The sequence below is a fragment of the Delphinus delphis genome, chromosome 18 (genome assembly GCF_949987515.2).
Source record: "Delphinus delphis chromosome 18, mDelDel1.2, whole genome shotgun sequence".
In the NCBI taxonomy this organism is placed as follows: Eukaryota; Metazoa; Chordata; class Mammalia; order Artiodactyla; family Delphinidae; genus Delphinus; species Delphinus delphis.
Window position 1 is genome coordinate 15,655,232 of NC_082700.1, and position 62,530 is coordinate 15,717,761.

General features: G+C 49.3%; 1 protein-coding gene across 1 annotated transcript; it reads left to right on the forward strand.

The window, feature by feature from the left end:
• The first annotated feature begins 385 nt into the window (after positions 1-385).
• Positions 386-55,617, forward strand: ATP7B (ATPase copper transporting beta). The gene is given in 22 exon segments (XM_059996118.1): positions 386-1,201; positions 17,009-18,197; positions 23,839-24,096; positions 25,879-26,042; positions 27,567-27,728; positions 29,775-29,851; positions 31,559-31,733; positions 32,794-33,027; positions 33,750-33,841; positions 40,187-40,314; positions 40,416-40,570; positions 41,147-41,281; positions 44,275-44,469; positions 46,444-46,626; positions 47,957-48,125; positions 49,300-49,443; positions 50,727-50,869; positions 52,320-52,523; positions 52,622-52,739; positions 53,814-53,916; positions 54,387-54,606; positions 54,609-55,617. Coding segments are annotated over 22 exon segments (4,653 nt in total). The 5' UTR covers positions 386-964; the 3' UTR covers positions 54,777-55,617.
• Positions 55,618-62,530: the final 6,913 nt, after the last annotated feature.

Genomic DNA, 62,530 nt, shown 5'->3' on the forward strand with positions numbered 1-62,530 from the left:
GACACCCTGCACGTCCCTGCCGTAGGAGGTGCTGCCAGGGCTGGCGGCTGGCAGAGCTGTTCCTCCCATGGGGGATGAGGTCGCCTCCTTCCTGTGTCTGAGTGGGTGAGGGTGGGAAGGTAGGCGGGGCTGCCCGACACAGCACGAGGCTCCCCGATTGCCCCACTGTCTACGCCACCCTTAATCCTCGTGTGGAGCAGGGGGTAGCCTCAGAAGCCTAAACTGTGACTTAGTTCCCGACGGTTCTGCCGCATATAAAATACGGATGAGTCTTGTCTGCCCGTGAGTTTCTGCAGTCAGCTCTTAGTGAAGTCAAGCTGTTGGTCCAAGGGAGAACAGAGCTGCAGGAGACATGGAACTCTCTTACACCTTCTTGAAAAAGCAAGTCATGTTGCCTGGGAAATACTTTTCTCCCCTAGTGATCTGCACCCCACCAGCGCTGGAGCCATGGAAGAGGCAACTGAAGTTATTCCAAGAAAGCGCTCGAAGTTTGGTAGTAAAAGGAAGTGACATTTCTCCCCTGCCTCCAGGCTGGTCTCTTGGGGAGTGCACAGGGCCAAAAGGAAACTGCTCAGTGTGGGGACGTGATTGCGTGCTGGGCTCCTGTACGCGCCGGCCGGGTGTCCTAGCGGCACTGGGTACGCGTAGGGCCGTGTGCAAACATCCCCAGTGCCAGATGCCATGGGCGAGTGAGAGGATGCCAATTGGTTTGATAGGGGTAAATAAACAAGAGCAAACATTTATACAGCGGTGTGCAGCCTGCTCAAGTTCCTGAAGGCTTGGCTGGCAGCCTCTCCCGGGCTGGCTCGGGCAGAGGGGAACCTGCGCGACTGGGCCTCCGAGTTAGCCTCCACTCTGCTAGTTAGGGGGACGCTTTTCGAGCGTTTTCTTCTGACATGACCAGATAGCCTGGAGAAGGTGAACTGCTGTTGTGCGAGGTGAAGGTGTGACTGTGAACACAGCGATGGAGAGAGCTGGGGGCCCGATGCCCGGGAGCCCTGAGCCGTCCTTCCTGGTGACTCTGGGTGACCCTCAGGTGACCCTGCTGTCTGTCCACAAGCGGTGGTCCTTCAGGAGGAGCCCTAGGGTCACGGGCTCCTCCAGGCCAGTGATTTCGGAGGAGGAATGCTCTCCCCCATCAGAGAAGGGAGAATTTTCACAGAAAGTTTTGAATAAAACACAGGAGGTCAGTTCCAAGCAGGTGAGTGCCGTTGGAGAAGGGCTGAAAAGCCAGGAGGGCTTTTTATAAAAGCTCCAGGTTATAGATGGAGGTTTCCCGCGTGTCTCATGTCAGAGGGGCCAGGAGCAAGCAGCTCTGGGGTAGGGAGTGAGCCAGGGGTCCAGGGGAATTTTCCAGGGATTAAGTTCATGGTGGATAAATCTTGGGTTTTGTTGCTTCTTAGTTTCAGGATATTTTGTAAACGTCTGTGGTGCACAAGTTTCCCAAAACGCAAATCAGACAAAAATGGATCTTTTCCCCCTTTTTATTTTTTAACGTGTTTACCTTATTTTGTTAATCTTCACATTTCAGCTAAATAAACATTTTGAAAGTGTTGCTGCCCAATGAACCCGCTCTTCTTAAGCAAACGAAGGGTTTGTTAACCCAAACGTCAGGTCATGTTCAAAAGCAGGGCAGTGCAACTAACGCTTTGTAAACATGGTGCTGCAGCAGCATTTCTGGGTGGGACTGGTGGTCTGTGTGGGGTCCTTTTCATTGACATGAGTAGATGGAAAAAAAAAATACTACTTAGATATAAAGGAAAGTTTTCGTAAGTCCTTTTTGCTCCTTGAAGAGTTACTTTTGTTTCTTCTGGTGTTAATTGTTTAAAAAGTCTTTAAAAGTAAGGGAAATTTTGTGAGTAGAGATTTTTGAAATGTACTATGCAAGAGATGTTTGTATGTTGAAGGAGACTTATGAACATCCATTTATGCAGTACACAGTCAACTTTTATGTTTCTAGTTGAATGTCTTAAGATAGCAAAATAATTTTTTTTTTTTTTTGTAAAATGCTTGAGAATATTCCTTTCTTCTTTTTTTTTTTTTTTTAAATTTTTTGTGGTAAGGGGGCCTCTCACTGTTGTGGCCTCTCCCATTGCGGAGCGCAGGCTCAGCAGCCATGGCTCACGGACCCAGCCGCTCTGCGGCATGTGGGATCTTCCCGGACCGGGGCTCGAACCCGTGTCCCCTGCATTGGCAGGCGGACTCTCAACCACTGCGCCACCAGGGAAGCCCTCCTTTTTTTTTTTTTTGAGAGCATTTCTTTAAAATGTTCAAACTACTACTTGACAAAATTCAGCCTATGTCTGAGGTATTTGAATGTGAAATATTCTAATGGTTTTTAATGACCACTTCCAACCTCATGTGACAAGGAAAGCAACCTGAACCTGGCCGGGGAGCCCTTCAGAAAGAGGGCTCTGGGTAGAGGCTGTGGCTGCAAGAGAGTCAGGTGCAGATCTGCGCCCTTGCTGGCCTGTGGGACCTGGCAGGTGAGCCTTGGACTCCTCCAGCTTCAGGTTACTGGAATGAGAAGTCCTGCCTCTCTGGGACGTGAAAGCACCTTGTCGAGTACTGTGTAAACGCACAATGGTATCATCTCTGCGGAAATGATCTTCAGCAGGACTCCCAGCTCGGAGATGTGTTTGGTGCTCTCTGAATGTCTGGTAGAACTCTGTCAGCCAGTTAATCCATCTGAGCACAATTGCAACTATTTTTTTCTGAAGCTCTGATTGTAAAAGTAACACCTGCTCATTCTACAAAACAAATTTAACATGAGGCAAGGGGAATATGGAAAAATGTAAAGAAAATGAAAACAGCCACATACTTCAGCCATTTTGCCACTACACATGTGAATGTGTATACGTGAGTTTGTGTATGTGTACGTAGTACTATATACCTTCTATTTTTTACTTAATATTTTGTGGATATATATATACACACATACACACACACACACACACACATACACATACACATGCATATACATTATATAATTTAAATTAATTACCCTCAAATGGGAAATTTGTAGTAGCTGGTTTAAGATAAGAACCAAACTAAATGTCAGTTACAATTGAGTATTTGTTCACTGTTACAGTGTATTGACTCAAAGTCTGCTATAAATCAAACTCTGGGTCTACTTGAGAGCTGTCTTATTTAGTACTTGGTATGTGGAAGGGACTTGTCACCTCATTTAATCACTATCCTCCTTTAACAGACAGAAACCTGAGATCAAGAGGTTAGGTAATCTGGGGACTTCCCTGGTGGCGCAGTGGTTAAGGATCCTCCTGCCAATGCAGGGAACACAGGTTTGATCCCTGGTCGGGGAAGATCCCACAGGCCGCAGAGCAACTAAGCTCACGAGCCACAACTACTGAGCCCGTGTGCCACAACTACTGAAGCCCGCGCGCCTAGAGCTCCGCAACAAGAGAAGCCACCGCAATGAGAAGCCTGCGCACCGCAACGAAGAGTAGCCCCCGCTCGCCGCCAACTAGAGAAAGCCCATGTGCAGCAATGAAGACCCAACGCAGCCAAAAATAAATAAATTAATTAATTAAAAAAAAAAAAGGTTAGTTAATCTGCCTGAAGGATTTAATACCAGGTCTGTGTGAGGACAGGCCCCTTGCTTTTCTGTTGGGACAGGGAAGTATTTAACATGTTGGGTGAGATAGGGTTTGAAAACATCTGAGTATTGCAGAGCTGCTAATCCATGGTGAATGAAAAGTTAGCTTTTAGGTTATGCATTGTTCACAAAAGAGGCAGGTAGCTGCTCTGAAGAAAACATTTCAAAATTGTGTTTGTGGTTAGCGGATTTGTGTGCTTGTGTTTACATTTCTCATACCACGTAGAGTATGTTCTATGCGGTTTAGAATGAAGATGTGATGTTGGGCAAGGGGTCAGTTTCTTCTGTGTTTTGGACAGAGGGGGAAGTGCCTTTCTGAAAGGCGTAACTGGTCTGGAGAGGCCATCCCTCCCTCCCACCTATGTTAGATTCGCCTCTTCGCTGGTGTGAGCAGGCTCTGTGGGCCAGGCCATGCCTGGTGGGTTTCCCAGGCAGTTACTCCACCACCACCCCACCCCGCCAGGAGCGCGCTCACCAAAGAGGAGAAGGCGGGGGCCTCAGCGCCCTGGCCTGGCTCTTCTGGCCCTGCGTCCGCAGGCCTCCCCGGGGCTCTTGTTTCCTCTCAGGCCCGGGACGATGGCCTGGACAGAAACAGGCTCCTACCTCTCAGAACCCCTTTGGGGAGTTGTGGGCAGCAGAGATTCCTGGTCCTCGATCCACCTGGAGGGTGTAGGGAATATGCCCCTTTCTGCTCAGCACTGCCTGCCTGGGCCTTCTTACCCATGGCCTTCCTGACGGCTGTTGCCAAGCTAGGCCGCCGTGTTATGTGTCTTTCTCTTCCACATCGGGCAGTGTATTAGTCTACGGTAATAAGTAAGCTGTTGAGTGAGTGAACAAATACATGAACCGGAAGTGATTTCTGTGGCAGGAGGGAGGGCTGATGTTGGAAACACTGAACTGATTGATGACTGTGATGAGAGTGTTGGGTTGTGGGCTTAACCATTTTAGAAAGCAACCTACAGGAGTCTGTGCTGGGTGAGGGTGGTCAGGCTGGGTTTTATTTTTGCCTAAATGAAACCAAGACAGCCCAGCTGGCACAGGCGTACCCCTGCTGAGTAAAGGAAAAAAATAGCTGAAGGGAGTGATCTAGTCACTTAAAGATGTCACTAGCAAATTGTCATGGAATCATCATCAACCGTACTATAGTATTATTCACTCTTCTAGAGAACTTGTATTTCTTTATTTTCCCCTAAAGTTAGTGTCTACTGGATATAAACATCATAACAACGTATAGAAATGTGGATCTCTTCCTCTAGAAAAACAGGGAACAGTGTATACTCTTACACGGTTCTGCAACTTTTCCCCCCTTTAATCTACCAGGGATGTCTTTCCATGTCAATACACGTAAATTCACCTTTTTTAAAAAGCCACTACATAAAATTCTATTGGATGGATACTTTATGTAACCTGTTCTCTATAGACGAATATTTAGATGGTTTCCACGTTTTCACTAGTGAGTGTACCAATGGACATTCTCATGTCACTGTATATCTATATCATGAAAAACCCAGAAGTGGAATTACTGGGACAAAGGCAATGGGCATTTAATATTTTGACAGATATTGCTTCATTGCTCTCAAAAAGGTTGTGTTCTACCAACATCATCTCATATAGTGAGTGACATCCATCATCTCATATAGAGTTTTCTAAAAAAAAGGGAAAAAATGTGTTTTTTTCTTGTGATGAGAACTCAGGATTTACCCTCATAACAACTTGCATATATACCATACAGCAGTGTTAACTATAGCCATCATGTTGTGCATTACATCCCTAGTATTTATTTGTCTTATAACTGGAAGTTTGTAGCTTTTGACCACCTTCATCCTATTCCCCCTCCCCTCCGCCGCCTCAGGTAACCACAAATCTGATCTCTTTTTCTGAGTTTTTTTTTTTCCTTCTTTTTGTTTTAGATCCACATATAAGTGAGGTCATACAGTATTTGTCTTTCTCTGTCTGATTTAGCATAATGCCCCCAAGGTCCATCCATGTTGTCACAAATGGTGGGATTTCCTTTTTTATGGCTAAATAATATTCCATTGTGTATATATACACCACATTTTCTATATCCATTCATCTATTGATGGACACTTAGGTTGTTTCCATGTCTTTGCTATTGTTTTTTTTTTTTTTTTTTTGGCGGTACGCGGGCCTCTCACTGTTGCGGCCTCAGAGCACAGGCTCCGGACGCGCAGGCTCAGCGGCCATGGCTCATGGGCCCAGCCGCTCCGCGGCACGTGGGATCTTCCCGGACCGGGGCATGAACCCATGTCCCCTGCATCGGCAGGCGGACTCTCAACCACTGCGCCACCAGGGAAGCCCTCTTTGCTATTGTAAATAAAGCTGCTGTGAACGTGGGGGTGCATATATCTCTTCAACACAGTGTTTTCATTTCCTTTAAATAAATACCCAGGAGTGGAATTGCTGGATTATATGGTAGTTCTATTTTCAATTTTTTGAGGAACCTCCATACTGTTTTCCATTGTAGCTGTAACAATTTACATTCCCACCAACGTTGCACAAGGGTTCCCTTTTTTCCACATCCGCACTAGCATTTGTTATCTCTTGCCTTTTTTTTAAAAAAACATCTTTATTGGAATATAATTGCTTTACAATGTTGTGTTAGTTTCTGCTGTACAACAAAGTGAATCAGCTATACTTTTACATATATCCCCATATCTCCTACCTCTTGCATCTCACTCCCACCCTCCCTATCCCACCCCTCTAGGTGGTCATAAAGCACCGAGCTGGTCTCCCTGTGCTATGTGGCTGCTTCCCACTAGCTATCTATTTTACATTTGGTAGTGTATATATGTCCATGCCACTCTCTCACTTCGTCCCAGCTTCCCCTTCCCCTTCCCTGTGTCCTCAAGTCCATTCTCTACGTCTGTGTCTTTATTCCTATCCTGCCCCTAGGTTCGTGAGAACCTTTTTTTTTTTTTTAGATTCCATATATATGTGTTAGCATACAGTATTTGTTTTTCTCTTTCGGACTTACTTCACTCTGTATGACAGGCTCTAGGTCCATCCACCTCACTACAAATAACTCAATTTCTTTCTTTTTATGGCTAATATTCCATTGTATATATGTGCCACATCTTCATCCATTCATCTGTCGATGGACACTTAGGTTGCTTCCGTGTCCTGGCTATTGTAAATAGTGCTGCAGTGAACATTGTGGTACATGACTCTTTTTGAATTATGGTTTTCTCGGGGTATATGCACAGTAGTGGGATTGCTGGCTCATATGGTGGTATCTCTTGCCTTTTTGATGATAACCATTCTAACAGGTATGAAGTCATATCTCATTGTGGTTTTGATTTGCATTTCTCTGATGATTGGTGATGTTTATCACCTTTATATGCATCTATTGGCTATTTGTATGTCTTTGGGGAAATGTCTATTCAGTTCCTCTTCCTATTTTTAATTGGATTAATTTTTTTTGCTATTGAGTTGTATGAATTCTTTATTTAAATTATTTTATTTATTTATTTTTGGCTGTGTTGGGTCTTCATTGCTGCGCGCGGGCTTTCTCTAGTTGCGGCCAGCGGGGGCTACTCTTCGTTGCGGTGCGCGGGCTTCTCATTGCGGTGGCATCTCTTGTTGCGGAGCACGGGTCCTGGTTGTGCAGGCTTCAGTACTTTTGGCATGTGGGCTCAGTAGTTGTGGCTCACCGGCTCTAGAGCACAGGCTCAGTAGTTGTGGTGCATGGGCTTAGTTGCTCCGCGGCTTGTGGGATCTTCTCGGACCAGCGCTCAAATCCGTGTCCCCAGCACTGACAGGGAGACTCTTAACCACTGCGTCACCAGGGAAGCCCAGTTGTATGAATTCTTTATGTATTTTGAATATGGTTTGCAAATATTTTATTCCATTCTGTAGGCCGTCCTTTAATTTTGTGGATTGTTTCTTTTGCTGTGTAGAAGCTTTGTAGTTTGATGTAGTCCCACTTGTTTATTTTTTGTTTGGCTGCTTGCGCTTTCCGTATCATATCCAAAAAATCATTGCTGAGACCCATGTCAAGGAGCTTTTCTCCCCTATGTTTTCTTCTAGAAGTTTTATGGTTTCTGGTATTGCACGTAAGTCTCTAACCCATTAGAGTTCATCTTTGTGAGTGGTGTAAGACAGGGTCCCAATTTCATTCTTTCATTCTACATGTGAATGCCCAGTTTCTCAGCACCACTTATTGAAAAGACTGCCTTTTCTCTGTTAAGTATTCTTGGCTCCCTTATCAAATATTAACTGACCATATATTATTATTATTTTTGAAATGGTTTATCAACCACTTACATTTCTTTTTCTGAGGATTATTTTAAGTAGCAAGTTCCTATCGTGCATTTGTAGATTAGCATAAATTATAAATATTAAGTTTATACCTAAGTCTTTCAAAGGAATATTTGTTTTCTGTACAGCTGGTCATACCTATAATTCTAGGTAGAAACCACCACCTTCATTAACCATTAAAATATACATTTCTTTGTGATAAAATAACGGCATTATTTCATCAAATCTGATGACCATATGCAATTTATCAATAATAATAATTAACAAGAAGAATAATCCCAAGTTCGTTGACTTCCATCACATAATATAAATACCCGAGTTAACTTAACATTGTTTGTGTGATATTTTCTTCTAACCAGTCATAACATTGCGTATATCTAACGTAGGTCTTTTGATATCATGAAAAGATCATATCATGAAAAAGTCATATCATGATCTTACCATCATTCTGGGAAATGACTAGGGAATTATGACCTTATGGTTCTCACTCAGACTATTTCATTCAAATGTAAAAAAATGTTCTAAGATGATGACAGTTGCTTGATAGTGACAGGCCTGCTATTTAAAATTTCTTTGTTTGGGAGAGGCTTGAAATATAGAGTGTTATCAGAGAAGATTCTGAAGCAGAAAAAAATGCCGTTAATTGATAAATGTCTGATGGAATAATTGTTACAATAGGTGTAGACCTACTAGAGAATGGACTTGAGGATATGGGGAGGGGGAAGGGTAAGCTGTGACAAAGTGAGAGAGTGGCATGGACATATATACACTACCAAACATAAAATAGATAGCTAGTGGGAAGCAGTCGCATAGCACAGGGAGATCAGCTCTGTGCTTTGTGACCACCTAGAGGGGTGGGATAGGGAGGGTGAGAGGGAGACGCAAGAGGGAGGGGATATGGGAACAAATGTAAATGTATAACTGATTCACTTTGTTATAAAGCAGAAACTAACACACCATTGTAAAGCAGTTATACTCCAATAAAGATGTAAAAAAAAAAAAAGCAACGGAAACGGCTGATAGTGAAGCTGTGTGGAGTGAGATTGCAAACGGGGTTTCTGAGGTACTATTGGGAAGTGCTTCTTGGAGAGGTCTTAGAGTTTGTGAATTTCTAAATTTTATTTTTTTTGTACGTGGAAAACAAGCTATGTTGTCTGTATGTGTTGAGGTTGTTAATTTTATTTGTTGTTAATTTTATTCTCTTTTTTCTCCTGGGCAAATAATGATACAGTGCATTCAGTTTTTCAGTAAGGGTTTATATTTTTCCTCTTCGTGGTCAAGAGAAAGAAACAGGCAGTAAATGGTCATTTGTGTGGAATTTCCCAGAAAATGCACAGTGAACAGCAGGGCCGGGGGTGGCCCTGCGGCCAGAAGTCAGGCTGGAGCCCACACGGTCCAGGCACGCTGCGCGCCCTCTTCGGTGTTTGAACTAATGCCTGAGTTGTGGCTTGTTTTTTCAGTAGACAAACTGTAAATAATTCTCACTGGAAGTTCTTTCTGGACCTCTGTGAGCCAGTGTTAAAGGACAGATAGAAGGGGTTGAGGTGGGCGTGGGGGAACATGTACACGAGTTTTAGTGATTAGTTCTTATCAGTAAAATGGTGGAGAATAACAAGTTCCCTGCCTACTTCCCTGGACCGCTTTTGAAGATCGAATGAGGCCATGTTTGTCTTCATACTCAGTCATTTTCAAACATTTATGGCGTTAGCCTTTTAAGACCTCTTAGCATCCAGACCTCCCTGCAGAACTGGGATGGGCGTTACTGTTACCTCCTTTTACACCTAAGAAACCTGAGGCTTGGATTTGCTCAGCCAAGGCTGGAACTCCTACCCAAGACCGTCGGACATCCCTTCAAGAAGTTCACAGCAAATTGGAATGGCCGATATTTAAACACATAGATGTGAAAACGTTCTTTAGAGGATAAAGCCATGTAGAAATATGTCATCTGTTCATCATTGCTGTCATCTTTGTCACAATGATAATGTTATCGCTGCTTATGTCAGTGTGGTTTAACAAAACATTTTCTTCCTTGCCTTAGAGAAACTGAAAAACCACATTTGTTTTCTGGTATAAAAGTAGTACTTGGGCTTCCCTGGTGGCGCAGTGGTTGAGAGTCCGCCTGCCGAGGCAGGGGACACGGGTTCGTGCCCCGGTCCAGGAAGATCCCACATGCTGCGGAGTGGCTAGGCCCATGAGCCATGGCCGCTGAGCCTGCGCGTCCGGAGCCTGTGCTCCGTGGCGGGAGAGGCCACAACAGTGAGAGGTCCGAGTACCACAAAAAAAAAAAAAAAAAAGTAGTACTTGTCTGTTTTTTCTTTCAGGTTTTACTAATTGGAAAGTATATACAGATAGTGAAAAATCAGAACGTCATAACTCACCCGTAGATAACCTCAATTTTATGTATTAATACCTAAGTATGTATTTGCTTAAATCTATGTAAGTACAGGTTTAACATGGGTACATTGATTCTTCTTCAGTGGAGGTCTTTCGGGGTCTTAGAGACCGGCACCCATTTGCCTGGTGTGGTTTGGGTGGGATCTTTTCTTGAGTCAGTCACTTCTGAACCTTCTTCCCCGTGTATCTCTGAAGCTCAGAGAATTCTCAGATACGAATAGAGCAGAGGGACTTCCCTGGCGGCACAGTGGTTAAGACTCCACCTGCCATGGGTTCGATCCCTGGTCCAGGAAGATCCCACATGCCGCAGAGCAACTAAGCCCGTGCGCCACAACTACTGAGCCTGCGCTCTAGAGCCCGCGAGCCACAACTACTGAAGCCTGTGTGCCTAGAGCCCGTGATTTGCAACAAGAGAAGCCACCGCAGTGAGAAGCCCATGCACTGCAACGAAGAGTAGCCCCCGCTCGCCACAACTAGAGAAAGCCCGGGCGCAGCAACGAAGACCCAATGCAGCCAAAAATAAATTAAATTTGAAAAAAAGAAAAAAAGAGAATAGAACAGATACTACGGGTTGCAGGCCAGGCCCAGACCCAGGCCAACCAGTGATCTTAGCCACACCCTCACCTCCATGCTGTACTCACTCACCTGGATGTAGCCTGTTGTTACCTGATAGGTAGTGTTGGGAAGAAGACGCTTTCCTCTACCTTTCTGGGTTCTTCTGGCTGGTCTAAGAATGAAGTTGACAAGAGACAGATTAATAGGAGAAAGTCAAACATAAGTTTAATAACATGAGTACATGGGAGAGACCAAGAAAAATGAACTCACCAAGGTGGCCGAAGCCCACACCTTAAATGCCATCCTCAGCCAAAGACAGAAGAGGATGTTGAGAGTGGGGAGAGTCGGTTAGGGGAAGTTACCAGGAAAAGCACGGTAAACAAGGGTGACTGTGGTCCACGTTTCAGTCACTTCCTTCTCCGTTGATAAATCGAGTTTCTAGAGATTTGGTCAGCCTCCTCTTCCAGGGACAGAGCGGGACATACCCTTACAAGTGGAGATTTCCCTTACAAATATAAGTGTTTCTTACAAAAAGGCAATTCCTACTTGGTTTTCAGAGCCCTTTCAGTGTCTGCGGTTTACCAGAAAATAACTCGCTTAAGACAATATGCCAAAGAGATGCATTTTAGGGTGGTAAGTTCTGCTCCCCTATAGTAGTATGTGGCTGTTTTTCTGTTTTCTTCATTTTGCTCTTCAGTATTGTAGTCTCTTCCCCAATTAACATGGCTAAAAAGAAAAAGTAACCTTCGAATTTCTTTAAAAGAAATAGAAAGCCTGCTGGACTTTGGGCTGGATTTAGATCCCAGCTCCGTTATTTAAATAACCTTGGATGAACCTCTGAGTCTGTTTCAGCAGTAAAATGGTGATAAGAATATCTAGTTACAGAATTATCTTGAGCAGTAGGGATATGAAATGCCATCCTCATAAAGTAACGCCGAGAATCATTAACTACTTGCTACTATTGGGTCTGTGTACATATGAAAAAATCAGGACCTTTCTGTATTTTGAATTCCATGAAAGTTCAGGTGTATAGGGTTGTATGGGGTGGAGGTTATATACTGGAAAAGTTGCAGGCACGTATAATATTTTTGCCTCATAAGTTGTTAAGGGTGTTCCATATCCTTCAAAGTGAAAGAAGTCGGGCTTCCCTGGTGGCACAGTGGTTGGGGGTCTGCTTGCCAATGCAGGGGACACGGGTTCGTGCCCCGGTCTAGGAGGATCCCATATGCCGCGGAGCGGCTGGGCCCGTGAGCCATGGCCGCTGGGCCTGCGCGTCTGGAGCCTGTGCTCCGCGACGGGAAAGGCCACAACAGTGAGAGGACTGCGTACCGCAAAAACAAAAACAAAAACAAAGTGAAAGAAGTCTCAGGATAAGTGGGTGAGTGGTGTCCAGTTTAAGGATGTTGGGGATCCACCTGTAACTAAGAGAGCTCAGAAGTGGCGAGTGGTTCTTCCCTTGTACGTGTAGTAGCATTGCTCTTTGATTTGTGATCACAGCCATTTTCTACAAGGCATGTCATTTCTGGGCTTTGCAATTTCAGTCTGGCTTTGAAAACGTTCGTTAAAACATACCACCCCATTTCCAATTTCTTCATACTAGACTGGCCTCTCTTATTTTCCTTTCCTGGCTCCATCTTAGCAAATCAGGAGTTTATATACCTTTCCCTATCTTTTTGTTTAAAAGCCCTGGTACTCTCAGCAAATTCCATGTGACCAGGCCGCCTAGAGAGGTGGCAAAGAATTGCAATTCATTTTTGGGTTCCTCTCTGTGGAATTACCCTCTTCTCTGGTGTTTCCAGGTGCTTCTCAACCTCATGCCTACCGTACTAATAGTTTATTGAAAATTCAGAAGCCAGCAGCCTGACGTTGGGCCTGCAGAAGAAGTCCCCAGTGTTTGTCCTCAAGGAGTGTATAATTTAGTGGGACGTAGACAACACTGGGAATTCTACCACGTTTTCCCTGGACACACAGTCTGTACCCTGGGCCCATTCTCCAATGTCCATTACTTCTGATGAGCCCTTAAACCTAGACATGTTTGTTTCTTTGAACTCAGTAGGGGAGTTTTTCCCCACCCCAGAGATTGTCTTCATTGAAGAACGGAATTAAAAGCACAGTATGTGTGTACACTTAAAAACGATCCAGATACCCGACAACTGTTATGAGATTGCTCCTAACCCAACAGGTACGCTGGTGTTTCATAAAGTTATGTTATTTGCAAAGCTTTGTCCTCTGTAACTGCTTGTCTTTAGAAGCCTGCCTGTGTAGAAGGGAGACCTCTGAGTATTATTTGCTACAAACAGATAGCTTCCAACACTTCTGCAGACTCCTTTAGCAGGAACATAGAATCGATAATCCAGGGATTAAGAGCCAGCTTTGTGGCTTGGGTTTGGTGAGTTGTAGCTCGACCTGGGACCAAGAAACGTAAGTTGGGTAGTAAATCATTAGGGATTTGTTTTTCCAACAGACTGGGTGATTGAGAGTTATATCTTATAAGGAGGTAATTTCTGCTTTACTAAGATACTGTATTGAAGTATCTAAATATCTTTAGAATATCTTCTTAGTTTTTCCTGTATCTTTTTTTTTTTTTTTTTTGGTCACACCACGTGGCATGCAGGGTGTTAGTTCCTGGACCAGGGATTGAACCCAGGCCCCCTGCAGTGGAAGTGCACAGTCTTAACCACAGTCTTTCCCCCTGACCTGCATCTTTTTTCAGTTAAATAAGTATTTAATTCATACCAGTTACAATCAAGTCACTGCTGCGGATCTCCTTTATTCTCACATTATTTTAACTTAATGTTTAAATTAATTATGTTTTAGAATTCGGTAACACGTGTACATTGTACAGTAAGTTGTACAGTGAAAAGTAACTCTTCCTTCCCACTCCTGTACCCCAGCTGCCTGACCCCTTCAGCTGCCCAGTCCACAAACTCTGTGCCAGCTTCTTATATGTTCTTCCAAAGGTAACTCCATACATGCATAAACATCTGCGTGTGTCATATTCTTTTTCTCTCACGAACAGTGCTAGCATGCTGTGATCGACTTATTTTGGTGATCCTCCCAGTGAACTCCACTTCCTTGTACGTCAGCACTTATGTAATTCTCTTCCTTATTGACTGAGCTTGGCCACGTGACTGGCTTTGGACAATGGTGGATTAGCAGGTGTGATGCAAGCAGAGGCTTGCTAAGTGCTCGCACACTGGGACTTGTTCTCTGTGAATGCTAACTACTGTGACACTCCCTCTCAGAACCCAGAAACCCCCAACGGTGAGGTACCCAGCCTAGCCACGTGCAGAGGCTACATGGAAGAGAGCCAAGGTGCCTGCCAACAGCAGCCACCAGCAACCTGCCAGCCATGTGATGAATGAGCCATCTTCTTGCAAGTGGAACCTCCAGCCCCATTCAGCCACCCCAGAGATGAGCTTTACCTGCCAAACCCTGTCCAAGTTGAAAAACTGTGAGCTGTCGTCATAAGCCACTAAGTTTGGTTTGTCTTGAGCAGCAGATAACCGAAATACTAGATGCACTATATATTCTTTTTTCTTGTAAAAGACTTATCTATTATTTATTTATTTAACTTATTTTTGGCCGTTTTGGGTCTTGGTTGCAGCACGCAGGATCTTCGTTGAGGCATGCGGGATCTTTCGTTGTGGTGCGTGGGCTTTTCTCTAGTTACGGCATGCAGGTTTTCTTTTCTCTAGTTTGCGGCTCACAGGCTCTAGTTGAGGCACACGACCTCAGTAGTTGTGGTGCATGGGCTTAGTGGCCCCGTGGCATGTGGGATCTTAGTTCCCTGACCAGGAATCGAACCCTAGTCCCCTGCATTGTAAAATGAATTCTTTACCACTGGACCACCAGGGAAGTTCCTAGATGTGCTGTATATTCTGTGCCTTGCTTTTTTCACTGAACCATATATTAGATACCAGTCTATTTCACTGTTTATAGAGTTGCCTCATTCTTTTTAAGAGCTGATAGTATTCCATTGTACATTTGTGCAGTAATTTATCAGCCTCTATTGATGGACATTTATGTTGTTTTCAATGTGTTGTAGCATCTAATATCTTTGTTGCATGCTTCCTTTTGCATGCAAACAAATATATTTATTGCCTAAATTCTTAGAGAGTCACTGGGTCAAAGAATATGTGAATTTGTTATTTTAATAGATATTGCCAAGTTGCCCTCCCAAGAGGTAACATTCCCACTAACCCTGGGGAATGAGTCAGTGGGTGCCAACTTGAATGGTGAAGACCATGTCAACCTCACATGTGAGGTGGGAATGTTATATTTCTCCTTTAATGTTGCTTTTCATATATTGAGAAGCCATTTGCATTTCCTTTTTGATGAACTGCCTTCTTTTTTCTGTTGGAATGTTGGCCTTTTTCTTTTTCGAAGGAGCTCTTTATATATTAAAGGAATTAGCTCTTAATTTGCTTAAGGTGAAAGCAAGTCTTTTTTTTCTCTCGGTTTATCTTCTGCCTCGGTTTGAACAATTTGTTTTCCTCTTATCGTGGTTAGATATACCAAACTTTTATTTTATAGCTTCTGGATTTTCTTGCTTTTGTTTTGTCATATTTAGGCTTTCCCCACTCTGAGATTATAATAGATATTCTCCTATGTCTTCATCTAGTACTTTTATTATTTTGCTTTTTACGTCTTCATCTTTGATCTGTCTGAATTGTCTTCTGATATATAGATTCCAAATTTATATTTTTCCAAATAGGTTTCCCAGGTGTCTACCCAGTCATCCGTTATACTGTTATGCCGTGTCATCCTTATCATATATGTTTCTGTATTTACACCATAGATAATTTCAGTATGTTTTTTGAATCCATCAAGTTTTTGAGTTACTGTCTCATAAATTACTTAATTATCCCTTTTTCTCTATTTTAAAATATTTTTTAAAATTCCTTATAATTATTAATCCCAAACTAGCTTGTGATTTCCTCTGTATATATACAAATGAATATTTATAGTCTGTTTTAAAAGTTATTTAAACTTTCATCTTGTGAAGCTGCTCAAAATCTGAAGTTGGAAAGATAAGCATTTTATGCACAGGGACAGAGAAGATCAATCCATGTAATCGAGCTTCAGCTGAAGATGAGTAGGCTTGTGTAGGTGTCGAGTGACGTGCTTTTTTATCCGTTGCCGTATACAAAGGCCTGTGCCCAAATGCCTGAAGCAGGTAATAGTACTGGTATAAAAACTATATCTAGTTAAGAGAGTGGTGAGGCTGGGACCCTGCGAAAGGGAAGTTTTGTTAACAGAATGGCTGAGGCCACATCATGAGAAGACATCAGGAAACTACACTTGAGCTGTGATACGCTAAGAAAATGAATCCGTTTAATTTGGTGAAGCACGTGTCGTTTTTAGGTAATGTCTACAGTGGCCCTGAGCACCCGGCGGGGCAGGGACTCAGCCGAGGCAGAACAAGGCAAGTGCCTTGTTCAGCCCAACTTCCTGTTCTTCCAGCTTTCCCCCTCCCCCTCCTCTTGGTCCCCTTGGCACTGCTGTGCTCACTTCCGTGGCTCCAGGGGCGTCCTTAGAGACCTTTTTTCACAGGCACTGTGGTCTGGCCCCATGCGCTGGGAGGTCTGCATTTGGAACATGTGCCCTATGGCTATTAAGTCTAACCCCTGCTAAGAGAATGAGATGGACAGCCCTAGAAAGAGATGCAGAATTAGAGTGTGGCCTATTCTGTGTATTTGCATTCCAGCAGGACGTCCAGAGTTTAAGCTGAAAGGACCAAGTCCAGTGGGGAGATTTCAGGTGTCAGCTGGAGTCGGGGAGGTCTTGTGGGACTTGTGCCCTTCTGCTGTGGGCTGCTGTGCTTTCTGCCTCTGTCATAGGCCTGCCATGCTTGTTCTGTGCGGGTCAGCCCCATCGTGCTCTCCTTTCCCACAGAAACCTTCATGCCTTCTACCAAGGTGGGCAGTTGACTTCTGGGTTCAGAATCACAGAAAGTCAGAGAGCTAGAAGGAACCCCTCTGAACCCTTTCATATGATAAGTAATGTCTATAGATTTCCTCCCCTTTTTTAATGTTCTCATACTCTTGGGATGTTTGGACACCAGTGGTATTGTTTTCCATATTCTCAGTGCCACACAAGCTGGGAGATTTTAGAAAATGTTTAGTTTTAAGGATAAAAAAATGTTCTTTCTCTTCCTTTTAGATCCTGCCTAAGATTTCCTGGCCTGCTCGAACCTGGGAGCCAACGATGAAGCAGAGTTTTGCCTTTGACAACAGTGGCTACGAGGACGGCCTGGATGGCGTGCACCCCTCTCAGACGGCCACCGGCACCATCAGCATCGTGGGCATGACCTGCCAGTCGTGTGTGAAGTCCATCGAGGGCAGGGTGTCTAGTCTGAAAGGTATCGTGAGCGTTAAGGTTTCCCTGGAGCAGGGCAGCGCCATGGTGAGATACATGCCCTCGGTCCTGAGCCTGCCTCAGGTTTGCTGTCAGATTGAGGACATGGGCTTCCAGGCCACTGTGGCGGAGGGAAAGGCTGCCTCCCGGCCATCCAGGTTCTCGCCCGCCCTGGAGGCTGTGGTCAAGCTTCGGGTGGAGGGCATGACCTGCCAGTCCTGCGTCAGCTCCATAGAAGGCAAGATCGGGAAACTGCAGGGCGTCATGAGGGTCCGCGTCTCGCTCAGCAACCAGGAGGCAGTCATCACTTACCAGCCTTACCTCATCCAACCCCAAGACCTCAGGGACCACGTGAACGACATGGGGTTTGAAGCCGTCATCAAGAACAAGGTGGCCCCTGTGAGCCTGGGACCTATTGACATCAGGCAGCTCCAGCGCAGCCACCCAAAGGCCCCTCAGGCTTCCATTAACCAGAATGGCAATAACTCAGAGACCTCGGGGAGCCAGGGGGTGCCCCTGTATCTGAGAGTGGATGGAATGCACTGTAAGTCTTGTGTCCTGAACATCGAAGAAAATATTGGCCAGCAGCCAGGGGTTCAGAGTATCCAAGTGTCCCTGGAGAACGGGACTGCCCAAGTCCAGTACGACCCTTCCCGCATCTCCCCAGGGACCCTGCAGAGGGCCATTGAGGCTCTGCCACCTGGGAACTTTAAAGTCTCTCTACTCGATGGAGCGGAAGGGAGTGGGACAGACACCAGGAGCCCCCAGGCGCCCGGCGTGCGCTGTGCTGCAGTGCTGGCCATCGCTGGCATGACCTGCGAGTCCTGCGTCCAGTCCATCGAGGGCCTGGTTTCCCAGAGGGAGGGAGTGCAGCGTATCTCAGTGTCTTTGGCTGAAGGGACAGGAACGGTCCTCTACGATCCATCTCTAACTCACCCAGCAGAACTCCGAGCTGCGGTGGAGGACATGGGATTCGAGGCCTCCGTCCTGGCTGGTACGTGGTTGATGCTAAGTTCCTTGGATTTTTAGCTTCTTTTCTGAAGAGAACACTGATTCTGTGTTCTTTTTTTTTTTTTTAATTATTATTTTTGGCTGTGTTGGGTCTTCGTTGCTGCTCACAGGCTTTCTCTAGTTGCGGCGAGCGGGGGCTACTCTTTGTTGCGGTGCACAGGCTCTGGGAGCATGGGCTTCAGTAGTTGCAGCACATGGGCTCAGTAACACACGGGCCCTAGAGTGTGAGGGCTTCAGGAGTTGCAGCATGTGGGCTCAGTAGCTGTGGCGAGCGGGCTTCACTAGTTGTGGTGCACGGGCTCTAGAGCGCAGGCTTAGTAGTTGTGGCGCACGGGCTTAGTTGCTCCGTGGCATGTGGGATCTTCCCGGACCAGAGCTAGAACCCGTGTCCCCTGTATTGGCAGGCAGATTCTTAACCACTGCGCCACCAGGGAAGCCCCTGTGTTCTTTTTGAAAAGAGTACTTTGGGAACACCTGGCCCTTCTCTCTCCAAAGGAAACATCATCATTTGCTCGGAGATTTCTCTGCTAAACAAAACAGAATAATAAAGACAACAGGACCGTGGTTTCACCACTTGGAGCCCTTTCTGTTGAAAGTGGGAAAGAAGGGAAGGATATGATGATGGTTTCCCTTCCCACCCACCCCCGACCACGGCTGTGAGAAGAGGGGGGGTGTGACAGCCTTCCCAAAGCAAGGTGCCCACATACCTTGATGCCACCGTCACTAGACAGTTTCCAGGGTGGTGGCTGTCCCCAGGCCCCCTCCCATTGACCCGCCAGCCACTCACTTGCCTGTTTTCCCCTCCATTGCCTTCACTCGGGAGCCCAGCAAGTTGTCTTAGCCTCTTTTGTGTTTCTGCCCCTCACCAGGTCTGTGTGAGCTGTGGGCTGCTGAGCAGCGAGGTACCTTCCCCCACCCCCACCCCAAGAACTTATGTGGTAGCAGGGAGGGGGAAACCACGCGGAGCAGCAGGTGTGAGCCCTGTGAGGGGGAAGGGGGGCTTCTAGGGAGGGCTCCCTCTGGGGGGGGGTGGGAGTGAGCCAGTGAGCCATGGGAGGTGGCAGAAACACGGCCGGGCCCCCTGTCCGGCCCCTCATGGCTGACTCCCACTCACTCCCCCCACCCCGAGGAGCCGTTCCTAGGCCCCTGCACCACCCACCCCCAAGGGGAGCGGGTGAGTCATGTGGAGCGACTGGGCCCCATTCTGGGCTTTGTCTTTGTACCAAGTTTCAGGAAGGAGATTTGTTTTGTTTTGGTTTTTTAAACAAAAATCAATAAGGAAACTGGAACAGTAAATCCTGTACTCAGAAGCTAAGACATGTAGTAGGTAGTCGCCATCTGCTATATTTGTATAAGGTTTAAAGTCTTAAAACAGTGGAATCAAGTTATCAGCAGTAAAAAGAAATTTGCATTGAACTGTATAATGCAGAATAATTGACTACGTAAACCTGGAGAGAAAACAGGGATTTTTATTAGCCAGAATTATGAGAATTATGTTTAGCCCAAGAGGTATTTAGGGAACCAGATTTAGCAAATAAAAATACAGGACGGGCTTCCCTGGTGGCACAGTGGTTGAGAGTCTGCCTGCCGATGCAGGGGACGCGGGTTCGTGCCCCGGTCCGGGAGGATCCCACATGCCGCGGAGCGGCTGGGCCCGTGAGCCATGGCCGCTGAGCCTGCGCGTCCGGAGCCTGTGCTCCGCAACGGGAGAGGCCACAACAGTGAGAGGCCCGCGTACTGCAAAAAAAAAAAAAATACAGGATACCTAGTTAAGTTTGAATTTCAGATAAACAATGAGTAACGTTTTACTATTAGTATGTCCTGTGCAGTATTTGAGACATACTAAAAAATTACTGTTTATCTGAAATTCAATTTTACCTGTATTTTACCTGGCAGTCTTAATTTAGGATAAACCATAAGTGTGCTGGTGACTGTCTTTTATAGCCACTTAAATGCGAAAAAGGCATTATTTGTATTTGATCGGCCATTCTGGATTGACCAGGGGCTCCTTGAGGACTGTCTTCAAACCATGTGATTTGTTTCTCCTTTGACTCCGCAACACCCAGCACACAGTAGGTTTTTGTGAAGGAAACGAAGGAGAAAGGAAATAATGGGCTGGGACAGGCAGGGTCTCAGGTCAGCCGATGGAGGGAACTCTTGAGAGAGATTACAGAGCTGAAAAACCAAACAGGAACTGGGAGGGAAAACAGGAAATTAAAAAAACAGGAAAACCACCCACAGATGGGAGGGTCTGAGGGAAGGCAGGTGTTTAGTTTACACAAGCCCAGGGGCTGAGCTTGCCTGGTGGGGACTGGCCAAGGGCAAGGCTATGGCAGGAGCCGGGGCCCCGGTGGAGAGATGGCAAACACTTGGGTCCTCCCTCCTCCTTTCTGTCCTGTTGTTTCCTGTTTGTTACCTCCATGTGCCAAATTTAATCAGAAACCAGTTGACAAGGGAGCCCGGGAAAAGTGGTTTGCAGGGGTCAGCCCCTTGGTAGTGGAGCAGGGGGAAGGAGGGAGGGAAAGGGTCTGAGAGCATACGGGCAAGAGACAGGCATTGAGTTTCAGTCCCTTACTTGACAGCTAAGATACATTTAGACCTGGTTGTAGAAGGCAGCTGTTATTTCTTCACTTGTTTGCATGGTAAGTAGTTTTTGAATGGATGGATGGATGGGTGGATGGGATACATGAATACAAAGTGAGGAAAATTCACCTGTTACGTATAGCATGTTCCTCTCACCCTCATAAGTGAGTGATGTCACTTTCAGGGCACGGTTCCCTCACCCCTGCACGTGCTGGGGGTCTTCTGGGGCCCGGGTCCTGTGCCAGCTGCCGTGAAGTGCTCAGCGGCAGTCCAGCACCCGCCCACAGCGGTTCACGCTCTCCCGGGGAAGCAGGTCACAGAGGCCCCTTGTATCATCCAAGGCAGGTTAGAATAAATGTTGTAACAAGGAAGGTGTAGGTCAGATGCTTTTGGGATTCAGAAGAGGAGAGAATCCAATACCCGCTTGTGGGGCTCCCAAGGACATGATGTAGGGGTGACCGTGGAGTTGGGCGTGGATAGGATTTAAGAATGGATAGGATCTGAACAGGCAGGAAAGGGCAGGACTGCACGCCAGGCGGAGGAGACAGGCCAGCACCCTGGTGCAGGCTACCGTCCTCTGCTCCTGGATCCTGGAAGGGGGTCCAAACTGGTCTCCCTGCTTCCTGCCTTCCAGCCCGGTCCCCAACCAGCTTTCACAGCAATCCTGTCGCACTGCTGACCCTCCTGGCCCATCCCGTCTTGTATTGTGAGTGGAAGAGTCCTCATGGTGGTCCCTAAGCCGCTCCCTCACCCACCACCTTTCTAGCCCTGACTCAGTTCCTCTTACCAGGCTTGTTCTCACCTCAGGGTTTGTACTGGCTGTCCCCTGTTTCTGGAATGCTCTCCCTGCAAATGCACACAGTGTTCTTCATTTCATAGCTGCTCATCCGGACTTTTCCCAGAGCCTATATCATTTTTATATAGAAATATATAGGTTTGTATCATACATAGTTTTGTAATCTCTTTTTCGCCCTGTGACGCATCATAAACATAACTTACGGGTCCATCCGTGTGTCTGCAGTACCATGTTCAGCGGCCGCATGGCCTCCCAGCATATGGGTGTACCATAACTTCGTTTCCTCTTTATTCTTCCCATCTATTTTGTGTGGATGTCATTGTAAATAATACTGATAGGATTGTTGTGACTGTAAATACAATTGTCCGTGAAGACAGTCTTCAGACTACATGATTTGTTTCTCCTTTGTGCACGTCCTTAATTATTTCCTTGTGATAGATATCTGAAAGTATAATTGCTGGGTCACAGGGTATCAGCATTACTTCATTCCATCACAAATATTTATTGTGCCCCTACTAAGTGCCAAGCAATTAGAGGTACCGTTTTTGATAATACTGTCAAATAGATTTCCAGAAAGTCAAATCAATTTATATGCCCACCCGTAGTGTTGGCATAGGTTGATAAAGGACCCAGTAGCGTAGGCTTATTTGGGTTTTTGTTAATTTATTTAAACTTTTTTTTAGCAATCTCCAGAAGCCCAGAATTTAGTTGAGTTAGACCTCAGTGCTGGAGGTCTAACGAATACTACTGAAATTGCTGACAACAATATTTGGGTAGAAAGGCAAGTGAATCCAGGAGGTGGTGATGGACTGGAAAAAGAGGGAGGGGCTGGACAGGTGCAGGAGGGTCTGGTGGGGGTGGGAGCTAGAATGTTAAGAGCTGACATCCAAGGGGTGGAGTCATTTTGAAGAAGGACAAAGTCCAGGAGAGCAGAGCTGTGCTGGGTGAGGTGATGCTCTCTGCATCCAGAAGGTGGAGGGCTGTAAGGCCAGAGCACTGGAGGGTCTTCGTCCATCGACTGCACTCTTAAAGTGAGTGGAAGTAGTTTTAGCACTTTCCAGAAAATGAGCTTCTATGTTTTGCAGCTGTGGACTTTGAAGTAAGGAGAGTTCATCATCAAATGATGTCATTTTTTCCTACATACTCTTCAAGGTATTTTGTGTCATCACAAAACTGTGACTTTTTGGAGTGATGAAATTTTCTGTATCTTGATCTGGTCGATGGTTAGTTACATTGGTCTATATATGCGTGGTGGGTGGAGTAATGGCCCCCAAAGATGTCTGCTCCCTGACCCCTGGTACTCGGTGGGGAAAGGAGAACTTTCATCATTGGAGCCGGACTACTGAAAGTCCAAATGGAAAGAAATTACCCTTGGCTATCAGCTCAGACCTACACGGAAGTTAATTTGAAGTATATCAGTGGCCTGAATGTGGAGGTTCATTTAAAATAACAGAGGTGCCAGGAGAGCATGTCATGGATATTTTCAGCGTGGCGGTGGACACATCTATTAATAGAGCACAGGATGCACTCACCACTGAAGTTGGTTTAGTTGACTCTAAGTTGGGCTTCATTAACGTCAAGGACTTCTTTTATCAAAAGAAATACCGTTAGATGAGGGTGAGAAAGCAAACCACAGACTGGGAGCCAGTGTTTGCAGTGGGTACAGCTTACAAAGGGTTCCTGCCCAAAATGTATGTAGGACGTAGACAAAGGACGAGAAAAGGGCCAGCGACTCAATAGAGGTGTTTGGGGGCATTTTGATTCTCATGGGGAGGGAGAGGACCTCTGTTAACCAGGATGTGGCCAGGCGTAGAAGCTCGATTCCCTGCTTCATACCTGAGGGGTTTGGGGCAAAGCATTTAATTTCTTGTAACTCTTTTCTTCACTTGTAAAATGGGGATGGTAGTAGTACTTGCCACAGGGCTATGTTAACAGTTAAAGGAGGCCAGACGTGTGCTTAGCAGGGTGCCTGGTGCGTTCTTACCACTGCTTTACCATCATTGTCTCATTAGAGCATTCGTCTACCCAGAACATTCCGTCCTTGCAGTATCGGCGTGTTTTCCTATGTATGGAATCGAGTGCCTCCGTCTGGTTGTGGGGAGGGAGAGACAGTGATGGAAACACCAACCCCCCTTTATCTTCTCCAGGAACTTTCATCTGAACATTGTCAAGCTTGAGCCTCCTGTTCCGGAAAAAAATATTATCCATTCTTCTAATTTGAATGATCTGTGACATTCTATCCTAGAAAACTGTTCCAGCACCCACGCTGGGAACCACAGTGCTGGGAGCGCCACGGGGCACACGGCGGCTGGTGCACCTGTGTCCGTGCAGAACGGGACTCCCCAGCCCGGGGGTCTCCCTACAAACCACAACCCCGGCCTCGTGTCCAAGTCCCCTCGGGCCTCCGAAACCGTGGCCCCGCAGAAATGCTTTCTACAGGTCAGAGGCATGACCTGTGCGTCCTGTGTGTCCAACATAGAGAGGAACCTGCAGAAAGAAGCTGGTAAGAGGTCTCCACCGCGCCGAGCTGGGATGCTGCTGTGGGTGGTAGCGTGTAGACTGCTGGAGGCCACGGTCAGCAGCGTGGGGCGGTGTGCCCTTGGCACGAGATGGCCTTGGGCGTCTCCACTGACTGCATTGATCAGGAGCCCTGATCGTCTGGCAGCGGCTCATTGTGTGACAGGACAGATGTTCGTCTAATGTTCTGGGGCAGTTGGCGTCCTGCTCTTTAAGAAGTACTTAGTTTGAGATAAAATGGATTGCTGAGTAAGTTAGCCATGGGGAATCCAGTTTAAAGGTCAAGGTACTGTCATGGGTGGCCTCCCCAACTAGCTTGTCCTGGTAGTAGTCTGTGGTTTTCCCTTCCAAAGCCTCTTACGGTCAAACACATAAATAGCCTGCATTCTGTCCTGTTGTCATTGTAAATCATAGCGTGTTGCGGAAATGCCAAAGTTTTGTCCTCTAAACGACATTGCCAATCTGTTTTTTTTTTTTTTTTTCCCCGGTACGCGGGCCTCTCACTGTTGTGGCCTCTCCCGTTGTGGAGCACAGGCTCCGGACGCGCAGGCTCAGCGGCCATGGCTCACGGGCCCAGCCGCTCTGCGGCATGTGGGATCCTCCCGGACCGGGGCACGAACCCGCGTCCCCTGCATCGGCAGGCGGACTCCCAACCACTGCGCCACCAGGGAAGCCCACCAATCTGGTTTCTTAAAGCTGAGAGTGCAGCGAAAATCCTGTCCCAATTTTTTGTTTGGAAAATACCTTAACCGTGACTCTGCCGGCCTCCGGGGTCACCTTCTCTCTTCCCGTGGCTCCGTACGTGGGTCCTTCTGCTCCGGCTCAAGGATAACATGTTTCCCGCCTCCTGCTCATCAAGCCTGCAGCTTCCTGGCGCTCTAGAAGGTGGCTCTCACACCAAGGTGTCCTAGGAGCTCCTCTGTCGCCTGTGGGCTGGCGGCTCAAAAGCTAACCTGTGTCTCACAGGGCCCATGATTCTCTTCCCGACTTGAATCCCTCATATTTATCCTTTATGACATTCTTTCTAAAGCACATCATTCCTTTCATTTATGTGAATGAGCCTTTCTTTCCCCCTTAAACTAAACAACAGTGGTAGCAAGATAGTCCGCAGGATTTCTTTTTCTTTCCTGAAAGTGATTAAAAACTGAAGAAGAGTATGGAAAACCACTTTTGAAAGTGATTTTTTTCTCCTGTGTCTGGAAGTGGAGAAAAAAGTACACCGGTTATGTGACAGCAGTTGCCTGCTGCAGACACTGTCCCTTGCTTTGAGGTGTGTGCCCGCACCTGTGTCCCTTGCTTTGAGGTGTGTGCCCACACCTGTGTCCCCCAGAGCCTGCCTCAGAGCGGCGCCCGCCAGGCCAGCAGTATGGGCCATGCCTGGGAGCCGGGCAGGCCTGCAGAACCTCACACCCTCCCCAGACCCACTGAACCAGCGTTTTTGCTTTAACCAGGGCCTAAGGTGAGTCATATGCCCAACAAAGTGTGAGAATCACCTGGGGAGCTTTAAAAAGGGGAAAAAAGATGCCTGGTATCCACCCTGAGAGATTCTGATTTAATTGGTCTGGGTTAAGAGTTAATCACCAGTCAGGTGATTGTTAAAAGCCCTCCCCCCTGCCCCCACCCCAGGTGATCCTACTGCACAGCCAAGTGTGAGAACCACTGTTCTAGAAGCTTCTGGGGCAGAGGTTTTTCTTTGTTAGCTTATGTTGAACACATCATCCCCCGAGGCCTTGCCTGGAGTGTTCCAGCTGTGCCCTGCTGGTTTCAGGGATTCTCTCAGTGCTGGTTGCGTTGATGGCTGGAAAGGCAGAGGTGAAGTATAACCCGGAAGTTATCCAGCCCCTGGAGATAGCGCAGCTCATCCAGGACCTGGGCTTCAAGGCAGAGGTGATGGAGGACTGCGCGGGCTCAGACGGCGACCTCGAGCTGATTGTAAGCGCAGCGGCTGGGCTGGAGCAGGGGCCAGGGGGTGCAGGCCTGAGACAGCCCACGGAGGCCTTCTGACGGCAACCGGGGTTGTGGTCAGGACGTTCCCCCTTCTTGCATGTATCCTGTTCGTTGCTATTGGGTTTTCCTTTGAAGCCAGTGACAAGGACCTGCTCGTTTTGTGAAGGAATGTCCACTATGTCAGAAAGTCGCAGGCACAGGTCCCGCCAGGCGTGTCAGGGTATCGGGAGGAGGAGGCAATGGCGCTGGAGGAAGAGGAATTGGAGACGGCAGCTGCCCTGAGCTTGTGGCTCGAGGGAGTCGAACAGGAACACGTCCCGTGAGGCCGAGAGGAAGCTGGAATGCCAGAGGCGTCTCGCGGCCCCGGGACGGGATGGGAGTGAGCGAGGCAGTCGGGGCCACCTTGTAGGCACAGGTGTGTCTACAAGGTACTTGGTGACCAGAGTGTCCCCAGGCGCTCAGTCCGGGGTGAACGCTGGGGGTGGTGCTATTTCCAGGGCTGCTGGGGAGCGGAGGGACGAGGCGCTGGTATTGTTTCCCGTCTGCCCACTCTTGCCAGCGGCACTAGTCAACAAACCATCGAGGACAGAAGATAGCTCTAGTATTTCAAATACACCGTGTTCACAAACACTTCTGCGCAAAGCTCTTTTTGTGCAAATAAAAGGAGACTTGGAAGGAATCCACGAGGAATTGAACAATGCTGTTAACCGAAGTGAAAACTTCCTTGCTATGTTTAGTCACTGCCATTAGCGGTAGGTAAGTAAACGTTTGAAGAAAAAGTACTGCGGACACACGTGGCACTTTGAGCTCCTGAGAAGTGGAGTTCTTTGCAGAGCACATCCTTTGCTCTGGCTGGGCCTCGGTGTGTGCAGAGGGGCACGGTGTAGTACTCGCTGGGTCAGACCTCCAGGGCCCGAGGTGCACATCTCTGCGCACACTATGGTGTGGAAATCTAGAGCAAGACAATCAGTGGGGAAGGTGAAAACATCTTTTTGAACAATGTTTTTTTTTCTTATTACAGTGTCCTATAGTTGTATTGTCGTCACATGCTCAGGCGTTTCATGTCTGTATTTAATTTGTATTCTGGGAAGTGCTGACCACTGATACTCAGAAGAGTGAGTTGTCCGGCTTGCCTCATGCATAGTACAGGGGTGGCTGGCTCACTTGGAACTTCTTTCTCAGTGCACACAGCACGGGGTGGCAGAAATGCAAAACCAACACAGGGCGTAGAGTGCTGTGAAAGCCCGTTGTTAGCAGAGCTGTGAGTGGGGCCTCGGTCCTTGCCATCTGCTTAGTGATTGGTTGCCTGTACGTGAGTTGAGGAAGAACCACTGTTCATATCCCCGAGGCTCCTGCGGGAATGTCCGGGGTGAAAATCTTGCACCTGGGGGTTGTGAGTCCAGCGTCTTGGGAAGGAGGACAGACTGGTGGCTGCCTGTTAACCCAGCTCCCTGTGTGCCTTTGGTGGGATCCTCTGGGTCAGTGGGATCTTTGTCATCTTTGCCGCAGATCACGGGGATGACCTGCACGTCCTGTGTTCACAACATAGAGTCCAAGCTCACAAGGACAAACGGCATCACCTACGCCTCTGTGGCTCTTGCCACCAGCAAAGCCCATGTGAAGTTTGATCCTGAAATGATCGGTCCGCGGGATATTGTCAAAATTATCGAGGTAAATCATTTATCAAAAAACTATTGTACCCACCTTTTAAAACACAGTGATTTATAATCATCATAGAAAAATGAGCAAAATATAGCTAAGCAAAAAAAAAAAAAAACACCTAATCTAAAATCCTGCAAGATTTCCCGTGGAAATAATGTGACTCAACTTGTGAGCGTTTAGAAAATATCAGATAATTTGAGGGGGAATCAGTGAATGGGTAAGAAAAAGATGGGGAGAAAAAGACATTATTATTTTTTTAATTTCAGATATTCCCTGAGAAACAGCAGTATTGCCAAGATTCCTGGCACATGGTATTAAATTGCCTAATTGTGGGAATTCCCTGGCTGTCCAGTGTTTCACTGCCGACGGTCTGGGTTCGATCCCTGGTTGGGGAACTAAGATCCCACAAGCCATGCAGTGTGACCACCCCCCCCCCAAAAAAAATTGCCTAACTGTAAGTTTTTTAAGTAATATTTACATCTGTGCCACGTATCTACAGACCAAAGGAATGTTGGTGTTGGGAAGAATTACACTGCCTTTGACCACTATACTAGGCCTCCTTTACAGGTGGAGAGTTTAGTCATTTCTCCTTTGGAAAATCAATCACAGTAGTTTTCTGTACTCCCACCCCCATCGTTCCCTCACTTTGTCCACAGACATTCTGTGTCCTCTCTCAGGTCTGTATCATATCACACCAGGAGAGGATGAGCATTAGTGGTGATCTGAATGGGTCAAGATATCTGGTCAAAACCGAGCAAGATGAACTCATAACAACGAATGGTGAAGTTTAGCAGAAACTACTGCTTATGAAATTCCTTATGAAATTAAACATCTCATAGCAGGCTTCAAGTTGTTTTAAATTTTCGTGTGTGTGTGTGTGTGTGTGTGTGTGTGTGTGTGTGTGTGTGTTAAGAGAGATGCTGTCTGTTGTCTGGCCATGCAGAGCTCTTTGAGGTGCAAATACTGCTACTGCTGTTGATAACAGTGCCTCAATCTTAGAGGCAGACAATGCAGCTTCTTTATCAGATGAGGAGAGATCCCCCAGAGAGGTTAGGAGACTTTGATCCCTGGTACCAGCTAAAGGTTGCAGAGCTGGTGCTCCAACCCAGATCTCCTAGTTCCAAGCTCAGTGGGCATCCAGTTTCTGCCACCCCACGGGTCTTACAGAACAGTAGTGATAAGGCATTAATGAGGGAGAGCAGTCAACTGAGGCACTAGTCCTTGCTGGCCTCCACCCAGCTGCCCAGCCCGCCGCAGTCCCCTGCTTGTTCTTACCTGAGGTGTATTGCCAATGTCTGGCCCCCATTCCTGCATCTCTGAGGCATCTTTTCCTGATGTAATTAGGCTGGTATTAGTTGTAAAGGATTTGTCGTTAGATGGCCTTACATGCTCTTTCTTCCAACATAACTCTTGATACTGGGGAGTCCGTAGCTCACAGATCCCGAGTTTATAACTCAGCATTGATCAGCTCAGGGTGTGCTAAGTCACCTCCCGGCATCTGCTGCCTTTGCCCACAGAAGGAGCAGCAGTCGCCTTGGAACCTCCGATGGGATCTGTACAGTGACGTGGGGACAGAAGTCGTGAGCGGAAAAACCAATACAGTCCTCTGAGGCGGTTTTAGATTAACTTTCTTTTTTTTTTTAAAAAAAAAAAACTTTTTTTTCTCTTAATGTATTTATTTATTTATTTATTTATGGCTGCGTTGGGTACTCGTTTCCGCGCATGGGCCTTCCCTAGTCGCGGCAAGCGGGGGCCACCCCTCATCACGGTGCGCGGGCCTCCCACCATCGCAGCCTCTGTTGTTGCGGAGCACAGGCTCCAGACGCGCAGGCCTAGTAATTGTGGCTCACAGGCCCAGCCGCTCTGCGGCATGTGGGATCCTCCCAGACCAGGGCTCGAACCCGCATCCCCCGCATTGGCAGGCAGACTCTGAACCACTGTGCCACCAGGGAAGCCCTAGATTAACTTTCTTATTTCCAAAGATGTAAAATGGTTTCTACCGATGCCTGTTTTAACCAAGTGCCTTCTTTCTTGTTTCCTCTTTCTAATAACAAGGAAATCGGCTTTCGTGTCTCCCTGGCCCAGAGGAACCCCAGTGCTCATCACTTGGACCACAAGCTGGAAATAAAGCAGTAGGTAGAACACAGAAGATAAACTGTAGCTCTAAGGGCTGCCTCTCCCCTGGCCCGCCTCTACCTCACTCGGTGCTAATTGGTGTCCCTGCTACCTCCACCTTCCACGGCGCCTTCTGCTGAATTAGTTGCCTTTACCCTCGTAACGTTAATCCTCTAAAACAATGCTGTTCCAGGTACCTTCTGCTGTGACAGAAACGCTCTATGTCTGCACTGCCCAGTATGAAATGCAGCCAGTGTGACTCAGGAAGTGAATTTTTAATTTCCCTTCATTTTAACTAATTTTAATTTAAATAGTTACCTATGGCTGGTCGCTAACAGATTGGACAGCACTTACGTTGGGAGGAAGGGAAGAGTGGGTTCTTTCTTTTATAGTATTTCAAGACTTTACTGGAGTGGGTCGAGATCTAGGATCCGAGGACAGGAATTACGGCCAAGTGGAAAGAAAATGGCTCGGGAAGCAGGAGACCTGAGCTCGTTCACTGTTGCAGATGTTCACTCATTCATTCAACAAACACAAGCCCGCTGTTGTATGCAGGGCACTGTGCCGGGTGCTAGGGGTGAATAGGGTGTCACCCCTACCTTAGAGGGGCCCTTGGTTGGGCTGCGAAGAGTGGGTGAGCAATGATGCAGGTGGGTTCTGGGGAGTCTGGGAAGCTAACAAGCAGGGGACACACGATCTGAGCCTCAAAGAGTGAGTGGAAGTTTGTCGGTCTGAAAGGAGTGGGGTAGGAAGCGAGGTCTTTTCGGGGCTTGGGGGCAGGGGCCTGGGAGTGTAAGACTCCGATCTCGCAGGCCCGTGGTCTTCGGATCAGCGGTGAGGCTATGCCTCCTACAGCTTCCACGAGCGCTTGGAGGCAGGGGCCTGGGAGTGTGAGACTCCGATCTCGCAGGCCCGTGGTCTCCGGATCAACGGTGAGGCTATGCCTCCTACAGCTTCCACGAGCGCTTGGAGGCAGGGGCCTGGGAGTGTGAGACTCCGATCTCGCAGGCCCGTGGTCTCCGGATCAGCGGTGAGGCTATGCCTCCTACAGCTTCCACGAGCGCTTGGAGGCAGGGGCCTGGGAGTGTGAGACTCCGATCTCGCAGGCCCGTGGTCTCCGGATCAGCGGTGAGGCTATGCCTCCTACAGCTTCCACGAGCGCTTGGTTGGAATTTTGTGGATGGTGAGGCTGATGTGAGACCATGGCTGTCACCTGTGACCCCGATTTCAAACTTCATCCAGGCAGCTGCACTGTTCACACTGACTCTGTTTTAAGTAATAGTTTAAAAGTTGAATGTATAAGTTTATACTAATGAAATGTTCCTTTTATCTATTTTTTTCTTGGGAGTCTATAAATGCTTGCGGTTTGAAAAAAGAGCGGTAGCAGCCACAGGCTGAGGATGGTCCACCTCTTTGGGGCTGAATTCTCAGCTTCTGGACCCCGGTTGCCTCACCTGTAGATTGCAGGTGCCACGTCAGCCACGGGCAGGCAGGGGCTGTGTCTAGACGTCTCTGGAGCATCCTTGCAGTGAAGTTTAGACCTTTGATGTTCCCCTCAGATGGCCGATGTAGGGAGAGAGCCTTGCTTTCACTTTAGCCCTTGCTGGTCTGTCCCAGACATGTGGCAGAGGCCAGTCTCAAACCAAGTCCTCGGGAGGGGACGGGGCCAGAAGCCAGGTGACCAGCGGTACCTGATATGTCGGTGTTGCTGTGTTTCTTTCCAGGTGGAAGAAGTCTTTCCTGTGCAGCCTGGTGTTTGGCATCCCCGTCATGGGTTTAATGATCTATATGTTGATACCCAGCCACGAGCCCCACGAGTCTATGCTGCTGGACCACAACATCATCCCGGGACTGTCCATCCTGAACCTCGTCTTCTTTATCTTGTGTACCTTTGTCCAGGTGCGTATCGGGGGGTGGGCACACCTGCCCAGCGTGCCTGTGTGTGGCCAGCAGGTGCTCTGTCCTCTTAGGCCAGCACAGCCCTTCAGAGCACTCCAAGTGCAGCTTCGTTGCCGCTTTCCCACCACCCAGCCAGCTGCTGCTTTCTTGTCTTATAACCAGCTGGGGGGCGTCCTCTAACATGGGCAGTTCCACAGATGACCAGATTCCCCCTGGAACAGCAGCCCCCTGCGGCAAGGCTTGGAGATCCAGTGTGTCTTGTGTGCTTATTGTTCAGCTGAATTCGATGTTAGAAGCAGCAGCTGGACCACCCTGGAACTCATGCTGCTCTCTTCCACGTCTTGGCTTGAATGACTGAAACGTGGTCCTGAGGAATCACAATTTAAAAGGGGCAGGCTTCGTGTTACTTCTGCCCTGGAGACCGCCTTAAGTAGCTAGCTGTATTTCTAGTGGGAAGTGTGCCTTCCATTTATTTTGGAATAGAAAATGAAACTCCTGACTTAATATTAGAATTAATTAATATTAATTAGGATTATCTGGGGGCAAGTGTTTATAGCCTCAATTTGGTTTTTCCAGATCTTCATCTGCATAGAAAAAAACACATATTTACGTGCATATGTATGTGTGTGTATATGTTCACATACTATAGACACAGGCTTTTTTTTTGGCCGAAATAGGATAATACTAGATACACTGATTTATAACTGGCTTTTTCACTTAACCACGTACTGTGTACATCTCTCACATCAGCAGTTAGGGGCCTAGCACATTGTCTTCAGGGACCGCATAGCACTGTCCACAGTATGAACGCACCATGATTTCTTTCACCATCTTGAGCATTCTCCTACTGATGGACATCTAGGTTGTCCAGTGCTCTGGGTCTTAAAGGTCTCCCTGGATCAGCCACTCCTGTGGTCAGAAGTCCTCTGAATCAGGAAGTACATTTCGTACACATCACTTATGGAGGAAAAAGGTCATGTCAGCGTCGAGGGGGAGCCCAGGGTATTTACAGTCCCGAGGGCCCTTGTCACAAAGGTCACTCTCCCTCACCACCTTTCAGTTCCTCGGGGGCTGGTACTTCTACGTGCAGGCCTACAAATCTCTGAGACACAGGGCGGCCAGCATGGACGTGCTCATCGTGCTGGCCACGAGCATCGCCTACGTCTACTCCCTCGTCATCCTGGTGGTGGCCATCGCCGAGAAGGCGGAGAGGAGCCCGGTGACCTTCTTTGACACGCCCCCCATGCTCTTCGTGTTCATTGCCCTGGGGCGGTGGCTGGAACACGTGGCAAAGGTAACTGCAGCCTCAGGTTAAAGGAAGAACTGTTTCCTCAGTAACACAAGCCTTAATTTATCTGAGCACCATGTTTAGAATTACTAATCATATACAATCTAGGGCAAGGCTTAAAGAAACATGAAGCCTACGTATAATTAGGTGTTCTGACCACGAATCTCCAAACTGGTCTCTGCTTCTGAAATCCCAGCTAATCTGGTTAATTATTAAAACCTGTGTTCAGATGCATCGTGCAGTGGAAAGAACCCTGGATTTCGGGTCAGAGCTCGTACCGAACCTCTTGGTACATAACTGAGTGTGTCGCTTCCTAGCCTAGAAATCCACATTTCCACCATAGGGTCGTGCCATTTTTAGCACCCTGCCTTGTTCCCAGATTTCAATGTATCCTAATATAAGAGAGTGGGACTCAGGTCCTGAAAGAAATTAAATCGAACCTAAAAGAAAACAGTCATTGGACAGACTGGCATTGTTTCTTCAATCTGAAATGTAATTCATAGAACTCAGTTGCACTGTACACTCAGCACGGGGATGGCACGGCTGCGTGTTGACGGGCAGTGAGTGACACTCATCCCGGGAGAGCCCTCAGGCGTGCAGAGGGACCGCGTTACGGAGGCAGCCTTTTCTTGCGGGGTTTTCTCTAACACCAGCCTTGTGATTGATGGTCTGGGTTTGCGCAGGCCAGCTTAGTATCGCTCTCATTCTACCTTCCGGTTATTTCTTAGAGCAAAACTTCAGAAGCCCTCGCCAAACTCATGTCTCTACAAGCCACGGAAGCCACCGTCGTGACCCTCGGGGAGGACAACTTAATCGTCAGGTGGGTTGTCTTGGTCACACGTCCTTGATCGATTTAGATCAGCCCTGTGTGCTACACATCGCACAGCTGTCGTGTGAAGGACGTGACACTAGACCTGGTGAGGGCCGGCAAAGACGGTACATGTTAGGAAGATGCCCCGTCTCAGTCCAGTTACGTAAACAAAGCCTTTATATACTAAAAGATGAGCAAGGGTTCAAGGGGGTGTATGTTTGCTAGATGATGAGTGAGAGGTACAGGCAGTATTTCTGGAACTTAGGAGAGGAAGGCTCGTGGTGGTCAAGCAGAGCTTCACAGAACATGGAGTATGAGCTGGGTCTCGCCCCCAGGATCTGGAGGATTTGCACAGGCTGAGAGATAGGGGTTCAACTTGCCAAAGAATAAAAATGGGAGAACTATTTTTCTTCTCTATCAGGTTGGCAGACGTTGAAAACAATAACGCTCACTGTCGTCATTGCTGGGGCTTACATGGCATTTACTGTTTGCCAGATGCTATACTAACCTGTTTGCATTTAATCTATCCAAGAAAAAGCTTTATGAGGAAGGGACTCTTACTACCCTTATTGTACAGATGCAGAGACTGAGGTTCAGAGAGGCTATGCAACTGGCCCAGGGTCACACAGGTATTAAGTAGTGGAATTAGGACAGAACCTACGCTGCTGGTTGCAGAGCCCGTGTTCTTTACACTCTTAAAGCGTATTTAATAACGTGGGCATTTTTACAAATTAAGGCGTCTGTGCTTCTCCGGTCAGACTCATTTTCCTCTTCTAGGCAATGGTTATCTCTAGGCCTCCCTCGCATTCCTGAAATCTCTCTGGACCCACCACTTTCCCCTTTAGCCTGTGATCTCACTTCTGACTTGAGAATAGAAACTGTGATGGGAAACCCATCAGTTTCCTGTCACTCAGCCTGCAAAGCTGCCTTTCCCCACCACACCGGTGGAAGAAGAGGCATCCCCCCGCCGGGGCCTCTGCTTAGAGCCATCCTCTGTCGAATTCTTACTATCTCCAGTGTCCCCGTCTCTGCTGATTCTTACCATCCGGTACGACCTACTCCAAACTCTCCCACTACTGAAGCAACCATCGGTGCCCCTCCCACTGTGCACCCGCCGGTCCATCACACTCTTGCTGGTTTCCTAGCTGTGTCTCCGAGAGACAGGCCCCTGAGGCCGAGGCGGGTCCCTTCCTTCCCGAGGGCCACTGGGCGAACCTCTGTCGAGCCCGTGGGCAAGTGAGTGAGACGTGAGGATTGCAAGTTTCCGAGGCCCAGGCTGACCAAGCCCAGCAGCACCGGCTTTGCCTGCACACTGGTTTTTAAGTAATAATCAGAATTATGGTAGGGACGGCTGAGATGGGAGAGTTAGCCGTGTGCCACGTATGCTACCCAGCACTGCGCATAGATAATCGAATGTAACCCTGATGGCTTCCTCGTGAGGGGGCGCCTATCCTCGGGCGCCCAGCTCGGGAGGGAAGTACCTTGTCCAGAGTCCGTGGCAGGTGAGCAGCAGAGGGGGGCTGGGCCCCTGGAGACACAGCCTCCTGCTACGCCTCCGCTGCCCTGTCTCCTGGCCGGGAGGAGCCCGTGTGACAGTGCGGCTGGCTTGTGACCGCTTTGGTGGCTCTCATGGTTGTGTACCTTGGCTGCCTTTTTCCTCATAAATTAATGACATGAGAGTGCCTGAGCTGTGCAGACGTTCAGATTGGGGACTGAGCCATGAACAGCTGCGTTTACTTTCTGCCTTTCATTTCGAAGGGCCTGTGACGGCAGGATGCCAACCCCCCGGGCAGCTCCACCGATCTGAGTACAAGGAGATGCGGGTCTTTGCCAGAAGGCTCAGGCCGGCCACGATGCGGGAGGAGGGCGGGGCCACACCTGGCATCTCCCGGTTCTTTCCCACATTGTGTGCCTGGCTTCTGCCATCACGTGTGGTGGTATCACTTTTTAAGCTAGGAGCCAGAAGACCAGAGTTCCTTCTGGCTTTGCCTGAGACAGGCCACGTGCTTGGAGCTGGGTCCCCTCCTGTGTTTTGCAGTTCGTGTCCGTCAGAAAGGTGGGAGTGGTCACTCCTACCCCACCTTCCTGACGGGGTGCTCGGGGCCGTGGTCACACCTGCCCTGCCAGGGCCAGGGCCGCTCTCTCGCTTCCTGTAACGTGGCATGTGCTGTGCCAGGGGCCCCAGGCAGCCTCCTGCAGGGCCTGGGCTCTGCTGGCGTGGACAGATCTGCGGCGCCCCCTGCAGGCCACCGGGGCTTTGCGCCTCAGCTGGCTCCTTTCAGAGGGACTCAGCCCGTCCCTCCCTCTGTCCCTCTGCCAGAGGCACGTGTCCTTCCTCTCCGCCCGGCGTCTTGGGTGACAGGAGCATCTGCGTAGATGATCAGTGGTAATTTCTTCCCTAGCTGCTACTTGCGTTTCCCTTTGTGCACTCTCTTCGCGCCCCTCATTCCTTAAATGTGGGTGATAGTCGGGGTTTCAGCGTTGGCCCTGTTGTCTTTGTGTCCCCTGACCTCGTGTCTTCATTCCCAAACCTACGTCAGATCTCAGTGGCCGTCCTCTGCAACCCTTTCCCTTCCCTCGTCCACACAGCTGGTCTCCGTCCTCTTGATTCCGGCTCCACAAGCTCTGGTGGCCCCGGCCGCTGCCCCTCCCACTGCTGCCGTGCTTGTTCAGGCCACCGGGCTCTCTCCCCGAAAGCCCCGCAACAGCCCCTGCCTGGCCTCCTGCTCCAGCCTTGTCTCTTTCCTGATGTTTTCCACATGCAAACCATCCAGCTCTTGGAGGCACGGATCTGATACTCTGTAGCTGCCAGTCCTTCGGAGGTTTAGGATAAAGTCCGCATCCCTAGACGCGCACGTGAGACTTGGCATCTGCGCCTGTGCCTCCTGGGCTCAGCCTCTGGTCCTGACGTCCCTCCGTCTCCTCCCGGCCACCCCGCTGGCGGGTCCCAGGAGGAGGCGCCCCTGCACTCTCCCACCCCCCCACCCTCCAACCAATGCCTTTCTTCCTTCCCCTTTGCCTGACCCCTTGTCCCCTGGTCAGACTGCCTTGTCCTCTGGGGCCTGGAGTCCTTGGTGCCTCCAGTCGTCCTGGGACTACGTAGCAGGCGCTCAGATCCTCACTAGTTGAATGCACGAAATGACCGTCAGATGTTAAAGAAATGCATCGTACGTGTGCGTGTGCTTGACACTGAGGCCTGCACAGCGGGTCCCCAATCTCCCACGTTGAAGTGTTCTGTTTCTTATAACTAGGAAAACGGAATTATACATGTTATATAGCCCAGTGGCCCTTCTCTTGTAAGTTTTTTCTTCGTCTTTTTGCTTTGTGTTAGATGAGGCAGGAGAGTAGAGAAGAGGGGACAGGTGAGGTGAGCAGGCTGCCGGCAGAAACCCTCAGAGCTGAAGAAATGCTCGGAAAAAACTGTATTCCCACAGCTTGGCGTTTGGGGGACATGAGCTTCTGAAGCAGAAATGCGACTGGGAATTCACCAGAAGGAGCCACCTGCCCCCCTAGAGGGCTGTTCCCCATAAACTCAGCTGTTCAGAGTAAGAAAGATATGGTTAACTCAGATTCAAAGGGGAAATTCAAAGTTAGAGGAAGCGGAGATGAGCCTCACTAATGATTTCTTAGAAAGACACCCAGTGGACATTTGAGGCAAGAATCACGATTTTTAAGCAAACATTTTAAAGCTTAGGAGTCAGGTTATGGGAGAGGAGGCTCTGCCCACAGCCCCGTCGTCACCTCCTTTCTACGGGAGCAGCTGCTCCTTCGTTGACACAGGCTTCTCTTGCCGCGGAGACCTCTGTGGACGGTAAACTCCAGGCTGTGCAGATGGGCCTCGGAGGGGAGCTTTGGAGCCTGGGCGTCTCCATCTCTGGGAGACTTTAAAAAGAAGCAGAGGATATTCTCGGTTGTAGAGATCCTCCCCTTCTTTTCATTTACTGTTCCCCCAGCCACCAAACAGATTTACACATCTGTTCCCAGCACTCAAGACTCAGGCTGCTGCCTGCTTCCCCTTTAAAGGTCTCTCCTTTTCCGTGCTCCCTTTCTTTCATTGTGGCCATTACTGAACTTAAATAAACCAGCTTGACTTTAGTTACTAGGTCATAGACCTGAGAGTTTTGTCCTGTGTGTAACCCCAGCCCAGCACAGTGCCTGGTACATAGAGGCCGGTCAACAGTGAACACGTCCGTCAGGTGATGGTCAAAGTCACCAGCACTGACTGTGCAGCGGGCCCTGCCCTCGGTGCCCACAGGCAGCATCTCAGGTCAACCTGGGAACAAATAGGGGTGACTGTCACCTACCTCACGTGGTTTGGGGAGGATTCATGTCAATATCGAGCACAGCACCTGCACTCCATACATGTCTGGTCTTCCTTCTCAAGTAAGGTGGCTTATCTGTACCCTCTCTCTGTGATAGTTTAAATGTAGTCTTTGTAGAATGAAAGGAAGGCATAAAATAACCTCAGAGCCCCGCTTGCTCTACGCCCCTGCTTGTCTGACTTTCTCCCCATTGGTTCATGAGCCAACGTTACATATACAGTTAAGTAAATTTGGTCCCTGTGACGCTTTCAGAGAGATGCTGCCAAAGCCGTCCTCGCTCCCTGGATGACTCTATTCCTGTCGTCCCCTCCTGTCCCCCCATCTGTCTCTCTCGCTCTCTGTGGGACCGTTCTCCCTAGCAGACAGTTCACACATACTCACAATTCACAATTTCCTGTCTTAATGCACACGCTCTTCTACTGCTGGTTTTCTCTTCTCTTTCACACAGAACTTCTTTTGAACGTTGTCTTCGGCTGCTTTCTTGTTTCCTCACCTCCCAGCCTCTCCTCAGCCCGTTCCAGCCAACCTTGTCCCTCCACCGGTCTCTGAGATCCCTTTTGCCAAAGACATCACGTCATTTCCATGAACCAAATCGACCACTGCTCTTATTTAATCCTCATTGCAGCCTCTCACCAGCATCTACCCCCTTTTCTGTCCCTTTAAAATACTCCTTTTTTTTTTTTTTTTATTAAGAGATAACTTACCTTCACTGAAGTACACGAATCCCAAGTGTACGGCGTGATGAGTTTTACACGTATCTGCGTCTAGGTAACGACCTCGCCGTATGCGATGCGGTGCGATGGGTGCTCCCTCCTGAAGGCCCCGCTCTCTCCTTTTCCGCCCCCATCCCTCACTGGCCCTTCCGCCTGATCAGCCTCCCGACATGCGCGTGTCCCAGGGCCCAGGTCTCTCTTCCAGGCACACTCCTGAGGAAGCTCGTACCATTTCAGGCTTTAGATCCTATCTATATTGTGACAGCTTCCCCATTTGACCTCTAGTCTCAGCCCGAATCCAGTCTTCAGCTCCCTGCTCTCCCGACTTGACATGTCTACGTGGAAGTCAAGTAGGCATCTTGGACCTGACACGTGAGAACAGAGATCTTCATCTCCTCTCCACTCCTTCTCTTCCCTCTCCCTCCCGTGGCCGCTTCTGAGGCGTCTCCATCTCATTAAACAACTTCTCATCCACCCAGTTGCTCAAACTGAAACGAAGAGCTCATGCTTGCTCCTCTTATGCGCTCAGCGCACACACACATCTTGCTGACACATCACGCCCCCCAGAGTTCCCGGGCATCTCTTCCCTCTGTCTCCAGCCCAGGCCACTGCTGCCACAGCCGAACTCTTCTGTCAGTTTCTGCTGTTGCCCCTACAGCCCATTCTCATGCAGCAGCCAGAGAGCTGACTTGAAAGTGCGAACCGGCTTACGTCACTTTCCCACTGAAAACCTTCACGCCCAAAGCCTGCACTTTGCCCTGCAAGACCCGACATGGTCCGGGTTCTGCCTGCTTCACTCGTGTCCCTCCAGCCATGCTTGCTGGCTTCCTGTTTATCAGAGGCCCCCTCTGTCCCGCCTCTGGGCCTTTGCATTAGCTGTTTCCTCTCTCTTGAGTTTTCCTTCCCCATGTATGGGGCCCTCTTGTCGTCCCGCTCAAATGTCATCTTCGCATGGGGCCTTCCCACTTCTCTCCTCCTCCGCGACCACCGAGGGAAGCCCTACGGTCACATCGTTGCCAGCACAGCACTTATTTAAGACCCGGGACCATCTTGCTTGTTGTCTGTTAGCTCCACAGAATTGCCCTCGTGAGCGTTGGGACTCGGCTGTCCTGCTCACAGCCGGCTTCCCAGGAACTAGGACAGCACCTGGTACTTAGCAGCTGCACAGTTTTGACTCAGTCTGTAAACGGCGGATAAAGTGGTTACTGCCGCTCAGTGTAAAGCAGGCGGTTTGTCTAGAACCCGACCTGGGTGACAGGCCAGGAGGGTGAGCTCCCGTGCGCGGTCCCCGAGTGTTACCCGAGTGGCGTCTGTTGCAGAGAGGAGCAGGTGCCCATGGAGCTGGTGCAGCGTGACGACATCATCAAGGTCGTCCCCGGGGGCAAGTTCCCAGTGGACGGGAGAGTCCTGGAAGGCAGCACCATGGCCGACGAGTCCCTCATCACAGGTGAGGACTCCGTCCCTCTGGGTGGGCGTCAGCACCCTGGCCAGGCCCCAGGGATGCCGACGGGGCTCAGCGCGTGGCGTTGGTCTCCTCTCCACCTCTAGGAGAGGCCATGCCCGTCACGAAGAAGCCCGGCAGCACGGTGATCGCCGGGTCCATGAACGCCCACGGCTCCGTGCTCATCACTGCCACCCACGTGGGCAACGACACCACCTTGGCTCAGATTGTGAAGCTGGTAGAAGAGGCTCAGATGTCCAAGGTAATGAAGGGATTTTATTTTTTATTTTATTTATTACTTATTTTAAAAATTCATTTATTTTTTATGCTGGGTCTTCGTTGCTGCGCGCAAGCTTTCTCTAGTTGCGACGAGCGGGGGCTACTCTTTGTTGCGGTGCATGGGCTCCTCATTGCAGTGGCTTCTCCTGTTGCGGAGTGCGGGCTCTAGGCGCGTGGGCTTCAGTAGCTGTGGCTCGCGGGCTCTAGAGCGCAGAGCTCAGTCATCGTGGCACACGGGCTTCGTTGCTCTGCGGCATGTGGGATCTTCCCGGACCAGGGCTCGAACTCGTGTCCCCTGCATCGGCAGGTGGATGCTTAACCACTGCGCCACGAGAGAAGTCCCGTGAAGGAATTTTAAAGGCAATATAACTTCAGCTGCCTCTCTCTAGAAATTATTCCAAGAGTCCCGTAGAATCAGGCAGATTTTACTGAGTAGAGAGATTGACTCATAAATGTAGTTAATGAGGGAGCCAGGAATCCCAGTCCCTGTCCATGCTTGCGGCGGTTTGTGTCTTTGGAGATTGTAATTTCCCGCGGTCTTCGTGTTTTGTTTCCATAGGCACCCATTCAGCAACTGGCTGACCGGTTTAGTGGGTACTTTGTCCCATTTATTGTCATCGTTTCAACTCTGACGTTGGTGGTATGGATTGCAATCGGCTTTATCGATTTCGGTGTTGTTCAGAAATACTTCCCTGTAAGTTGAACGCTGTGGGCAGCGTGCTTGTTGGGTTTTAAATAATCGATTGCCATTAATCCTATTTTTTCATGTCTTAAATTCATTGGGCTTTAATTACCCATTACATCTCATTTGCTTGCTTCACTTATTGGCAGCAAAGCCTCAGCCAGGGTAGGACAATCCTGGCTATGCAACTACGCAACTCCTGCGGGTTTTCACTAAAGATGCCTTTTGCTTTCTGGTTAGATCATTTCAAACACCACTGGCTCTCAGGCGTAATGCTTAAAGCATTTACATTTTGCACTATTGGCCATTTTTGAGGTGATGAGGCACACATCACAGAAGATAGGTCACGTCAGTCACAATAGCATGATAATATTATTTGACCAGTTTTAAGAAAAATAGATTTTTTGCTGGCTACCTCCATATAGACCATCTAACCTTGCAGCTTCCCAAGTAACACTAATAGCTTTTTAATAATTATTTATTAAACATTATAGATGAAGCAATGGAATATATAGCTTTGAGTTTAAAAAGTGGACGAAGAATACTATCTTAGGAAATACAGTTTTATCAAAATTCAAAAAAAAATACAAAACGTTTCTGCTTCAGCAGTAAGAACTCACATACATCAGTGATTGGCAGCTGGCAGTGGTTTTGATTTGGTGACGTCTGGAGATGCTTTTGGTTGTCGTGGCTGAGGAGGGGTGCTGCTTGGCCTTTAGTGTGTATGATAGGAGCCAGGGATGCTGTTAAACATCCTACAACACACAGGACAGGTCCCCACAACAAAGAATTATCTGGCCCCAAACGTCAATAGTGCTGAGTTGGAGAAACCTGGAGAGACATAAAAAGCTAATGGCCCACTTGGAGTAGTATTTGATAACTGCCCAGTGAGTAGAACAATTGTTTTACCTTATTTTTTAAAATATCTCATACTTAGCACAGTCTAATATGTATTTTACCTTAGAGCCATAAAATAAGAAACTGGAAATACAGAATAGATCATTTTTTCCTTTTTAAAAAATTTTTTATCCGTAGTTAAAGGCATATCATATGTTCTTGGTGTACTTGTCATTCACTTAGATATGATTTTCCTCCCTCAAATTTCCTATCTTAAAATGTCCAAGTGAAACACTTTCTGACCTCTAGGGAGATTTCAGTGTCTTAAGAGTAGCCTATGACTGTATTCCTAGAATTTGCCGGTGGCTCTTATGGCACCTGACCGCCAAAAATTTTGGCTTTTGTGGGAGAGCAGCTCATTGGCATGTGGCTGTGGGAAACTCAATCCTAAACAAGTTGGAATATCTGGCTTCCTGCTGTTCCCTACCTTTCCATCTTACTTTCACTTCTTTTGTTTTTATCTGCAATATCAGGGAGGATGCGGACAAATGAGGTACTGCATGTTCCTTTAAGACATTGTTGTCACTCTGCTCTGTACAAGTCATCTGTAGGGACAGGGTTCGTGTCAACCTCTGGAAGTCCACCCCACTCCTCTCAGAATGCCAGGTGTGATTTTGACAAGAATCTCTGGAGGTTAAAAACAAAACAAAACACAACACAACACTTCATCCTTACCTCTACAAAATCACATTATGTGTTAAACAGCATGTCCTTCTACCGAAATCAAACTGTTTCTGTGAAAATTGAATGACCCTTAATCATGTAGCTTATTTTAGAATCTGCCTCTCAAAGTCAAAGAATAGAGGGTAGATGGATCTAAAGAGATTGTGGTCTATATCCTCGATTTAGAAAACATGCATTTTACTGTAATTAAGTGAATACAGCATCTCTCAGTTTTTCTCCAGAGATACTAGCCATTTTGAAAGATAAACCGAGGTAACTCAAGATGTTAGGATGCAAATAATCATACCAATATGTGTCACCAGGTAACTGGGAAGGAGACCTGTATTTTTTTGGTTTTGGATTTTTATAAAGGAAACAGTGGTGGAAAATAGAAGAAAATAAAGATGGCTCCAAATCCCATCCCTATATGCACTTTTCTGCACTTTGGTGAACATCTTTCCAGTATTGTTGAAAGGCTATCTAGAGATATAGGCAGATAATTTTGCACTAATTGAATCACAACACATGCCATTTTATGCTTGTTTTTTTAAATTCAGCAATCCTACTGATATCTTTCCATGTCAATATGTATACATCATCATTTTAACATGTGCATAATATTCCATTATGCACACCATACCTGCAGTTTAATTAACCAATCCCCCATTGGTTGTTTCCAGTTTTTTCCTTTTATGAAAAAGCACTGTGAGAAATATCCTTGTATCTTTTCCTACATGATTATTACCTTAGAGTTGATTCCTTGGAGAGCTATAGTTTTTTTAAGCTTTCATAATAATAAAAATAATAATGGTAATGTAATAGCTATACTTTCTCAGACTCCTCTCTCCTACTACGTCAGGTGTTGTACTGTGTATATTTATGTTTGTATGTATTTGTATGTGTGTTACCTCATTTCATCCTTACAAAAACCTGTGAGCTGGGTATTATTACCTCCATGTTGTACGTGAGGAAGCTAAGACACGGAGTGTCAGAGCCAGGATGTAGACCTACGTGGTCCGATTCTAGAGCCTGTGCTCTTCCCCTATCGGGGATTTTTACGTGCCTCTCTCCTCTCATGATGCCTTTCCCTGAGGAAAGCCTGTAGGATCAGGTTGGAGCAGTAAAGTGAACCACGCGATACCTGCAAAGCAGAGCGGGCCGCACCGTGTCTCCTGGAGCCCAGCTCATCACGCCAGTTCAGGTCCCCCACCTGCACTGGAATGTTCTTTTTTTTTTTTTTTTTAATTTTTATTGGAGTAGAGTTGATTTACATGGTTGTGTCATTCTCTGCTGTACAGCAAAGTGAATCAGTTACATGTATCCACTCTTCTCTAGATACTACTCCCATATAGGCCCCGACAGAGTGGAATGTTCTCATATGATCAGAATTACGTGTGGTGCCTCCTCTAACTCCCACCCTGCCTCTGTCTCTTTCCTCTCGTCAGACGTCCAGCAAGCATATCTCCCAGGCAGAGGTGGTCCTCCGGTTTGCGTTCCAGACGTCCATCACGGTGCTGTGCATCGCCTGCCCCTGCTCTCTGGGCCTGGCCACGCCCACGGCCGTCATGGTGGGCACGGGGGTGGCCGCCCAGAACGGCATACTCATCAAGGGAGGCAAGCCTCTGGAGCTGGCCCACAAGGTTGGCCCCCGCTTCCTTCGAGGTCTTGGCTGGGGTGATTCTGTAGCCGTATACGCTGCATGATTTTTTTTCTTTTTTGACTTAGAGAGTCCTAGTGAAAATAGTACCTGTTTAAGTTTCATATTCAGAGAAAAACCTGAAAGAGGACCGAGGGTAGCACTACTAATTAAGTAAAACAGGAAGCCAGGACTAACGGGGAATGACAACAGGACCGGCAGCAGCTCACGGTCAGAGACCTAAATGCTGTATAAATATTGATTTAATCTCATCGATAGCCCTGAGGTGGGTGCTGGTTGTTTCCACTTTACAGGTGAGGGAAGCGCAGCAGGAGTGGGCTGGGCGACTTGCCGAAGGCCTGCAGCTAAGATGTGCAGCTCCGGGCTCACAGCCAGGGGGCCGGGCTCTGGGGAAAGGAGCTGCGCTGTCTCCGCGTGATCGGGGAGGGTCCTGGGACCTCGGGTGGAGTAGCAGGTAGCAGTGTCTATGGAGAATCTCCCTTCAGCCCAGCAGTCCCCAGCCTTCCATCCTCCCTTTATTTCTTCGGTATCTGTTGAGCGTTTACTCTGCGTGGGTCCTGTGCTGGGCCCTGGCTCTCAAGGACCTTCCTGTCCAGCAGGAAAGACAGACACGGAGCAAGCAAGCAGCAGGCGCCGTGGAGAGTGTGAGATGCCGTGAGGACAGTTCCTCAGGGGCCTAACCGTAGACCCGTGTGTGTTGGATGGGGTGGGCGCTGGTGCAGGTGCTCAGGGGAGGTCTGAGACCTGTCAGCTGACAACAGAGGTTGGGAGGGGTGTCCCGGCTGTGGGACCAGCACGTGGAAAGGACCCGGGGGGGGCCGTGCTGCCTGGTCCCAGACTCCGTAGGACTGGAGACCGTGAACATGTCCCCGCCATTGTGTCCCCGGCATCTTGCCCCGCTCCTGGCACGTTGGAGTCACTCCACAGTTATTTTCTCAATAACTAAATGAGGGCCAGAAAGAGAGAGAAACTGACAGGAGACGAGGGTCCTGAAGGAGGAAGGAGGGGAGAGAGGGGCCCTGAAGGGCTTCGGAGGGTTATTCAGTCCCGGTCCAGAGCTTAACCAAGAGCAGCAGGGACACACGGGGGCAGGGGCGGGGGTGAAGCGCCTGCAGGAAGACCGTCCTGGCGGCGGAGCGGGGGCTGGACTAGAAGCTGGCCAGGACTGTCAGAGGAAGGCCGGTTAATCGTGGTGAGGAGGCCCCACTCAGTCAGAAACAAGAAGCGGAGCTGTTGTTCGCTAAATGAGGGAGAACCAAGCCTGCAGCACGCAGTCTGAGTGCAACAAGGGCTGACCTTGTACCAGGTCCAGGGGCGCGTGGAGCGAGGGAACTGCTGGGCTCCGGCCTCGCAAGCTCAGGCGCCGAGTGTGGCTGCTTCTGACTGGCTGAGCCCAGACCCGTGGGGACCAGTGCCAAGCTGCCGCTGACCAAGGGGGACAGGTCCCCAGACTAGCTCTGTGGTTGCTTGTTACTACGGCCAAGGAACACTCCCTTCCTTTTGTGAACTTGGAATTCGAGAACACTATTCTCCGTAGGCTTTTGCACTGATGCAGGCCGGAGGAAACAGTGGTTGACCCGGCAGATAGCGGTGGACCGGGAGGTGGGCAGAGCCCTCAGGGTCACGCTCCTGACCCGGCCCGAGGAGGAGGCCGCACGGCGTTACTGCACGGTGATGCCTCCCTGTTACATCAGAGTGAGAGCTTCTGGCTCACCCTGGTCCAGCTTAAGCCGGAGTGTGGATTTTTTTTTTAACTGGGCAGAGAGGGAAACAATGTTTTGGCAGAGGGAGTGGTTGAGCCTTGGGATGGACGCAGAGGATTCTGTAGCGTGTCATGAAGGAGTGTATTGTGACCTGCTTGGGGTGGGTTGAGTGAAGTTCTGCCTCGAGATTGTGAGGACTCTGAGAGTCCCTTCCCTCTGTGTTTTGGTCACTGAGATGTGGTTTTTTTGGGCAGATAAAGACTGTGATGTTTGACAAAACTGGCACCATCACCCACGGGGTCCCCAAAGTCATGCGGGTCCTTCTGCTCGTGGACGTGGCCACGCTGCCCCTCCGGAAGGTGCTCGCTGTGGTGGGGACTGCGGAGGCCAGCAGTGAGCACCCCCTGGGCGTGGCAGTCGCCAGATACTGTAAAGAGGTAGGTGGACTGGGCGTTGCTGGGCCCTCGCTTCCCCGGCTCCCCCGCTCTCCTCAGCTGGGCTGGAAGACTCCGGGCTCCTTCCTCCTCACACGCCTTTCCTCCTCGCTGCCCCTGGCCCCCACGTCAGCTGCCTCCACAGAGGGCTTGGCTCGTGTGGTCTGGAAACTGCTGAGCAGGCCCCCTGGAGCAGGTGGGGATGCAGCGCACAGCGGCAGGTCCCTCGTCACGTTTCCAGATCTTCACAAAGCAGTTCGGTGTTATGAGCTAATGGCCATTCATTAGGCATTTCCTGAGCATCCCGAGCTCAGGGGAGTAAGAATTCATAAGAGGCGAGCTCTGCCTGCTGGGAGTTCATGGTCGGGTGGGGAAGACAGGCGTGTTCAGTCCCGCACGAGCGCTTCGTGCAAAGGGATACAAAAACGAAGGGGGTCTCGGAGCCAGGTCGGGAGAAATCCATCCACTGGGGACTCCTGAGACGGAGAGGAAGCAGCAGAAGTGACCAGAGGACTGTGGGCTGTTGGCACAGTTAGTGGGGAGCCTTCCCCTCTGACCTCTGCAGGTGAGAGGGCCTAGTTAGCTTTCTCTGTTTTCAGTCTGTGCGTGGAGGCAGCAGGACGTGCCAGAATACTGCCCTGAAAACATGTCAACTGTCTGAACAGGACAATTATCAGTAAATGTAGAAGGTGACATGGATGCCTTGGGGAAGAGCTGACAAGTCTTCCCGGACAGTAGGGTGCGGCTATTTCCCCTCTCATCCTTCTGATGTTTCAGAAAGAATTCTGCTCACCCCCAGGCATCCTTCCTTTGGGTTCTGTTACCCAAATAAACCCAGCCCTTCCCCTTCTCCTGCCACGTCGGCCCTCCCCACCAGGGTCTGGCCATGGGCGATTATCCCTTGATGGCCTTAAAATAGTTTACCACTTACCTATTCCATCGTTTTTATGAAATTATTTGCAACAGAAAAAGAAAATCTTTCCTCCCTTTGGCACCTTCATCCCCGCCACCCCCTCCCCGACCTCAGCCCTTAATGTGGGGTGTTGGATGTGAATTGCCTTTCTCCTTTCTGGACTGCAACCTGTCCACTCTCCCCAGGCATCCAAACTCTAGGAGAGGGTTGAGGCTGTTTTAAATGACTGTGTCCTATGAGAGAGAAAGAGTAGCTGACTTGAGCGTCGATCTCTCCGCCTTTCCCGGAAGTTCTCCCGTCCCTCCCTTCCCTCTAAATTCCTGGTGTCTGCTGCTCTCCCCCCGCCTCACCCCCACCTCTGTCCTGACTCCCTCTCGACTCACCTGTTTTCTGCTTCCTCTCCCCCACTTTCCTTCCCAGGAACTTGGCACAGAGACCTTGGGATACTGCACGGACTTCCAGGCGGTGCCCGGCTGTGGGATCGGCTGTAAAGTCAGCAACGTGGAGGGCATCCTGGCCCAGGGCGAGCGCCCACGTGGCCAACCGACCGCCCATCTGAACGGTGTCAGCAGCATCCCCATGGAAACAGGTATCCCTGGCCTCGGTTTCCGCTGCCTGGCCCGCCGGGGGCTGGGCCCAGCCATGGAGAGCGCCATGCCAGGCTTGCCCCGTGGTTCCCGACTGCGGAGAAGGTGGCTCAGGGCTGGTGCGCCGCACGCCATCTCCCAGGGAAGCCTGCAGCTTCTCTCGTGTTCTTCGATGTGGCTGAATCTTGACGCTAATGGCAGACAAAAGCAGTGTGTGACTTAGAGTCATGGAGTATTGCTTCCCTGCTCCCTAGTCTCGAGTCTCCTCTTTCTTAGCCCAGGTTAGTCTTGGGATAAGACTCGTAAGCTACAGGGTAGGCAGATGGGAGTCTTCCTTTTGTTCCTCCTAAACAGGAAACCTCCATGTGGTCAACTCTGATGGGACGTGACGTATTTACAGAGCTGGCAGCCATCAGGGAAAGTGAACGGAAATGGTCTGCCCAAGTCAAGAAGGGGCGCTGGAGGGACAGCTGCTCTTTGAATAACGGCCTTTCTTATTCAAAGGGTGCTAGCCATCATCATAAGAGAGTGGAAACGCCCCCAAACCAAAAAACCCATGTCTAGTGTTTGCTCTTAAGTATGTTAGTAGTTAAATCTTGATTTAGATTTTGTTAGAAGCTATTACCACCTTATGGCAAGTTAAAGCCCTGGGATGACCTTTCCTTTGCCTTCCAGGGACTGGTCTATCAGTGACACCTAAGGTAGAGGTGACAGGTGCAGGACTCAGCTGGCCTCTTAGGAGGTATAGCTTCAAAACCTTTCATACACGGTGGCCGGTTGTTAGCCGATTCACCTTGCATCATCTGTACCAAGCAGTGATGGGTCTAGTCCACACTGGCTTTCGGCGCTGACCAAATAACTAACCGCTTCTAATCCTAATTCTAATCCAATCTAACGGCAGCAGCAGATACCCCTAAAGGCCAGTAGGTACACTACGTGGTGTTTAATATGTTTGTAACATCTTTACATGTTTTAATTCATACCGCGGTTCTGCATGTTAGTTATTCTTTTTCCCCTGGTTCTTTAAGGATGGTTTTTCAAGAGGTGTTTATTAGGTTGTGGTTTTTCCAGAACCGTCAAGTGGACGTTTTGCTGTTGAAACCATCCCATGGTTTTTAGTGCTTTCTCCCAGTGAACTCGGCCTCTTTGGGAATAACCACACACTCCTTTGAGCAGATGCGGTCCCGCAGACCTTCTCTGTGCTGATCGGCAGCCGAGAGTGGATGAGGCGCAACGGCTTGACCGTCACCAGCGACATCAGCGACGCGATGACCGATCACGAGACGAAAGGCCAGACAGCCATCCTGGTGGCCATCGACGGTACTGCTCTGCTCCCCTGTCCTCTGCTCTCAAGTGAAGCTGGAGACGTCAGGCAGAAATAGAGTCCTTTTTTTTTTTTTTTAAAGTAAATCTTCCTCACTGTTAATTTTAGTTCTATTTTCGAAAAGGCTGTCTTGCCATTTTTTTCACTTCATTGTCGATCCTGAGGCCCCCTCTGGCCACCTCCATCTTCGCCGCCAGAGTGAAGATGGCTTCAGCCTCTTTGCTCTTGGGATTCTAAACTGTCTTCCCCACCATCGTTTGCATCTGCCCAGGTTGGCAGTTGAAAGTCATCCTTTCTCATTCATCACTGCAGGCGAAACAGCTGTTGACTTCCTAAGAGGTTTAACTCTAAGATGCTTTACACACTGAAATCCCCTGCAGCCTTCACAGAGCTTCTCAAGATTGTGTGTATCTTAGTACTCAGGTTATATCCTGGGCTTTACATCTCAGGTAGATTAGAATCACTTTGTTACTGTTAGTTTCTGCTAATAGAAGTAAAAACTACATGCAAATAAGAAATAATTTAATTGCTGTATTTTGAATGCTCCTCTTTTCCCATATTCTCTATCTCTCTCTCTCTCTCTCTCTCCCCCCCTCTCTCTGTCTTTTTTTCCGGCTCTCACTGCCATGCCTTCCCCCGAGTCCTTTAAACGCACAACCCCCTCAGCTTGTCAAGCTGGAAATGGCTCAATTAAAAGTGCCTCTTACACATCCTCACCCTCACTGCTCCCGTCACACCTCAGTCCCCAGTCCTCGAATGCCTTCCTGTGTCAGTACCCAAAGAGTCACTCAAAAAAAAAAAAAAGAAAAAAATTCTATAAAGTATTTCTGTAGGAAGAGACAGAAAGGAAGGATTGATTTTCTAGCTGTTTGGACATGTGTCACTTTTTAAGTAGCATTTGTTGCATTTCTCATGTTTTAATAGCTAACAGGTATTGAGTTATTATGAGTCAGGCGCTCTGCAAAGGAAGAGATGTTCCTTGCAGAAAATCTAGAAAATTCCGAGAGCTGTAAAAAAAATGGAATCCCTCATTATCCTACCCCTCAGAGAGCCACTGTTAACTTTTTAACAGTCCTTCCAGACTTTTGTACGCATCTGGAAATGTATGTAAATTAAAAAAAAAAACAAAATCAAAACCGTATTCTGTTGTACAGTTTGGTGTTTTGCTTTGGGCGTGTAACACGGTATTAGGAAAACTGTTCCGCATCATGAAGTCTTACTTGCTTCTCGGGCTGCCCAGGGCGCTGCCACGTGTGCTCACCTGCGGTGTCTCCTGCAGGTGTGCTCTGTGGCATGATCGCCATCGCAGATGCGGTCAAGCAGGAGGCCGCCCTGGCCGTGCACACACTGAAGAGCATGGGCGTGGATGTGGTTCTGATCACGGGGGACAACCGCAAGACAGCCAGAGCCATTGCCACCCAGGTAAGGGCCGGGGGCCGGGATGTCTCCCACATCTGAAACTGCAAGCGATTTCAAGCTGGCAGAAGCAGTTTAAGGAAGATAGGTAAACACTAGTGCATTGAGCACTCAGCTTTGCTCTGGTCCTCCCCCCTCGCTGGGGTTTTTCTCTCCACACGCTTTGATCTCGGAGCCGTGCACGTCCCACAGGGGACCACCTTGCTGCTGCCCCAAAGATCACGCTGCTGGGGCCTGGGTGCCAGCACTCATCCCTGCACGGTGGCTGCAGCCCCGGAAAGGCTGTCCCAGCATTCTTTATTTTCCAGCCGCTGCACTGAGGAAAAAAGACCATGGCTTGAGGGCTGAAATAAACAACCTTGTAGCCTTTATATTAAGGGAGTGTTTTGCCGGCCCAGCTCTTCTCACTCTGCACCAGATAAGCCCCTGGGTCCCGGCAGTTCTTCTGCGGCGCTAGGGTCTGACTTTGGGCCACGAGGGCAGCACGACCGCATGCCTGCCTGCCCTGCCTCGCGGGGAGGGCTCCAGTGCAAACTCCAGACAACTGTATACCACCCCTTGCGGACATGTGTGTAAAGCTGTCTGCTTTTGAGAAGGAATTGCTCCTTGGGAAGGGAGCGGCAGTGCCCTGTCAGTCGTCCTTCTGAGAGTACACCCACTCCCGCATTAAAACTTGTTCCTGCATTCAGCAAGCACTTACTAAGCGCCACCCCTGTGACAGAGAGGAGTGAAGAGGGCGCCGCCCTTGAGGAGCTCACGGTCCAGTGGGGAGGGTGGCCCAGGGACCAAGTGTAAACCAGGTGCTGGGCGCTCCAGTGGAAGAGTGCACGGGACGCATGGGAGCTGCCAGCTTACCCCTCAGCCTGGCGGGGGCCGGGGACACCTTCCAGGGGAGAGGAGGCCTGCAGGAGTCAGATGAAGAAGAAGGGGTGCTGGGGGCAGCAAAAGTGACCTTTGCAGGACAGAGCAGGCAGCACGAGCACCGCCTGCGGGTGCAAGGTAGCAGCGAGTTGGAGAGGCCAAGGCGGGGCCCGCTGGGGCCGGGGGTTGGGGTGCAGGGAGCTGGGCACAGGCAGGACCTGACCTGGGGATCTTGGGAGGCAGGCAGAGGAGTTTGGACGTTGGCCTAAGGGAAGTGGGATCCGCTGGAGGCCTTGAAGCAGGAGAGTAACGTGACCAATGATTACTGTTTCGGAAAGGTCACCGGGACGGCATCTGGAGAAGAGTGCTGGGAGGGCAGGATGTGGGCAGGAGGCCAGCGAGGGTCCCAGACCACCGCGGGGTGTTGGGATGGGAGCAGGGGGTACATTTGCCGTGCGACCTGGCATCTGCAGGACTTGGTGACGGGACCTGGAGGCTGAGGGCTCCTAGGCTTCTGCTCCTGTTCCTGCCCCTCGGCAACACCGGATGTTATTGTGCATTTGCTTTTTTATTGACTGCTGTTCTTTCCTTTCAGGTTGGCATCAACAAAGTCTTTGCGGAGGTGCTGCCTTCTCATAAGGTGGCCAAGGTCCAGGAGCTCCAGAACGAGGGGAAGAGAGTGGCCATGGTGGGCGACGGTGTGAACGACTCCCCGGCCCTGGCCCAGGCCGACGTGGGCATCGCCATCGGGACGGGCACGGACGTGGCCATCGAGGCAGCTGACGTCGTCCTCATCAGAGTGAGCTCTGCTGCGTCTCCCCTCACTGTTGCCCGTAGCAGGAGTGCCGAGGGCCGCAGAGCGGAGCTCGCAGTTCACCGTGTGCTCCTCTCCTGCAGAATGACTTGCTCGACGTGGTGGCCAGCATTCACCTCTCCAAGAGGACCGTCCAGAGGATACGACTCAATCTGGTGCTGGCACTGATCTACAACCTGGTCGGGATCCCCATTGCAGCAGGTAGGCCCTCGCTGCCCTGTTGCCTCTGGCCCTAGTTGTGGCCAGAAGCCTTGAAGAAAGAGTTGATTTTATTATGTTCCGCTTTGTAAGTCTCCAAAGGTAGATGAGAGACTGCAGGGAGAACCCAAGCCTTCTGTTCACTGCTGGCCTCTCTGAAAAGCTGGCCAAGTTGCTCAACCCTATTTACCTTGGCCCTGTTTTCTGGAACATTATTAAGACATACAGTCTGAAAAATAATCAATATTAACAGTTATGGGGCACCCGTTACACGCTAAGCCTGGGATCAGTGCTTTAGAACTTTGTCTTAAGAATTAATCCCGCCTAGGTTTTATCCTGACTCGGAAATAATCATGGGAAGAGATGAATATTGTCTGCTCCCTAAGTCCTCCCTCCCCCACTGTATCTTGTGTCACCAGAGAGGGAAGAGTTGTTCCAAAGACCCCTGCAAGGAAAGCGCCTACATGGGCCAAGACCTATTTTTAAACGTGACTGCCGCACCCCACATTCCGCTGTTGGGTCCGAGCGGTCGGCACTGCCTCACGCGGTGGATCAGCACGTCCACTGCAGCCTGGCTCCGGCAGGTGCATTCCTGCCCTGTGGCCGGCTCAGGACCTGGTCCCCTCCCGGGCTTGCGGCTCTGTCCCAGGACCTGGTCTTGTTGCCCCTCATCAAGGTGCTTTGACGCCCTTGAGGGAGGACCTTCCGTGGAGAGAGGGCCCATGTTCGCCAGCGTGTTGCCCCGGTGCTCACACCCCCGAGGTGCCCCCGCATGGTGGCACCTGCAAGTCCCTGGGGCGCCCTGTCCCCTGGCGCTTCCCCCAAACAGGTGAGGGCACGTCTGGATGGTCCCAGGAAGGTCAGGGTGGGTGGGGGACCCCAATCCCCTTGACGGTGCCCCCGCCCCCCCCCGCCCAGCTCTGAGACCGCCCGCCTCAGGCCCACGGGCACGCGGTCAGCGGCCAGCCCAGGGGCTTCCGAGCCGCCCTGAGGAGAGCTTCTGGTGGGCGGCGAGGCTGGGCCCCCCTCGCTGTCCGCCCTGGGCTGCGGCCTGAGTGCAGTCCCCCTCTTGGCCAGGTGTCTTCATGCCCATCGGCGTCGTGCTGCAGCCGTGGATGGGCTCGGCGGCCATGGCTGCCTCCTCCGTGTCCGTGGTCCTCTCGTCACTGCAGCTCAAGTGGTGAGTCCCCGCGGCGGGCCCGGGGGCCGGGGTGGGTGTGCGCCCCGAGCGGGGCCCGGCGTGTGTTTGTGTAACGGCTTGTCCACCGCGAGCCAAGTTTGCCTCTGATCAGTCACCTCGCACTGCTTCTTCCCGTTACTCTGCTCGATGGCTGTCTGTGTCGAGAGGTAGCTGTAGGATCCCTGTCTGTAATCATTTTTCCTTTTTTAAAAGGGATCTTTATTTACTTATGCTTTCAGTTAACAAAAGTTAATGACAGCCTACTATGTACCAGGCATTTGGCTAGAAAGTTTCTAAGTTGGGAACTTGCCCTGAGCCATGGGAGTTTGGTGGCCTTTGTTTCCTTTAAAAGCCTTGAGGCCCTGATACTGCGTGTTATTAAAGACTTCATGAGAGGCCTTCACCGGGCTTTACAGAAAAAGGCTGTGTGTCCAGAATGGCTCAGGTGCTCTTGGATTCTTGCTTTGCAGCTACAGGAAGCCGGAGCTGGCGTGGTATGAGGCGCAGGCGCAGGGCCGCATGAAGCCCCTGACCGAGTCCCAGGTCAGTGTGCACATCGGCATGGACAACCGGCGGCGCGACTCCCCACGGGCCGCGCCCTGGGACCAGGTCCGCTACATCAGCCAAGTGTCCCTGTCCTCCCTCAAGTCTGACGGGCTGTCCCGGCACGGCACCGCGGCCGGCGACGAGCGGGGAGCAAGTGGCCTCCGCTCCTGAGTGACCGGGACGAGGAGCCATGCGTCCGAAAGCCGCAGGCGGTTGTGGCCCCCGCCCGGCCCCCCTCCCTGTGTGGCCGAGGCTCCAGCCTGACAGCAGCAGCAGCAGGCGGCGGAGCCCCTCGCCAGCCCTGGACGTTCTAGATCACCCCTCCCCGCGGCTTGTGGACCACGCTGCCGGGGTCCCATGGGCTCATTGGAAACCTTGCTGGCCTCGAGAAGAGGAGGGACAGCCAGCCCTCCTCGCATCCTGTGCCGTAGCGTTTGGGATGACTGCCTGTGAAACGAGGACGATCTCGTTGGGTCCAAAAACTTAGCTGGGCCTGTCCACAGAATTCATTAAAACCTCGGGCTCCGGCGCTTTTTGTTTCTTTTGGTTTTTGTTTTTTTGTGTTTTTTTTGCGGTACACGGGCCTCTCACTGTCGTGGCCTCTCCCGTTGCGGAGCACAGTCTCCAGACGCGCAGGCTCAGCGGCCACGGCTCACGGGCCCAGCCGCTCTGCGGCACGTGGGATCCTCCCGGACCAGGCCCCGAACCCGTGTCCCCTGCATCGGCAGGCAGACTCTCAACCACTGCGCCACCAGGGAAGCCCTCCGGCGCTTTTTGACGACACCCACGTGCATCGCGTATCCGAGAGCATCACTTACCTCGGGTGTCCCCGTCTTTTCTGCTGGCGCCATCTCTTCCTTTTCTGTCCTTGACCCTGGGGCTGTGGCATCCCGTCGTCTGAGGGCCGGGCTGATGTCCTCACATCCCCGCGGCTGCTCTGCAGGGGGCTCATGTGCTCCTTCCTGAACCCCTTGCCCACACGGCCACCAGAGAGCCGCCATGCTTCTTTCTCCTCGGGGTGAGGAGAGGTCTTTGTTGCTTACGACCCTCTTCTCCGTGGAGTCCTGGCTTCTCAACGCCGCCGAATCCAGTGCTGTTGCTGACTGTCGCTGCCCAGCTGGAGGGAGGGTCTCAGAGCCCGAGACTTGAGAAATCCGGCTTCTTGGGGTGGGGTGGGGGTGGTCCGGGGGGACCCAGGGAGGCATGTGGTGCAGGAACCTGCTTGCTCCGTTCCAGGGGCTTCAGTTACATGGCCCACTATGTGACTGTCATCCCACGTGGTGCATTGTGGGAGTCAGGTCAGTGCTGCCCCAGTGCCTACAGCACTCCGGGGAAATGATACCCAAACAAGAGAGGAAATCTCAGTCCTCCACACGCATTGACTTCTGCACGCAGAGCTGGTGCCTTAGGGAAGGGGGTGACCACAGTTTCCCAAGAGAACATCTGTTTCTAACTTTAAGTGGCCTTTGTGGTTGCACAGCATCGGAGGGGCAGCAGTGGGGCCCATGGCGGACTCAGGGCTTGGTGGTGATTGGCAGACCACGCGGGGTAGACTAGTACTATCAGAATCTTAGACTAGGCAGTGCAGAGCCTGTTCTAAGTTCCAAGGTGAAGCCCTTATCACACACATTTTAGTTAGTTACTGTCAGTTATTTTCCAGGGGGATATAAGCACTTTTTATAAGTTACCTCTCATCCTCCCAACAAGCCAGCAAAGTTAGATAATTCACAGGCGGGAAACAGGCTCAGAGAAGCTAGGAATCCCACCCAGGATCACACAGCCAGTATACGTGGTAGAAGAGGGATCTGAATTCATGTCTGTTGGCTCTGAAATCTTTTCTCTAACTTGGCCCTACCTTGAATATTTTGCTCAATAAGAAGAAACGAGAAAAAGGCCCTTGCGCTCCCGGAAGACCGAACCTGCCGGGTGATATATTTGCTGACTTGGGGTGAGATCTGACCGCGAGGTCATGTCATGTTCCCTTTGGATGGTTCCTTTCCATTTGCATATAATTTAGTTTTTGCTGGGTCTTAGCCTCTAAAGTTGATGTGCAGGGTTTTGTTGTGTTTTTATGGTTTCCAGTCTTCCCTCCCCTCCCCAGCCCCTTCCTGCTCTGTGTTCCCAATTGTGTCCTCTCTTTACTCCTGGCTGTGCTTGGGGAATGTGTCCTGTTTTGTAACTGGGCTAATCATTGTCTAAAGAATCTAATTGTATTGATTTTTCAAAAAGCTTTTAGGACCATAGATGTCATGTTTATAGGGACATGGAAATATTTATATAATTGTACAGAAAATAACCTTTCAGAGATGTTCAAAGTATAAGTTTGTTTTGGTCAGAAAAGAAGAATTCCTATTTCAAAAACTTTCCCATGCTATATTAGAATAAAGTTTCTTTTTCTATTCATCTAAAAATTTGCCTTTGGCTGGCTCCGAGTGGGAAGCGTGTAGGAGCCAGTGCAGCGCCATCTTTGGTGAGAACCTCGAGGTGCTGGCTTTGCTCAGTGCCTTTTCAGGGGGAGAATAGAATGCGGTTTAACAGTGGAGGCCAGGAGGGTGGCCCGAGCCCTCTGATGGGCCATCCCAGCACTGTGTGAGCCCCTCTCCCGAAGGCCTTCCTCAGTGGTCTGTGGGGAGAGCTCTGGAAAGCACCGCCTCAGGGTACCTGTCCCGCTGGTTCGGACACGGGCCTAGGTGACCCCATCATATGCACTTCCCTGGTTGAGGGCGATTGTCTACAAATGGCTGTTCTCAAATGCACACATTTAATCAGAACAGCTATATTTTGGGATCCTTGGCCCTGAAGGAATCGGGTGGGAGGGGTAGTAGAAAAGTCTGGACCGAAGTGCTGTGTTGGGAAGGCTCTGTGGGCATGTTGTGTGTGTGTGGGGGGGGGAGCTGTACCTAGAGGTGAAGTGACAGTGTCATTCGTCATCCAAACCAGGATACTTTTAAGAGTGAAAGGAGGTGCTATTAACAATTATGACAGGGCAACTGGCCTGAACTGGGACTACCCAGGCAAACTGGGACGTGTGGTCACCTGCCTTAAAAGGGAAATAGACATTTTGCTGTCGTCACCAACACAAACTGTAACACTTCAGAACTTTGCCCCGATTGTAGGTTCCACAGACATGCTGGTGACCTAATCCTTCATCAGACTGAGAGATTTCCCCCTCTGTCACATCCTGATACCAACACTTCTCTGTAGAGTCATTAAGGTGACTGTCTGGCAGCTTAGTGTCAGTGCACAGCTGGAGAGCCAGGCACGGGCTACGCTAAGTGCCCTCCAGCACAGCCTTAGGACTTGACACCCGGCTTGCTGGACGCCTTTTCTGGAAGCCTGGCTATGGGAATTTCATGTCGTATGCACGTCCCGTTGTGGAAAGGGAAGGTTGAGTCCATTTCTTTAGAAAATAGATGTTTTCTAAAACTTGAGCAAATTTCCCTGATAGGATTCCACATGCACCCGAATAAATCATAACATCTGTCCATTCCTGATAACTTTTCAGCCTTTAAGACCTTAGTGAAGAATTGTGATAGGATCACCTATTAAATAAATGAATGTAATAATTCTAGATTTTCTCCTTCTCTTAAACAACGGCACCTGGAAATTGACATGTCCAAAAATCGGTCCCCAAATTGTTTTGCTGGTTTACTGTGGAACCAAGACTAATAAAAAAATGACCTTTATTTTAAGAAAACCCAGCGTAAGCCAAACTCAGCCAATCAAATAGGTGAATTAGAAAAAGGTTTGAATTACAGAAGGATTTTTTCTTTTTGCTTTGAAAAATTCATGATGATACTTCAGCAGCTAAGTTCCCTAATGTGTATAAAATTCTTCTGGAGTGAGAAAAGTTTTATTTGCATACAACTTTTTCTTCACTGCATCTTTTGTTTTAAAAGAAAGTAAGGAGTAGCATACACGAAGAAATGCTTTAGGCAGCCAGTCGTGCTGACGCTCGGTTTCCCCTTCAGATTACCTTGATGTGTGGGAAAGCTGAGTTGGTATTGGAAAGTATTGTGGAGCTCTTAGGAATGAAACCACCCTCCCTTCTTCATTTTCAACCTCAGCTTGGGCAGAGACATGAGCACCACTGTTTTGGTGCCTTCCAGAGGGAGATGTCTGCTTGTCTGCCGTGTTCCTTTGTGTAAAGACAATGACAACGGCTGAAATTACAGGATAGAATATGAGAATGTTAAATAACGCTGTGAAATCCCAGAGTCTCCTTTACTCTGTTCAAAAAGATTTAAAAAATAAATAAACTGATGGAAAATCATCTAAGGGCTAAGATGAAAACAAGAGCTAATGGAAATTTAACATTTTTTTCCACTGAAAAGGAAATGGCAATCATCTCTTTATATAAACATGAAACTGCTTGTAGCAAAAACTGAAGCACGCAGAAATTTATAAAGGGGGGAAGAGGCTGCCATAATACCACCCCCCCAAAAAGGAAACCCCATGGACATGATTTCATGGAGGGGTGTCCTTTGTGAGGGGACAGCACTGGGGCACTGAGACAGCGGAGCCTATCTGCCCATGGGGGACCCGGCTCCCTGACCACGTTAAAACCGTCTGAGCACAGAGGTGCTGTAGGGGCCCTGTTGTGAACTGATGGCCACCCAGGTACCCGTAAGTTCAGGGGACAGACAGCGTTCAAATACTGTGGGTGTCGCAGTTGGGTCCATCACTTTTGGCCCAGCTGGTCCTCACAGTGCTGTGAAGAGATACTTGCGTCCCTGCCCCATTTCAACAGTCAAGCTGACTGTCCAGGAGACAAGAGTCAGGCTGAGTGTTCAAGCCCATTTGCTCCGGCCACAAAGCCCGTGTGCCCCTCTGGGCTACCCACTCCCTGCAAAGGTGATGCTGGGTACTCTCCTTAGCAGGAGAGGCTGGGCTTCCTCGCCACCCCTTGGTGCCTGGCGTGGGACACGAGAAGTGTTCTTTGGCAGGCCAGTGTGGTTTATCTCAAGAGCCACCAGGTGTCTCTCTGACCAAAACAACTTCCCAGTCTATAGCCAGAGCCCACATTCTCCTGGTCAGTTTTTGGAAGCATCTGGAAATTCAAATAGACATCATCATAATGAAAATGTGGGTGATGGGGCAGAGCGGGAGGCTGGAGTTAGCTCTGGCACTGGGTGCCTCTACGATGTGTTTATATCTGTACTTGCAGCCCAGGGTTTGAGCCTTCTCAAATTTGCTCTTAGCGGTGCAGAGTACATCAGTGGGATGACTCAGCAGTGACATTCCTTTGTTGTCACGTGTGCCTTAGCGTCATATAATATTCCTGCAAGTTTAGATCTTTTTTAAAAAAATAGAGTTATTTATTTATTTATTTATGGCTGCATTGGGTCTTTTTTTTTTTTAACATCTTTATTGGAGTATAATTGCTTTACAATGGTGTGTTAGTTTCTGCTTTATAACAGAGTGAATCAGCTATACATATACATATATCCCCATATCTCTTCCCTCTTGCGTCTCCCTCCCTCCCACCCCTCTAGGTGGTCACAAAGCACCGAGCTGATCTCCCTGTGCTATGTGGCTGCTTCCCACTAGCTATTTTACATTTGGTAGTGTATGTATGTCCATGCCACTCTCTCACTTCGTCCCAGCTTACCCTTCCCCCTCCCCATGTCCTCAAGTCCATTCTCTAGTAGGTCTGTGTCTTTATTCCCATCTTGCCCCTATGTTCTTCATGACCTTTTTATTTTTTTTGAGATTGCATATATATGTGTTAGCATACGGTATTTGTTTTTCTCTTTCTGACCTACTTCACTCTGTATGACAGATTCTATGTCCATCTACCTCACTACAAATAACTCAATTTCTTTTCTTTTTATGGCTGAGTAATATTCCATTGTATATATGTGCCACGTCTTTATCCATTCATCTGTTGATGGACACTTAGGTTGCTTCCATGTCCTGAGCTGCGATGAACATTTTGGTACATGACTTTTTTTGAATTATGGTTTTCTTAGGGTATATGCCCAGTAGTGGGATGGCTGGGTCGTATGGTAGTTCTATTTTTAGTTCTTTAAGGAACCTCCATACTGTTCTCCATAGTGGCTGTATCAATTTACATTCCCACCAACAGTACAAGAGGGTTCCCTTTTCTCCACACCCTCTCCAGCATTTATTGTTTGTAGAATTTTTTGATGATGGCCATTCTGACTGGTGTGAGATGATATCTCACTGTAGTTTGATTTGCATTTCTCTAATCATTAATGATGTTGAGCATCCTTTCATGTGTTTGTTGGCAGTCTGTATCTTCTTTGGGGAAATGTGGCATTGGGTCTTGGTTGCTGCATGCGGGCTTTCTCTAGTCATGTTGAGCAGGGGCTACTCTTTGTTGTGGTGCGCGGGCTTCTCACTGCGGTGGCTTCTCTTGTTGCGGAGCACGGGCTCTAGGCACGTGGGTTTCAGTAGTTGCGGCACACGGGCTCAGTAGTGTGCACAGCAGTTTAGTTTAGAAGGCAGGATCTTGTCTCACTCGACTTATCTGCATTATATTTAGAAGTGTGATCACTTCCCCCAGTCTTTTTTGACATTTTTCCCTTCTCTCCAGGGTAGAATTACGTCACCTCAGGTATGGTTTCCTAAAAAAACGCACTAACATTTGATTAAAATAGAACGATCTTGCTCTGCTATTTCTGATGACTCCAACTTGGGGGCTAAATATACACCCAGCACAGAGCTGTGGTGCTTCCATCACCAAGGTGGAGTGGCCATGACACCATGTGGATTCAGTCTCTGGGTCACCAGCCCTCCACTGGGCACTGGGAGAATCCCGCTGGGGTCTGGAGGAATACGGTTGTTTCATCAACTTCTGTTTTCTCCTTCCTGCTTAATAGTTAGAGTTAAGGCTAAATTCCATATGTGCTTAGAATACAGCTAAATTTTGAAATGTATTACTTCTAGGAAAGTAAAGGAGATGTATGCTGCCAGTCTCTGGATTTAGGTACACTTAAATTTGGATCTAGGGGCTTCCCTGGTGGCGCAGTGGTTGGGAGTCCGCCTGTCAATGCAGGGGACGCGGGTTCGTGCCCCGGTCCGGAAGGATCCCACATGCCGCGGAGCGGCTGCGCCTGTGAGCCATGGCCGCTGGGCCTGCGCGTCCGGAGCTTGTGCTCTGCGACGGGAGAGGCCACGGCGGTGAGAGGCCCGCGTACCGCAAAAAAAAAAAAAAAAAAAATTTGGATCTAGTGGGGTTTCCTGTAAAGTAGTAAAAATACTAGATACCTCAGGGTGGGGACTTCGTTCTCCATTTAAAGCTCCACCCACTTCTAGGTCATTTTTTTTTTTTGGCTGCGCCACTTGGCATGTGGGATCTTTGTTCCCTGGCCAGGGATCGAACCTGTGCCCCCTGCAGTGGAAGCGCAGAGCCCTAACCACTGGACCGCCAGGGAAGGGCATCTAGGTAATTCTTAATGTGCATGCCTCTTTACTCATCATTTCTCCCCTGTCCACTCTAAGGACATTCAGGGCAAATGACTCCAGCCTTCCTTCTCCTCTCTGTTCATCCCCCCACCAGCCTGCCTCCCCGCGAGACTCACGACCACCACACACGCGCGCGCGCACACACACACACACACACACACACACACACACACACCTCTCTAATGGGCAGGATGAGATTCTGTGCCTTAGGAGACGGATTTAGAGAGGAGAGGAAAGTTGCATCTTGTCCCTGTACTGGGGAGGAGGGTCACGTGTGACCTGGCCATTGAAGGGTGGGTTGTAATTTCATGGAAGAACATGGAGGGAGAGGCCTGGAGGGGCAAAGGGGCCTTCAGGGCAAAGCCAGTGGCCAGCCTGGTTGGTCAGAGCTGTGTGGCAAGTGGTAGGGGGAACGTGCAAAGGGTATGAGCTATAAAGGAAGGTTCTGGTACACGTCTCTCTGTATCTCTCTATAATTAACTCAACTTAAGTGATGTTTAGGATCTATCTATCTGTCATTTATCTATGTATCTTTATTATATGTAGATATACATGTATGTGTATACACAAATATATATTTCTATATGTGTATATGTATATATGTGTGTTGCTATTGTTAAAACATCTAGATTAGTAA